Below are 72,089 nucleotides of genomic sequence, written 5' to 3' on the forward strand. Positions count from 1 at the left end.
TCCTCTGGGTGGCTGAGGTCCTCTGGGTGGCTGAGGTCCTCTGGGTGGCTGAGGTCCTCTGGGTGGCTGAGGTCCTTGATGATCTTCTTGACCTTCCTGTGACACCAGGTGCTGTAGATGTCCTGGAGGGCAGGCACTTTGCCCCCGGTGATATGTTGGGCAGAACGCACCACCCTCTGGAGAGCCCTGTGGTTGCGACACTGTGGTTTCAGCCTCCGGAGGTTGAAGAGGTGCTGTTCTGATTTCTTCACCACAAGGTCTGTGTGGGTGGACCATTTGTCTGGTCTTCTCTACCTGACCGTCTCATTATCTTCTCTCAAGAAGAACTATCTTATGGTATGAAGATTGTCCTTCTTGAGAGAAGATCGAGCCTTCTTCTCTCCAGAAGATGTCTGGTAGGCCCATTTAAATACATTTTTTGGACATTTCAAGGTAGCAGATGTTTGAGTTGGGTTATTTTTTTCATTTTTGACAAAATGAGCACTCCTGGAAGTGACAGATTTTGACTTATATTGAGTGATAAGACTGAGCTATTTAAAAACACTTTTTCAACATTTCAAGATAGCAGTTAGTTCAGTTTGATCTTATTAAAGACAGCTGTATATTTTTTTTTTTGACCCAAAAATATTCTATGTTCATGCCCACTTTTTTTGCACTATGTTTGAAGACTGTCAACTTCTTGTCAGGAGGAGAATCACTTAGCCTTTCGATTATTTTTCAAATGATAGGATGCCTATTTAAAAACACTTTTTCAACATTTCAAGATAGCAGTTAGTTCAGTTTGATCTTATGAAAGACAGCTGTATCATTTTTTATAGCCGAAAGGAGCAAGTGCGACACTCACGTGTCCAAAAATCAGTACTCTAAGTACTCAAGTGGACTCTGCCATGCAGCAGAATACCACCCTTAGGTACCATCTGGAGGAAGTCCAGAATGGTCACGCTCTACAGCATGACTATCCATCCAAGCAACCGGAGTCCGGTACTCAAAAGAGTGAAGACGATAGGTTTCAGACATTGCCTCCATCATGTGTCCCCCAGTCTTCTCCTCTTGGCCATTTGGCACCGCATTGTCAGATTTAAAAAGAACTTTACTGGGAAATCACACTTTGCAATAAACGACGTGATATGCTCAGAAAAATAGGCTAGGCGATACAGGTTAGCGCCATCTTGGAACCATCTAAAATCAAATATACTATTGTAAATATTCCCTTACCTTTTGATTATCTTCATCAGAAGGCACTTCCAGGAATCCCAGGTCCACAACAAATGTAGTTTTGTTCGAAAAAGTTAATAATTTATGTCCCAATAGTTCCTTCTTGTTAGCGCGTTCCGAAGGCTACTCATAATGTACTGAAGCGCGCGGGACATGTCGTCACGAATGTGCAAAAAATATATATTTACGTTCGTTCAAACATGTCAAACGTTGTATAACATAAATCTTTAGGGCCTTTTTCAACCAGAGCTTCAATAATATTCAAGGCGGACGATTGCATTGTCTTACTAAACGTTTCGGAACAAAAGGGTTCCCATGGGCGCCGACGTCATAGTAGTAATGGCCCTCCCCCTGTGACCAACTTCCCAAGCCTCTCTTTGGGTCAGTTTCTACCATAGAAGACTCAAACCACTTTGTAAAGACTGTTGACATCTAGTGGAAGCCTTAGGAAGTGCTAAATGATTAATAAGTCCCTGTGAGTTTCAATGGCAAAGGCTTGAAAGTGATTCCACACATCAGAGTTCCACTTCCTGTTAGGATTTGTCTCAGGGTTTTGACTGCCATATGAGTTTTGTTATACTCACAGACACCATTAAAACAGTTTTAGAAACTTTAGAGTGTTTTCTATCCAAATCTAATTATATGCATATTCTAGTTACTGGGCAGGAGTAGTAACCAGATTAAATCGGGTATGTTTTTTATCCGGCCGTGCAAATACTTCCCCCTATCCCCATCAGGTTAAGAGTTTATTCGGAAGATAATGGCTCTATAAACACTCTTCCGTGGTGTCCCGACTTTATAGTTAATTACATTTACATGATTAGCTAATCAGGTGATATTAATTACAGAGAAAGGATTTTATAGGATAGCATGTCATATCACTTAATCTGGCATAACCAAAGACACGAAAGCAGAGAGGGAGAGAGCAGAAAGAGAGAGAACAGAGAGAGAACAGAGAGAGAGAGCAGAGAGAGCAGAGAGAGCAGAGAGAGAGAGCGCAGAGAGAGAGCGCAGAGAGAGCAGAGAGAGAGAGCAGAGAGAGCAGAGAGAGAAGAGAGAGAAGAGAGAGGGAGCAGGCTGAGAGAGCAGAGAACAGAGAGAGCAGAGAACAGAGAGCAGGCTGAGAGAGCAGAGAGAGCAAAGAGCAGAGAGAGAGAGTGCAGGGAAAGCAGAGAGAGAGAGCAGAGGGAGAGAGCAGTGAGAGAGAGAGCAGAGAGAGAGAGAGCAGAGAGAGCAGAGGGAGAGAGAGAGCAGAGAGAGCAGAGAGAGCAGAGCGAGAGCAGAGGGAGAGCAGAGAGCAGAGAGAGCAGAGCGAGAGAGAGCGCAGAGAACAGAGAGAGCAGAGGGAGAGAGAGCGCAGAGAGAGGGAGCAGGCTGAGAGAGCAGAGAGAGAGAGCAGAAAACAGAGAGAGAGAGCAGAGAGCAGTGAGTGAGAAGAGAGCAGAGAGAGCAGAGAAAGAGAGCAGAAAGAGCAGAGAGAGAGCAGGGAGGGCAGAGAAAAGAGAAAGAGCAGCAGAGCAGAGAGAGAGAGAGCAGAGAAAGAGCAGCAGAGCAGAGAGAGAGAGAGCAGAGAAAGAGCAGCAGAGCAGAGAGCAGAGAGAGAGAAGAGAGAGAGAGCAGAGAGCACGCTGAGAGAGCAGAGAGCAGGCTTAGAGAGCAGAGAGAGAGCAGAGAGCAGAGAGAGAGCAGAGAGAGCAGAGAGAGCAGAGAAAAGAGAGAGAGCAGCAGAGCAGAGAGAGAGAGAGCAGAGCAGAGAGAGAGAGAGAGCAGCAGAGCAGAGAGCAGAGAGAGAGCGCAGAAAGAGCAGAGAGAGAGCAGGGAGCAGGCTGAGAGAGAGCAGAGAGCAGAGAGAGAGAGCAGAAAGAGCAGAGAGAGAGCAGGGAGGGCAGAGAGAGAGCAGAGAGAGCAGAGAAAAGAGAGAGAGCAGCAGAGAAAAGAGAGAGAGAGAGAGCAGAGAGAAGAGAGAGAGACGAGAGAGCAGAGAGAACAGAGAGCATAGAGAGCAGGAAAAGCAGAGAGCAGAGAGTGCAGAGAGAGCAGAGAGAGAGCAGGGAGCAGGCTGAGAGAGAGCAGAGAGAGCAGGGAGCAGAGAGAGAGCAGAGAGTAGAGAGAGCAGAGAGAGCAGAGATAGTAACCCTGCATCACAACACTCTGTTGCTATAGTAACCCTGCATCACAACACTCTGTTGCTATAGTAACCCTGCATTACAACACTCTGTTGCTATAGTGACCCTGCATCACAACACTCTGTTGCTATAGTGACCCTGCATCACAACACTCTGTTGCTATAGTAACCCTGCATTACAACACTCTGTTGCTATAGTGACCCTGCATCACAACACTCTGTTGCTATAGTAACCCTGCATCACAACACTCTGTTGCTATAGTAACCCTGCATTACAACACTCTGTTGCTATAGTGACCCTGCATCACAACACTCTGTTGCTATAGTGACCCTGCATCACAACACTCTGTTGCTATAGTAACCCTGCATCACAACACTCTGTTGCTATAGTGACCCTGCATCACAACACTCTGTTGCTATAGTAACCCTGCATCACAACACTCTGTTGCTATAGTGACCCTGCATCACAACACTCTGTTGCTATAGTGACCCTGCATCACAACACTCTGTTGCTATAGTGACCCTGCATCACAACACTCTGTTGCTATAGTGACCCTGCATCACAACACTGTTGCTATAGTGACCCTGCATCACAACACTCTGTTGCTATAGTGACCCTGCATCACAACACTCTGTTGCTATAGTGACCCTGCATCACAACACTCTGTTGCTATAGTAACCCTGCATCGAGAATGAGCATTCATATCCCATCTGCGTTTTGTCATCCATTCACCACGACAGCCGTTACAACATGAGACAGGGAGAAGGAATGTAAAATCAATAACTAAACTGTTTTCACAATTAACATGCTGTTTCTTGTTTCAAGTATGTTTTATTATGAAAAGTACAATATAACCATGTATACTTGTACAACTATGGAGCGCATGTCCACATATAATTATACAATTTGTTTTTCCAACATAAAAGACAAGAAATGATCAAATTGGTATTTTAACGTTGTTATTGTAAGAGTTTAAATGTTTAAACAGAGGATACATCTAAAACAGGATAAAACAAGTGCAGTATGTTGTGAGAATGTTACTTTAACGTCGACTCATTACGTCACACTATAACTTCATGGGAGTCTTGTGGAAAGACTAACGGTGTTATTGTAAGAGGTCATGGGTCAAAGTCCTCACAATTATAGGAAGATGCGCATGTGTGTGTGTGAGAGTGTGTCCTGTGTGTGTGTGTGTGTGTTTGTCCAGTGTGTGTGTGTGTGTGTGTGTGTGTGTGTGTGTGTGTGTGTGTGTGTGTTTGTCCAGTGTGTGTGTGTGTCCAGTGTGTGTGTGTGTGTGTGTTTGTCCAGTGTGTGTGTGTGTGTGTGTGTTTGTCCAGTGTGTGTGTGTGTGTGTGTGTGTGTGTTTGTCCAGTGTGTGTGTGTGTGTGTTTTTGTCCGGTATGTGTGTGTGTGTGTTTGTCCAGTGTGTGTGTGTGTGTGTTTGTCCAGTGTGTGTGTTTGTCCAGTGTGTGTGTGTGTGTGTGTGTCCAGTGTGTGTGTGTGTGTGTGTTTGTCCAGTGTGTGTGTGTGTGTGTTTGTCCAGTGTGTGTGTGTGTGTGTTTGTCCAGTGTGTGTGTGTGTGTGTTTGTCCAGTGTGTGTGTGTGTGTGTTTGTCCAGTGTGTGTGTGTGTGTGTTTGTCCAGTGTGTGTGTGTGTGTGTTTGTCCAGTGTGTGTGTGTGTGTGTGTTTGTCCAGTGTGTGTGTGTGTGTGTTTGTCCAGTGTGTGTGTGTGTGTGTGTGTTTGTCCAGTGTGTGTGTGTGTGTGTGTGTTTGTCCAGTGTGTGTGTGTGTGTTTGTCCAGTGTGTGTGTGTGTGTGTGTGTGTGTGTGTGTGTGTTTGTCCAGTGTGTGTGTGTGTGTTTGTCCAGTGTGTGTGTGTGTGTTTGTGTGTGTGTTTGTCCAGTGTGTGTGTGTGTGTGTGTGTGTGTGTTTGTCCAGTGTGTGTGTGTGTGTGTTTGTCCAGTGTATGTGTGTGTGTGTTTGTCCAGTGAGTGTGTGTGTGTGTTTGTCCAGTGTGTGTGTGTGTGTTTGTGTGTGTGTTTGTCCAGTGTGTGTGTGTGTGTGTGTGTGTGTGTGTTTGTCCAGTGTGTGTGTGTGTGTTTGTCCAGTGTGTGTGTGTTTGTCCAGTGAGTGTGTGTTTGTCCAGTGTGTGTGTGTGTGTGTGTGTGTGTGTGTGTGTGTGTGTTTGTCCAGTGTGTGTGTGTGTGTGTGTTTGTCTAGTGTGTGTGTGTGTGTGTGTGTGTGTGTGTGTGTGTGTGTGTGTGTGTGTGTGTGTGTGTGTGTGTGTTTGTCCAGTGTGTGTGTGTGTGTTTGTCCAGTGTGTGTGTGTTTGTCCAGTGTGTGTGTGTGTGTGTGTGTGTGTGTGTGTTTGTCCAGTGTGTGTGTGTGTGTGTGTTTGTCTAGTGTGTGTGTTTGTCCAGTGTGTGTGTGTGTGTGTGTGTGTGTGTGTGTGTGTGTGTGTGTGTGTGTGTGTGTGTGTGTGTGTGTGTGTGTTTGTCCAGTGTGTGTGTGTGTGTTTGTCCAGTGTGTGTGTGTTTGTCCAGTGAGTGTGTGTTTGTCCAGTGTGTGTGTGTGTGTGTGTGTGTGTGTGTGTGTGTGTGTGTGTGTGTGTGTGTGTGTGTGTGTGTGTGTGTGTGTGTTTGTCCAGTGTGTGTGTGTGTGTGTGTGTTTGTCTAGTGTGTGTGTTTGTCCAGTGTGTGTGTGTGTGTGTGTGTGTGTGTGTGTGTGTGTGTGTCTGTGTGTGTGTCCAGTTATTATTTCAGGGACACTGAGTCGCCAACATAATAAACCCTAAATCCTGGATAGAGGGGCTCAGTGAATGTGGAGGTGAATGTGATCAGGTGGGTCAGTGTGTCAGAGGAGGCTCTATAGAAGGACAGAGTGCCGGCTGACCAGTCCAGATACACTCCTACTCTGTGGGATCTGGAGGAGGGGACGTCTATGGTAGTGGAGTTATTATTATGCCAGCTGGAGGAGGGGACGTCTATGGTAGTGGAGTTATTATTATACCAGCTGGAGGAGGGGACGTCTATGGTAGTGGAGTTATTATTATACCAGCTGGAGGAGGGGACGTCTATGGTAGTGGAGTTATTATTATACCAGCTGGAGGAGGGGACGTCTATGGTAGTGGAGTTATTATTATACCAGCTGGAGGAGGGGACGTCTATGGTAGTGGAGTTATTATTATACCAGCTGGAGGAGGGGACGTCTATGGTAGTGGAGTTATTATTATACCAGCTGGAGGAGGGGACGTCTATGGTAGTGGAGTTATTATTATACCAGCTGGAGGAGGGGACGTCTATGGTAGTGGAGTTATTATTATACCAGCTGGAGGAGGGGACGTCTATGGTAGTGGAGTTATTATTATACCAGCTGGAGGAGGGGACGTCTATGGTAGTGGAGTTATTATTATACCAGCTGGAGGAGGGGACGTCTATGGTAGTGGAGTTATTATTATACCAGCTGGAGGAGGGGACGTCTATGGTAGTGGAGTTATTATTATACCAGCTGGAGGAGGGGACGTCTATGGTAGTGGAGTTATTATTATACCAGCTGGAGGAGGGGACGTCTATGGTAGTGGAGTTATTATTATACCAGCTGGAGGGGGGGACGTCTATGGTAGTGGAGTTATTATTATACCAGCTGGAGGAGGGGACGTCTATGGTAGTGGAGTTATTATTATACCAGCTGGAGGAGGGGACGTCTATGGTAGTGGAGTTATTATTATACCAGCTGGAGGAGGGGACGTCTATGGTAGTGGAGTTATTATTATACCAGCTGGAGGAGGGGACGTCTATGGTAGTGGAGTTATTATTATACCAGCTGGAGGAGGGGACGTCTATGGTAGTGGAGTTATTATTATACCAGCTGGAGGAGGGGACGTCTATGGTAGTGGAGTTATTATTATACCAGCTGGAGGAGGGGACGTCTATGGTAGTGGAGTTATTATTATACCAGCTGGAGGAGGGGACGTCTATGGTAGTGGAGTTATTATTATACCAGCTGGAGGAGGGGACGTCTATGGTAGTGGAGTTATTATTATACCAGCTGGAGGAGGGGACGTCTATGGTAGTGGAGTTATTATTATACCAGCTGGAGGAGGGGACGTCTATGGTAGTGGAGTTATTATTATACCAGCTGGAGGAGGGGACGTCTATGGTAGTGGAGTTATTATTATACCAGCTGGAGGAGGGGACGTCTATGGTAGTGGAGTTATTATTATACCAGCTGGAGGAGGGGACGTCTATGGTAGTGGAGTTATTATTATACCAGCTGGAGGAGGGGACGTCTATGGTAGTGGAGTTATTATTATGCCAGGCAGAGTATCTGTTGTCAGAGCAGATCAGACTCCAGGACTTGTCATTGTATCCAAGCCAACAGTCATCACCCCATCCTCTCCTGCTGATTCCTTTATATGTCACTCCTATACCAGCCCCTCTCCCTCTCCACTCTACCTCCCAGTAACAGCGCCCAGTCAGACCCTCTCTACACAGCACCTGTCCCCAGACCTCAAATCTCTCTGGGTGATCAGGATACGGCTGCTTCTCTCTCCTCCATGTCACCTTTCTGTTCTCCTCAGACAGAGAGAGGCGTCTGTTTACTGTGTTTGGGTCCAGTGTGAGATCACAGACATCTGATGGATGAAACCAGACACAATATTAGAAATCATCATCATTCACATTAGAATGTTAACTCACTTTTCACTAATTCATTTAATGTAGATGTTTCTAGGTATCAAAAGGAGAAGTTAAGGTAACTTGAGACTTGTTGAATGATCATATGTTATACTGTATGGTAATATAAAACACACTTATTGACATTAATTACACACACACACACACACATCAACTCTTTGTAAACGTTGGTGTCCCTGATTTGTGCTTCTGTAGAACTACAGATGATATTTAATATGACCAAGTCAGTAATGATGGTGGTCTTTGACTTAACTCGAATTAAGACTTATTCTTAGTCATATTCTTCACAGCAGTCAACACTCACATTTTCTAATCCCAGGTTTCATTCTGTTCTCTCCACCATGTAGCGGTAAGCAGAAAAACAGACTGTGTGTTCAGGTGTATCCCTCAATGACTCACACACACACACACACACACACACACACACACACACACACACACACACACACACACACACACACACACACACACACACACACACACACACACACACACACACACACACACACACACACACACACACACACACACACACACACACACACACACACACACACACACACACACATATAACTTTGTCCAAGTGGTGGTCAGAATGTTTGTCTTAACTAGCCTGAAAAGTCAAACATGTCTGATATGAACATTGACATAAACCCTCCACATACTTGAGTTTCTCCAGTCTGCAGTGTGGATCCTCCAGTCCAGCAGAGAGCAGTCTGACTCCTGAGTCTCCTGGGTGATTGTAGCTCAGGTCCAGCTCTCTCAGGTGTGAGGGGTTTGACCTCAGAGCTGAGACCAGAGAAGCACAGCCTTCCTCTGTGACTAGACAGCCTGACAGCCTGCAAACAGTCAAATCATATTAAAATCACACTGCTATTCTTTGGTGGTGAAAATAGTGGCAGTATATTTCTTCAACATATTCAGATACATCAGTGTCATGAAACCTGCCATATCTATTCAGAAATGAATGTATCATATTATAAATTACAAATGATCAACGTTTTGCCTGCAGATAGAAACATGTATAGTACAAATATTTGAGTAGACTGACCAGACCAGTTTAAAAGCAGTATCAGTCAAAAGACAGACAGTGAGGTATCAGATTTAGATTGTATTGAGTATACAGTCCACACCATATCTATTTTGACAGTGAAGATAACAATTTAAATGTGGTTCTAAACTCTAACATTTTGGATTTCAGATCAAATGTTTCATATGAGGTGACAGTATATAATGTCACCTTTTATTTGAGGATATTTTCATACATATCTGTTTCACTATTTAGAAAAATGAAAGCACTTTATGTATCTAGTCCCCCTATTTAAAGAAGTCATATGTTTTCTGACCAATTCACTCATAGTGGCTTAAAGTAGTCACAAGTTCAGTATTTGATCCGATATTCCTTGAACGCAGCGACTACATCAAGCTTGTGACTCAAACTCGTTGATTGATTTTTCAGTTTGTTTTGGTTGTGTTTTGGGTTGTGTTTTGCCCAATATTAAAATGGTGGATGGTGTAACGTCTGCTTCCAGCTCACACTCTCAAACACGTAGATCCCCCTGAACGCAGCTCACTCTCCAGATCCCAGTCACCTGAATTCTGATCACCTGTTCACACACCTGTATGTCATTATCAAACTCTATTTAGTTCAGTTCTTTGCACCCCCATCATTGTGATGTAATGTTTGATTTGCGACACACGGCTATTCGGAGCGCTGACTTTCCTTTAATTTACTCCTCCCGTGTATGATAGTTTTTGCCTGCCTCACTAATGATGCCTTTTGCCTATTCCCTGCCTGTACCTTAGCCCATTGGATTTCCTGTTATCAACCTATTCCCTGCCTGTACCTTAGCCCATTGGATTTCCTGTTATCAACCTATTCCCTGCCTGTACCTTAGCCCATTGGATTTCCTGTTATCAACCTATTCCCTGCCTGTACCTTAGCCCATTGGATTTCCTGTTATCAACCTATTCCCTGCCTGTACCTTAGCCCATTGGATTTCCTGTTATCAACCTATTCCCTGCCTGTACCTTAGCCCATTGGATTTCCTGTTATCAACCTATTCCCTGCCTGTACCTTAGCCCATTGGATTTCCTGTTATCAACCTATTCCCTGCCTGTACCTTAGCCCATTGGATTTCCTGTTATCAACCTATTCCCTGCCTGTACCTTAGCCTATTGGATTTCCTGTTATCAACCTATTGCCTGATCTCCCGGACCACGGCCTTTTCCCTGCCTGTTGCATTTTTGGACCCTTTTTGATCTTCTGCCTGCCCCTGGACCTGTGGTCCTTTACAATAAACACCTGCTGAGCCCTGCACTTGAAACCAGCTCTCTGTCTCCCATCGTGTTCATTACAGATGGTGACTGGAGTCATTTTATTTATAAGTGAGTAGATAACATGTTTCTAAACACTACTAAAAGCATCCTGATGATGCCATGATTAAGAAAAATCATGAATGAATCATGAATAATAGTGAGAAAGTTACAGAAGCTACAACAAAACATGCTAACCTCTCACCATTACCAATAACAGAGGCTACAACAAAACATGCTAACCTCTCACCATTACCAATAACAGAGGATACAACAAAACATGCTAACCTCTCACCATTACCAATAACAGAGGCTACAACAAAACATGCTAACTCCTCACCATTACCAATAACAGAGGCTACAACAAAACATGCTAACCTCTCACCATTACCAATAACAGAGGATACAACAAAACATGCTAACCTCTCACCATTACCAATAACAGAGGATACAACAAAACATGCTAACCTCTCACCATTACCAATAACAGAGGCTACAACAAAACATGCTAACCTCTCACCATTACCAATAACAGAGGCTACAACAAAACATGCTAACCTCTCACCATTACCAATAACAGAGGCTACAACAAAACATGCTAACCTCTCACCATTACCAATAAGAGGCTACAACAAAACATGCTAACCTCTCACCATTACCAATAACAGAGGCTACAACAAAACATGCTAACCTCTCACCATTACCAATAACAGAGGCTACAACAAAACATGCTAACCTCTCACCATTACCAATAACAGAGGCTACAACAAAACATGCTAACCTCTCACCATTACCAATAACAGAGGATACAACAAAACATGCTAACCTCTCACCATTACCAATAACAGAGGCTACAACAAAACATGCTAACCTCTCACCATTACCAATAACAGAGGCTACAACAAAACATGCTAACCTCTCACCATTACCAATAACAGAGGCTACAACAAAACATGCTAACCTCTCACCATTACCAATAACAAAGGCTACAACAAAACATGCTAACCTCTCACCATTACCAATAACAGAGACTACAACAAAACATGCTAACCTCTCACCATTACCAATAACAGAGGATACAACAAAACATGCTAACCTCACCATTACCAATAACAGAGACTACAATAAAACATGCTAACCTCTCACCATTACCAATAACAGAGGATACAACAAAACATGCTAACCTCTCACCATTACCAATAACAGAGGCTACAACAAAACATGCTAACCTCTCACCATTACCAATAACAGAGGATACAACAAAACATGCTAACCTCTCACCATTACCAATAACAGAGGCTACAACAACACATGCTAACCTCTCACCATTACCAATAACAGAGGCTACAACAAAACATGCTAACCTCTCACCATTACCAATAACAGAGGATACAACAAAACATGCTAACCTCTCACCATTACCAATAACAGAGGTTACAACAAAACATGCTAACCTCTCACCATTACCAATAACAGAGGCTACAACAAAACATGCTAACCTCTCACCATTACCAATAACAGAGGCTACAACAAAACATGCTAACCTCTCACCATTACCAATACAGAGGCTACAACAAAACATGCTAACCTCTCACCATTACCAATAACAGAGGCTACAACAAAACATGCTAACTTCTCACCATTACCAATAACAGAGGATACAACAGAACATGCTAACCTCTCACCATTACCAATAACAGAGGCTACAACAAAACATGCTAACCTCTCACCATTACCAATAACAGAGGCTACAACAAAACATGCTAACCTCTCACCATTACCAATAACAGAGGCTACAACAAAACATGCTAACATCTCACCATTACCAATGACAGAGGGGGTATGATCTTTGTACCTCTGTAAATTTCTCATTCCTCATTATTCACGACTAATTCCTGATTATTCATAATCATGGTAGCATCCACATGAATGTAGAAGTGTTCAGAAACATCTTCTCTTCTTACTGACAATACAAGTGAAGTGACTCCAAAATGACAGGACATTATTCACCATTCAGAATATTGGACCCAACACTAAACTTTTGACTAAATTAATTTGTCCAAATAATTAAGACTTCTTCAAATAGGAGAACTAAACTCAGCAAAAAAAGAAACGTCCTCTCACTGTCATTTGCGTTTATTTTCATCAAACTTAACATGTGTAAATATTTGTATGAACATAACAACATTCAACAACTATGACATAAACTGAACAAGTTCCACAGACATGTGACTCACAGAAATGGAATAATGTTTCCCTGAACAAAGGGGGGTCAAAATCAAAAGTAACACTCAGTATCTGCTGTGGCCACCAGCTGCATCAAGAACTGCAGATCATCTCCTCCTCATGGACTGCATCAGATTTGCCAGTTCTTGATGTGAGATGTTACCCCACTCTTCCACCAAGACACCTGCAAGTTCCTGGACATTTCTGGGGGGAATGGCCTTAGCCCTCACCCTCCGATCCAACAGGTCCCAGATGTGCTCAATGGGATTGAGATCCGGGCTCTTCGCTGGCCATGGCAGAACACTGACATTCCTGTCTTGCAGGAAATCACGCACAGAACAAGTAGTATGGCTGGTGGCATTGTCATGCTGGAGGGTCATGTCAGGATGAGCCTGCAGGAAGGGTACCACATGAGGGAGGAGGATGTCTTCCCTGTAACGCACATCGTTGAGATTGCCTGCAATGACAACAAGCTCAGTCCGGTGATGCTGTAACACACTGCCCCAGACCATGACGGACCCTCCACCTCCAAATCGATCCCGCTCCAGAGTACAGGCCTCGGTGTAACGCTCATTCCTTCGACGATAAACGCGAATCCGACCATCACCCCTGGTGAGCCAAAACCTCGACTCGTCAATGAAGAGCACTTTTTGCCAGTCCTGTCTGGTCCAGCGATGGTGGGTTTGTGCCCATAGGTGACGTTGTTGCCGGTGATGTCTGGTGAGGACCTGCCTTACAACAGGCCTACAAGCCCTCAGCCCAGCCTCTCTCAGCCTATTGAGGACAGTCTGAGCACTGATGGAGGGATTGTGCATTCCTGGTGTAACTCGGGCAGTTGTTGCCATCCTGTACCTGTCCCGCAGGTGTGATGTTCGGATGTACCGATCCTGCACAGGTGTTGTTACACGTGACCCTGCCACTGTGAGGACGATCAGCTGTCCGTCCTGTCTCCCTGTAGCGCTGTCTAAGGCGTCTCATAGTACGAACATTGCAATTTATTGCCCTGGCCACATCTGCAGTCCTTGTGCCTCCTTGCAGCATGCCTAAGGCACGTTCACGCAGATGAGCAGGGACCCTGGGCATCTTTCTTTTGGTGTTTTTCAGAGTCAGTAGAAAGGCCTCTTTCGTGTCCTAAGATTTCATAACTGTGACCTTCATTGCCTACCATCTGTAAGCTGTTAGTGTCTTAACGACCGTTCCACAGGTGCATGTTCATTAATTGTTTATGGTTCATTGAACAAGCATGGGGAAACAGTGCTTAAACCCTTTTCAATAAAGATCTGTGAAGTTATTTGGATTTTTACGAATTATCTTTGAAAGACAGGGTCCTGAAAAAGGGATGTTTCTTTTTTTGTTGAGTTTAGATGCATAAAGTGCTTTCATATCTAAACGGTAAAAAATACAGTCTTGGCCAAAAGTTTTGAGAATGACACAAATATTAATTTTCACAAAGTCTGCTGCCTCAGTTTGTATGATGGCAATTTGCATATACTCCAGAATGTTATGAAGAGTGATCAGATAAATTGCAAATATAATTGCCAAGTCCCTCTTTGCCATGCAAATGAACTGAATCCCCAAAAAACATTTCCACTGCATTTCAGCCCTGCCACAAAAGGACCAGCTGACATCATGTCAGTGATTCTCTCGGTAACACAGGTGTGAGTGTTGACGAGGACAAGGCTGGAGATCACTCTGTCATGCTGATTGTGTTTGCATAAATGACTGGAAGCTTCAAAAGGAGGGTGGTGCTTGGAATCATTGTTCTTCCTCTGTCAAACATGGTTACCTGCAAGGAAACACGTGTCATCATCATTGCTTTGCACAAAAAGGGCTTCACAGGCAAGGATATTGCTGCCAGTAAGATGGCACCTAAATCAACCATTTATCGGATCATCAAGAACTTCAAGGAGAGCGGTTCAATTGTTGTGAAGAAGGCTTCAGGGCGCCCAAGAAAGTCCAGCAAACGCCAGGACCGTCTCCTAAAGTTGATTCAGCTGCGGGATCGGGGCACCACCAGTACAGAGCTTGCTCAAGAATGGCAGCAGGCAGGTGTGAGTGCATCTGCACGCACAGTGAGGCGAAGACTTTCGGAGGATGGCCTGGTGTCAAGAAGGGCAGCAAAGAAGCAACTTCTCTCCAGGAAAAACATCAGGGACAGACTGATATTCTGCAAAAGGTACAGGGATTGGATTGCTGAGGACTGGGGTAAGTCATTTTTTCTGATGAATCCCCTTTCTGATTGTTTGAGGCATCCGGAAAAAAGCTTGTCTGGAGAAGGCAAGGTGAGAGCTACCATCAGTCCTGTGTCATGCCAACAGTAAAGCATCCTGAGACCATTCATGTGTGGGGTTGCTTCTCAGCCAAGGGAGTGGGCTCACTCACAATTTTGCCAAAGAACACAGCATGAATAAAGAATGGTACCAACACATCCTCCGAGAGCAACTTCTCCCAACCAGTCAGGAACAGTTTGGTGACGAACAATGCCTTTTCCAGCATGATGGAGCACTTTGCCATAAGGCAAAAGTGATAACTAAGTGGCTCTGGGAACAAAACATTGATATTTTGGGTCCATGGCCAGGAAACTCCCCAGACCTTAATCCCATTGAGAACTTGTGGTCAATCCTCAAGAGGCAGGTGGACAAACAAAACCCCACAAATTCCGACAAACTCCAAGCATTGATTATGCAAGAATGGGCTGCCATCAGTCAGGATGTGGCCCAGAGGTTAATTGACAGCATGCCAGGGCAGATTGCAGAGGTCTTGGAAAAGAATGGTCAGCACTGCAAATATTGACTCATTGCTTCAACTTCATATGATTGTCAATAAAAGCCTTTGACACTTATGAAATGCTTGTAATTATACTTCAGTATTCCATAGTAACATCTGACAAAAATATCTAAAGACACTGAAGCAGCAGACTTTGTGAAAATTAATATTTGTGTCATTCTCAAAACTTGTGGCCACGACTGTATATGTATGAACACCTTTAAACAAAAGGTGACGTTCTGTACTGTCACCTAATATCCAACATTCTATCTCAAATACAAAATGCTGGAGCATAGCACCACATTTAAAACTTTAAGCTTCACTGTCCAAACACATATGGTGTGGACTATGTGTGTCTGGTAAACACATGTGGATCTGGTGAACAGTTATCACTTGTTGACCAACTACAGGAATACTGACCTCAGAGTCTCCAGTTTACTGTGGGGATTCCCCAGTACAGCAGAGAGCAGCTCCACTCCTGAATCCTTCAGGTCATTGTTACTCAGGTCCAGCTCTCTCAGGTGTGAGGGGTTTGACCTCAGAGCTGAGACCAGAGAATCACAGCCTTCCTCTGTGACTAGACAGCCTGACAGCCTGCAAACAGTCAAATCATATTAAAATCACACTGCTATGCTTTGGTGGTGAAAATAGTGGCAGTATCATTTTTCAACATATTCAGATATCAGTGTCCTGAAACCTTTCATATCTATTCGTAAATTAATGTATCATCATTAAAAATTACAAATTATCAAAGTTTTGCCTGCAGATAGAAACATGTATAGTACAAATATTTGAGTAGACTGACCAGACCAGTTTAAAAGCAGTATCAGTCAAAAGACAGACAGTGAGGTATCAGATTTAGATTGTATTGAGTATACAGTCCACACATATCTATTTTGACAGTGAAGATAACATTTTAAATGTGGCTCTAAACTCCAACATTTTGGATTTCACATCAAATGTTTCATATGAGGTGACAGTATATAATGTCACCTTTTATTTGAGGATATTTTAATACATACAGTTGAAGTCAGAAGTTTACATACACCTTAGCCAAATGCATTTAAACTCAATTTTTACAATTCCTGACATTTAATCCTAGTAAAAGTCCCCTGTCTTAGGTCAGTTAGGATCACCACTTTATTTTAAGAATGTGAAATGTCAGAATAATAGTAGAGAGAATGATTAATTTCAGCTTTTATTTCTTTCATCACATTCCCAGTGGGTCAGAAGTTTACATACACTCAATTAGTATTTGGTAGCATTGCCTTTAAATGGTTTAACTTGGGTTAAACGTTTTGGGTAGCCTTCCACAAGCTTCCCACAATAAGTTGGGTGAATTTTGGCCCATTCCTCCTGACAGAGCTGGTGTAACTGAGTCAGGTTTGTAGGCCTCTTGCTCGCACACGCCTTTTCAGTTCTGCCCACAAATTTTCTATAGGATTGAGGTCAAGGTTTTGTGATGGCCACTCCAATACCTTGACTTTGTTGTCCTTAATCCATTTTGCCACAACTTTGGAAGTATGCTTGGGGTCATTGTCCATTTGGAAGACCCATTTGTGACCAAGCTTTAACTTCCTGACTGATGTCTCGAGATGTTGCTTCAATATATCCACAATTTTCCTGCCTCATGATGCCATCTATTTTGTGAAGTGCGCCAGTCCCTCCTGCAGCAAAGCACCCCCACAACATGATGCTGCCACCGCCGTGCTTCACAGTTGGGATGGTATGATGGCTGTGTGGTCCCATGGTGTTTAGACTTGCATACTATTGATTGAACGTATTACCTTCAGGCGTTTGGAAATTGCTCCCAAGGATGAAGCAGACTTGTGGAGGTCTACAATTTTTTTTTCTGAGATTTTGCCTGATTCCTTTTCATTTTCCCATGATGTCAAGCAAAGAGGCACTGAGTTTGAAGGTAGGCCTTGAAATACATCCAAATTATGTCAATTAGTCTATCAGATGCTTCTAAAGCCATGACATAATTTTCTGGAATTTTCCAAGCTGTTTAAAGGCACAGTCAACTTAGTGTATGTAAACTTCTGACCCACTGGAATTGTGATACAGTGAATTATAAGTGAAATAATCTGTCTGTAATCAATTGTTTCAAAAATTACTTGTGTCATGCACAAAGTAGATGTCCGAACCGACTTGCCAAAACTATAGTTTGTTAACAAGAAATTTGTGGAGAGGTTCAAAAACACGTTTTAATGACTCCAACCTAAGTGTATGTACACTTCCGACTTCAACTGTATGTTATTGACGATTAAAAATTAAATTCTGATGATGCCATGATTAAGAAAAATCATGAATAAATCATGAATCAGAATGAGTGAGAAAGTTACAGAGGCCACAACAGAACATGCTAACCTCTCACCATTACCAATAACAGAGGCTACAACAAAACATGCTAACCTCTCACCATTACCAATAACAGAGGGGGTTTGATCTTTGTTAGTAGAATCACAAGCTTGATGTAATCACTGCAGGTGTCAGGAATCCCGCTTCCTGAGTCTGTTTCTGCCTGAGCTGACTGTTTTCTGTTTGGAGTCTAAGGGTGCGTTCAGAAACCTATCTGGTTGCTAGGCGACGAAGCTAGGCGGGAGATCTAGTGATATTATTACCCTGTCTGGTTGCCAGGCGACGAAGTTAGGCGGGAGATCTAGTGATTACCCTACACCTGCATCTCATCAACCTTCTGCACACCTGGTCCTGATCATCACCTCTTCATAAGCCCTGAGCTGACATCCATTCCCTGCTGGATCGTTAGCAACGAACAGCCTCATGTTTCCTGAGCTAGTCTTGTTGTTTTGTTCTTGTTACTGGTTACTCACCCCCCGTTTACTCTGTCTACAGTCATTCTCCCGGAACATTCAACTCCCTTGCCTGGCCGTCGGTGGATACAGTGACGTCATTGAATCCACCCATCTACTCTCATCAACTCACCTCCGCTGCCACATCAAGACTACCAATAAATACTCACCTTCATTTTACTCACCTTGTCCTGGTCTGCTTCTGGGTTCTGTCTTAGAGAAACGTGACAGCAGGCATGGAATATGGGACAACATGCTAAACTTATGACTATTTTAATACACTATAAGTAATATGTCCGAATAATTACGACTTTTTCAAATGGGAGAACTACATGCATAAAGTACTTTCATATCTGATAATACTGACCTCAGAGTCAACAGTTTACAGTGGGGATTCCCCAGTACAGCAGAGAGCAGCTTCACGCCTGAATCCTTCAGGTCATTGTTACTCAGATCCAGCTCTCTCAGGTGTGAGGGGTTTGAACTGAGAACTGAGACCAACACTTTACAGGATGTGTCTGTGAGTTTACAGCCAGTGAGTCTGCAAACACAGAAGAAATACAATGACAGACAGGTTGTATTAAAATGATACGCTTAGCTTTCTCTGTTTACGCTGTTACCCATTTACAAATAATGTGTTGGGTTTGACCACAGAGCTGAGACCAGAGAAGCACAGCCTTCCTCTGTGACTCCACAGCCTGACAAAGAGATCATGACTTCAAACACATTGTTAATTTAGTGTAGAAGGACAATGGCAGATGCATTTGGTTAATTCTCCCAAACAACATATAGATTCTTCTTCTGTCTCCTAGAGTTGTATGGTCATATTGTTATACTAATGTGAAAATCAATGCATTTATTCAATGTTTTCAATATAATATTAAACACATATTATAATGCATATTTTTCTTTAGCCTGAATATTTCTTCCTGATGATTAGTTTTTATATGTCATTTTATGTACTCACAGAACAGCTCTGGAGGCTTTGACCACTGGCAGCAGCCTCAGAAGACCTTCCTCTGATCTGGAGTATTTCTTCAGGTCAAACACATCGAGCTCCTTTTCTGAAGTCAGCAACACAAAGACCAGAGCTGACCACTGTGCAGGTGACAGGTTGGGTTTTGAGAGACTTCCTGAGCTCAGGTAGCTTTGGATCTCCTCCACTAGAGAATGGTCATTCAGTTCATTCAGACAGTGGAACAGATTGATGCTCCTCTCTGGAGAGGGATTCTCCCTGATCTTCTCCTTGATGTACTTGACTGTCTCTTCATGGCTCTGTGAGCTGCTTCTTGTCTTTGTCAGTAGACCTCGTAAGTGCTTCTGATTGGACTCCAGTGAGAGGCCCAGAAGGAAGCGGAGGAACAGGTCCAGGTTTCCTGTGTCACTGTGTAAGGCTTTATCCACAGCACTCTTGTAGACAGTAACTTCAGACTTGTCTCTGTACAGCAGAGAAAATATACTGGACTTTGTTTGCTGTTTGTCCACGAGATTCTCATTGTTGTTGATGAATGAGAGGAACACATACACAGCAGCCAGAAACTCCTGAATGCTCAGATGAACGAAGCAATACACCTTGTCTTGGTACAGAACACATTCCTCTTTAAAGAGCTGTGTACACAATCCTGAGTACACTGAGGCTTCATTGACATCAATGCCAGCCTCTTTCAGGTCTTCTTCATAGAAAATCTGATTGCCCTTCACAAGCTGTTGAAAAGCCAGTTTTCCCAGTGACAGAATGCTCTCGTTATTCAAGTGTGGATCTGTCTCTTCTTTCCCAAGATACTTTTCATTCTTCTGTTTGGTATGAAACACCACAAGGTGTGTGTACATCTCAGTCAGAGTCTTGGGCATCTCTTCTCTCTTATGTTTCAGTATGTGTTCGAGGACTGTTGCAGAGATCCAACAGAAGACTGGAATGTGGCACATGATGTGGAGACTCCTTGATGTCTTTATGTGTGAGATGATTCTGCTGGCCAGGTCCTCATCACTGAATCTCTTTCTGAAGTACTCCTCCTTCTGTGGGTCATTGAACCCTCGTACCTCTGTCACCTGGTCAACACACCCTGAAGGGATCTTATTGGCTGCTGCAGGTCGGGTAGTTATCCAGAGGAGAGCAGAGGGAAGCAGATTTCCCTCGATGAGATTTGTCAGCAGAACATCCAGTGAGGTTGACTCTGTGACGTCCCAACAGATCTTGTTATTCTGGAAGTCTAGGGGCAGTCGGCACTCATCCAGACCATCAAAGATGAACAGAACTTTGTACTTGTTGTAGATGGAGATTCCTGATTGTTTGGTTTCCATTGAGAAGTGATTAAGAAGTTCAATCAAAGTGTGTTTTTCCCCTTTCATCAAATTCAGCTCCCGAAAAGGGAATGAAAACACAAATTGGACATCCTGATTTGCTTTTCCTTCAGCCCAGTCCAGAATGAACTTCTGCACAGAGACTGTTTTTCCAATGCCAGCGACTCCCTTTGTCAGCACAGTTCTGATACGTTTGTCTTGTCCAGTTAAGGGTTTGAAGATGTCGTTACATTTGATTGCAGTCTCTGGTCTTGCTTGTTTCCTGGTTGTTGTCTCAATCTGTCTCAGCTCATGTTCATTATTGACCTCTCCTGTTCCTCCCTCTGTGATGTAGAGCTCTGTGTAGATCTGATTGAGAAGTGTTGGGTTTCCTTGTTTAGCGATCCCCTCAAATACACATTGAAACTTCTTCTTTAGATTAGATTTGAGTTCACGTTGGCAAATCACAGCAAGCTCATCTGAATGAAGAATTAACACAGAGGATATTAATATTACATCTGTTTTAATGCCTACAGTATTGTAGGACTGTTATAAAGTTTTACATTATAATGATTTCTTCTCTTAACTGACTGTATAAATGTGTAGATGTTTTCATAATGCATTACAGATGTTAAATGTTATAAAACAGCATTCAACATGAGGCAGACAGATCTTACATTTCTCCAGTGTGTCAGCGAGCTCCTTCTGGTTCATTTTCCTCAGGACGTGCAGTGTGATCTTCAGAGCCCCCTCTCTGGCACTGCTCTCCTGCTTCTCATCTTCAGCATCCACCACTTCCTCATCCTGCTTCTGACTCTCAAAGCCTTCTGGGAGTTCAGGACTAAGAATCCTCTTGAACATCTTCAGCTCGTTCTTCACAAATGTCATAATTTTCTCTTCAAGCAACTGAAATAAATCAAGTAAATAAGTTAAGCAAGAGAAGAAATGCTTTCTCATTAACACATTATTGAATAATTGACAGATCAACTTTACTTGAGGTCAACAAAAACAAATGTTCATAACAGGACCACATACACTGAATATAGAGTCCAGGTCTGTTTGATGACTCTGGGAAGACTGACCACTGAGAATCTCTGACTCTGATCTCTCCTGTTGGTTTCTGTGGACAAAACATGAGATTACATCTAATCAACCTGGGAGTACACACACACACACACAAACACTCAGACACACGCACACACACACACACACACACACACACACACACACACACACACACACACACACACACACACACACACACACACACACACACACACACACACACACACGTGGAGGGAACAATGTGTTTGTTTAATATTGTTTTAGGACTATATAAATGGATAAAAGTATTAGCCTATGGATTATGAAAACAACCAAAAGAAATGTGAAAATGGGAGAGGAGAAATGACTAGAGACAGTGTTGTTTAACTCACTGACCATGACCCATGAGTTCTTCTTACCTTTGTTCAGTAGAAAAGTCTCCCTCTCTAAAATGTATAGGACGATTCATAGACTGGTCACATGTTTTCATTTCAGAGAGTCTGCCTCTCTCTCAGAGAAATCAGTAGTACTGCTAGGTTTAACACAGTAATAAAATATATCTGCCTCTCAGAGAAATCAGTAGTACTGCTAGGTTTAATACAGTAATAATATATATCTGCCTCTCAGAGAAATCAGTAGTACTGCTAGGTTTAACACAGTAATAATATATATCTGCCTCTCAGAGAAATCAGTAGTACTGCTAGGTTTAACACAGTAATAATATATATCTGCCTCACTCTCAGAGAAATCAGTAGTACTGCTAGGTTTAATACAGTAATAATATATATCTGCCTCTCAGAGAAATCAGTAGTACTGCTAGGTTTAACACAGTAATAATATATATCTGCCTCTCAGAGAAATCAGTAGTACTGTTAGGTTTAACACAGTAATAATATATATCTGCCTCACTCTCAGAGAAATCAGTAGTACTGCTAGGTTTAATACAGTAATAATATATATCTGCCTCTCAGAGAAATCAGTAGTACTGCTAGGTTTAACACAGTAATAATATATATCTGTCTCACTCTCAGAGATCAGGCTATAAGGAGTACCAGTACTGAGTCAATGTCCAGGGGTACCAGGTAGTTGAGGTAATAATGAGACTATAAGGAGTACCAGTACTGAGTCATTGTGCAGGGGTACCAGGTAGTTGAGGTAATAATGAGGCTATAAGGAGTACCAGTACTGAGTCAATGTGCAGGGGTACCAGGTAATTGAGGTAATAATGAGGCTATAAGGAGTACCAGTACTGAGTCAATGTGCAGGGGTACCAGGTAATTGAGGTAATATGTACATGTAGGTAGGGGTAAAAGTGACTAGACAATCAGGATAGAGATTATATCTCTTCATCCAGGGAGTGCGCAAACACACACACACACACACACACACACACACACACACACACACACACACACACACACACACACACACACACACACACACACAGGACAAACACACACACACACACACACACACACACACACACACACACACACACACACACACACACACACACACACACACACACACACACACACACACACACACACACACACACACAGGGAGGGAACGTTGTGTTTGTTTAATATTGTTTTAGGACTATGAAAATGGACTAAAGTATTAGCCTATGGATTATGAAAACAACAACAATAAATGTGAAAATGGGAGAGGAGAAATGACTAGAGACAGTGTTGTTTAACTCACTGACCATGACCCATGAGTTATTCTTACCTTTGTTCAGTAGAAAAGTCTCCCTCTCTAAACATGATAGGAGGTTCCATCGACTGGTCACTCTTCATGGACACACAGCTGGGAACAGGGGAGGCTGGTCTCTCCTGCTTGATTGGACTTCAACACAACAGAGACAAACATTACATCTCTCATCTACTCTGATCTCAGATGGGAAACATAAGAAGAGTTCCAAAACGCAACATATCACTTTACAGAAATGAGCTTTTATTGTTTAAAGAAATGATGTATTAATTATTACATCTCTCACAGACAAGGATTTGTTTAAAATCTATCACATGATGGTTTAATTTCAGAGACAGAAATCATGTTTTTTTATGCAAAATGCTATATATCTCCCTCACTCTCAAATGTGACCGACCGGCTCAATTTGGTAATTAATTAAATAACTACATATATAGTGATTTTGGTTTATGTCAGTTTAATTGTTTGTTATGGTATAAGTTCTTATTTTATGATTGTAAGTGATAAAATTAACTAGTAATTCTCAGTAATTACTACTTTAGTAAGGAATAACACATTTTTTCAGCACTACTGCAGTTGCTAAATAATTCCAATAGATGGGAACATAAGACCACAATGACATTTCAGAATATTAGATTAGTTTTCTCCCTGGATACACCACCACTCCCCACGCTTCCTGCAGAACCCCTGCAGTACCTCCGCAGACCCCGGATTGAGAACCCCTGATTTAGCAGATGCTCTTATCCAGAGAGATTTACAGTAAGTGCATTCACCTTAAGATAGCTATTTATTTAGGAAATAAACTTAATGAATTATTCATAAAATTGTTATCTCACCTCTTAGCTTTGGTGTCATGTCCCCCAGAGAGATGCATTTTAGAGGCAGGGCCCCCCTCCTCTCTCTCCCCAGAGAGACTCATTTTAGAGCACTGACCCCTGTAAACAGAGATCCAGCATGTTGATTGTGGTTAACACAGTGACAACTAAACAGAGATCCAACATGTTGGTTGTGGTTAACACAGTGACAACTAAACAGAGATCCAGCATGTTGGTTGTGGTTAACACAGTGACAACTAAACAGAGAACCAGCATGTTGGTTAACACAGTGACAACTAAACATAGATCCAGCATGTTGGTTGTGGTTAACACAGTGACAACTAAACAGAGATCCAGCATGTTGGTTGTGATTAACACAGTGACAACTAAACAGAGATCCAGCATGTTGGTTAACACAGTAACAACTAAACAGAGATCCAGCATGTTGGTTGTGGTTAACACAGTGACAACTAAACAGAGATCCAGCATGTTGGTTGTGGTTAACACAGTAACAACTAAACAGAGATCCAGCATGTTGGTTGTGGTTAACACAGTGACAACTAATTATTGAATGTAAATTGTTCTCATGTATTCATTATCTCTTAGAAATAAAACATTTCCTAACAGACATATCCAAACAGTCAGGTGATTTAATGCATCACATGAACATGTAATCATGACTGATATTTGCCACCTCATCTCCATGTTTAGTGTCAATAATAATAATAATAATAATAATAATAATAATAATAATAATAATAATAATAATAATAATAATAACAATAATAATAATAATAATAATAATAATAATAATAACAATAATAATAATAATAACAATAATAATAATAACAATAATAATAATAATACTAATAATAGTAATAATAATAATAACAATAATAATAATAATAATAGTAATAATAATAATAATAATAATAATAATACTAATAATAATAATAATAATAATAATAATAACAATAATAATAATAATACTAATAATAGTAATAATAATAATAACAATAATAATAATAATAATAATAATAATAATAATAATAATAACAATAATAATAATAATAATAATAACAATAATAATAATAATAATAATAATAATAATAATAACAACAATAATAATAATAATAATAATAATAATAATAATAATAATACTAATAATAGTAATAATAATAATAACAATAATAATAATAATAATAATAATAATAATAACAATAATAATAATAATAATAATAATACTAATAATAGTAATAATAATAATAACAATAATAATAATAATAATAATAACAATAATAACAATAATAATAATAACAATAATAATAACAATAATAATAATAATAATAATAATAATAATAATAATAATAATAACAATAATAATAATAATAATAACAATAATAATAATAATAATAATAATAATAATAATAATAATAATAATAACAATAATATAATGTGTCACTCTTCGTTAAGGCAGGGGTTCCCAGATGTGCTTGGTGACCCACCAACGGAGGTGTTTTTGAGGTGGGTTGAACGGTGAAAACCAAACCATCTGACATGGATAATCCTGTGTTCTGATGCTCTAACATGATAACAACATCAGTGGGGGCCTAATTGTCTAGCTTTTATTCAGCTGATTGAAAATTATCAAAGATTATATGCTATAATTGAAAAAGTCCATTATCTTTTCTACATACTTTCTATTTGGTTTTAGTCGTTTAATAAGTTAATACTGAAAACATTTTGTTTTTGGCAATGTCATCCCTCGACCCACCTGTACCCCTGCCGTGATCCACAAGTGGTCCTGACAGAGTTCACATAGGCTACCAGTAGCAGGACTCATCACCTTCAAGTCAGTTTCATTCTAAATAACTGAGCATGTAGCAATATTATCTAAACATTTCCTACAGAGACCATCAGGTCATCATCAATATAAAGGATATTATCTAAACATTTCCTACAGAGACCATCAGGTCATCATCAATATAAAGGATATTATCTAAACATTTCCTACAGAGACCATCAGGTCATCATCAATATAAAGGATATTATCTAAACATTTCCTACAGAGACCATCAGGTCATCATCAATATAAAGGATATTATCTAAACATTTCCTACAGAGACCATCAGGTCATCATCAATATAAAGGATATTATCTAAACATTACCTACAGAGACCATCAGGTCATCATCAATATAAAGGATATTATCTAAACATTTCCTACAGAGACCATCAGGTCATCATCAATATAAAGGATATTATCTAAACATTTCCTACAGAGACCATCAGGTCATCATCAATATAAAGGATATTTAAAAACATAATAATGATTAGCCTAGACTTACCAGAGTCTGTCTGTCTTTCCTTCAAATCAACACAACACAGGAAATCAAATATTTTCTGACGCTCTTGCAGAGGAAGTAGTCTATATGACAAACTTCAAAATCCTTTTTATATTAATCTCAAATACACTACAAGTTTTAAATTCCCTACATTGCAGGAAAGTTCTCATGCAAAAGGTTATACAGTTCAGATCCTGTACAGAGTTTGTCTTTGGTTTCGGGAAGGCTGAAAGATAACATTGAAATCCCCCCAAGTATTGCAAACAGGATGTTAACTTAGTCACAAGGTTGCGCTAACTACAGTAGTGTTGCAAAATCCTTTACACCCCACTCTTCCCCATCAGTCTTAAGAACAAAACATGTGGTTTAATGTAGATACATTTAGATACAACAGAAACAACATGTGGTATTCTCAACTTCTCTTTTAACAGAACAGAGACATTTCAGAGGAAAGAATGGTGGGAAGTGTTATAGGAGGACGGGTTCATTTTTATGGCTGAAATGAAATAAATAAATGAATTCCATTTATTCCATTCCAGTCTTTACACTGAGCCTGTCCTCATATTGCTCCTCCACCAGCCTCCTCTGGTTTGTATGTGAAAGTATGCAGGTATTCAAGTTGTTGTGGAGGCAAATTATATTTAAACAAAATACTTTTAAAAGGTATAATGCAGCCGTAAAAATAAAATAAAATCAGATGTGAAAATGGTGCATTTCTAAGTTTTGTAGAAAAAATATGAAGTTAAAAAGTTCTACCTGATGACATCATCAAAAGTTGAATCATTTTAAAAGCAGTGATTTTTCAAACACAATTAGATTGTCAGTGGTGTGGGGAGCAATAAAATGCCCTCTACTGGGCTAGAAACTCAATGCAGGTTTTGAAAATCACCGTTTTTAAAGAGTTTTCTTCTCATTTTTTTTTTAACTACAGATCATAAAAATGTGAAAGGTGCTGTTTTCAGAAATATAGATACTGTTTTGGTGCTGGAGAGGATGAATATGAGGTTGAAAAGTGCAGGACTTGCCTTTTAACACTAGAATCAGTCCTGCTCCCGGCCTTTTAACACTAGAATCAGACCTGCTCCCTGACTTTTAACACTAGAATCAGTCCTGCTCCCTGACTTTTAACACTAGAATCAGACCTGCTCCCTGACTTTAACACTAGAATCAGACCTGCTCCCTGACTTTTAACACTAGAATCAGTCCTGCTCCCTGACTTTTAACACTAGAATCAGACCTGCCTTTTAACACTAGAATCAGACCTGCCTTTTAACACTAGAATCAGACCTGCTCCCTGACTTTTAACACTAGAATCAGACCTGACTTTTAACACTAGAATCAGTCCTGCTCCCTGACTTTTAACACTAGAATCAGTCCTGCTCCCTGACTTTTAACACTAGAATCAGTCCTGCTCCCTGACTTTTAACACTAGAATCAGACCTGCCTTTTAACACTAGAATCAGACCTGACTTTTAACACTAGAATCAGTCCTGCTCCCTGACTTTTAACACTAGAATCAGACCTGCTCCCTGACTTTTAACACTAGAATCAGTCCTGCTCCCTGACTTTTCCTAAATGTTTGTATTTTACACTGCTCATTTGTCCAAATTTTGAAATCAAGAACAGAAAAGAGCCTTTTGACCAGTTTTTTCCCACCTACTACCTGCCCATCAAGACAATGTGCTGTTGGACCTTGGTACCCAGCCAGCCACTAATGAGTCTCCCTTTCCTCACTGAATAAATGGGCCATAATTGTACACCTTATATGATAATATACGTTTTTACCTTTATTTAACTAGGCAAATCAGTTAAGAACAAATTCTTATTTTCAATGACGGCCTAGGAACAGTGGGTTAACTGCCTTGTTCAGGGGCAGAACGACAGATTTTTACCTTCTCAGCTCAGGGATTCAATCCAGCAACCTTTCAAGTACTGGCTCAACACTCTAACCACTAGGCTACCTGCCGCCCCTCCACTCTAACCACTAGGCTACCTGCCGCCCCTCCACTCTAACCACTAGACTACCTGCCACCTCTACACTCTAACCACTAGGCTACCTGCCGTCCCTCCACTCTAACCACTAGGCTACCTGCCGCCTCTACACTCTAACCACTAGGCTACCTGCCGCCCCTCCACTCTAACCACTAGGCTACCTGCCGCCCCTCCACTCTAACCACTAGGCTACCTGCCGCCCCTCCACTCTAACCACTAGGCTACCTGCCGCCCCTCCACTCTAACCACTAGGCTACCTGCCGCCCCTCCACTCTAACCACTAGACTACCTGCCGCCCCTACACTCTAACCACTAGGCTACCTGCCGCCTCTACACTCTAACCACTAGGCTACCTGCCGTCCCTCCACTCTAACCACTAGGCTACCTGCCGCCCCTCCACTCTAACCACTAGGCTACCTGCCGCCCCTCCACTCTAACCACTAGGCTACCTGCCGCCTCTACACTCTAACCACTAGGCTACCTGCCGCCCCTCCACTCTAACCACTAGGCTACCTGCCGCCCCTCCACTCTAACCACTAGGCTACCTGCCGCCCCTCCACTCTAACCACTAGGCTACCTGCCGCCCCTCCACTCTAACCACTAGGCTACCTGCCGCCACTCCACTCTAACCACTAGGCTACCTGCCGCCTCTACACTCTAACCACTAGGCTACCTGCCGCCTCTACATTCTAACCACTAGGCTACCTGCCGCCCCTCCACTCTAACCACTAGACTACCTGCCACCTCTACACTCTAACCACTAGGCTACCTGCCGTCCCTCCACTCTAACCACTAGGCTACCTGCCGCCTCTACACTCTAACCACTAGGCTACCTGCCGCCCCTCCACTCTAACCACTAGGCTACCTGCCGCCCCTCCACTCTAACCACTAGGCTACCTGCCGCCCCTCCACTCTAACCACTAGGCTACCTGCCGCCCCTCCACTCTAACCACTAGGCTACCTGCCGCCCCTCCACTCTAACCACTAGGCTACCTGCCGCCCCTCCACTCTAACCACTAGGCTACCTGCCGCCCCTCCACTCTAACCACTAGGCTACCTGCCGCCCCTCCACTCTAACCACTAGACTACCTGCCGCCCCTACACTCTAACCACTAGGCTACCTGCCGCCTCTACACTCTAACCACTAGGCTACCTGCCGTCCCTCCACTCTAACCACTAGGCTACCTGCCGCCCCTCCACTCTAACCACTAGGCTACCTGCCGCCCCTCCACTCTAACCACTAGGCTACCTGCCGCCTCTACACTCTAACCACTATGCTACCTGCCGCCCCTCCACTCTAACCACTAGGCTACCTGCCGCCCCTCCACTCTAACCACTAGGCTACCTGCCGCCCCTCCACTCTAACCACTAGGCTACCTGCCGCCTCTACACTCTAACCACTAGGCTACCTGCCACCCCTCCACTCTAACCACTAGGCTACCTGCCGCCTCTACACTCTAACCACTAGACTACCTGCCGCCCCTACACTCTAACCACTAGGCTACCTGCCGCCTCTACACTCTAACCACTAGGCTACCTGCCGCCCCTCCACTCTAACCACTAGGCTACCTGCCGCCCCTCCACTCTAACCACTAGGCTACCTGCCGCCTCTACACTCTAACCACTAGACTACCTGCCACCCCTCCACTCTAACCACTAGGCTACCTGCCGCCTCTACACTCTAACCACTAGACTACCTGCCGCCTCTACACCCTAACCACTAGGCTACCTGCCGCCTCTACACTCTAACCACTAGGCTACCTGCCGCCCCTCCACTCTAACCACTAGGCTACCTGCCGTCCCTCCACTCTAACCACTAGGCTACCTGCCGCCCCTCCACTCTAACCACTAGACTACCTGCCGTCCACTAATGAGGCCTAACTGAATGATAAGAAGGATGAAGGGGTTGATTTAATGTAGAAAGACAATAGTGTAATGATGAGTTTGTGTTATGCCTATTTATCAGCAGCAAATCATTTGACCACACCCCCTTGTGGGTTAATAATATTCTCTTTTATGTTTTACTTTCCACAAATAAACTGTTGTGGGTCTGTTTTATTGACTGTAACTCTAACACTAATCACATGTATTGTAAGGAAATGAACACATGCTATGAGTTACAGTAGGCCTTTAGAGTGATGTAAAACATGTCCTGGACTCTGTCCAAGTTGATGAGCGGGAAACAAACAATAGCAGTCAACCTTCACAGCCGGCCCATCGACACTACTCCTAAACTATACCAAAACTAATTTCACACATGATAAGAGTTATCCTGATCAGCCGGCCCATCGACACTACTCCTAAACTATACCACAACTAATTTCACACATGATAAGAGTTATCCTGATCAGCTGGCCCATCGACACTACTCCTAAACTATACCAAAACTAATTTCACACATGATAAGAGTTATCCTGATCAGCTGGCCCATCGACACTACTCCTAAACTATACCAAAACTAATTTCACACATGATAAGAGTTATCCTGATCAGCCGGCCCATCGACCCGCTGCGTTTTGGTCCCCCTTTTTCGACGTATGTGACAAAATGAGCATCTATTTACCAAATCCTCCTTCAGAGTCATGTGCAGGTAAAATACTTTTATTTCTATATAATACTGTATCTGAAAGAGCAGATTCTGCAGGTAAAACATTGTGATTTCTATATAGTACTGTATCTGAAAGAGCAGATTCTGCAGGTAAAACATTGTGATTTCTATATAGTACTGTATCTGAAAGAGCAGATTCTGCAGTTTCCTTGACACTTACCTTTATCAAATAACTCTCAACATTCAAGAGGTGCAGCTTTATTTCCAAAGTTCAATTTTTCTTCAACAATATCCGTGTTGTCCATGTTTTAATCACATGACCACTCCAGCAGCAGCATTGATCTGGCGACTACGCAAAAACTATTAACATAATCAAATTAAAATCTGCTATTCTGTCGTCAATGGATGAACGGCCAATAGAAACCAGATAGAAACTGATCGTGGTGCATGTGACTTCAGTTCTGGTTAGCCACAGATGTAGAAACCAACTTGCTCAAGGTCTTTCCATGTCTGGGGAAAGATGAAACCAGGCCAGCGGGTGACTGTCTGAGACTGTGGTTTTGAGTCATGTGGAGGCTTACATGGGCAAAGGCAGAAATGTGACTGTGGACAGCTTCTTCACATCAGTTTCCCTGTCAGACAAGTCGATTGCAAAGAACACCAGCCTTCTCAGAATAGTGAACAAACAAAGGGGGGAGCTGCCCTCCTCTGCGCAAAACAAAATATCTGCTGAGAGAGGTAAAGCAACACTCACAGTGTGATGGAGAGTGGTAAAGCAACACTCACAGTGTGATGGAGAGTGGTAAAGCAACACTCACAGTGTGATGGAGAGAGGTAAAGCAACACTCACGGTGTGATGGAGCGAGGTAAAGCAACAATCACGGTGTGATGGAGAGACGTAAAGCAACACTTACGGTGTGATGGAGAGAGGTAAAGCAACACTCACGGTGTGATGGAGCGAGGTAATGCAACACTCACAGTGTGATGGAGAGAGGTAAAGCAACACTCACGGTGTGATGGAGAGAGGTAAAGCAACACTCACAGTGTACAGATGTAAAATAAATAAGTGTTTGCTTCCTCAGCACGATGCACCTCACTGTTGCCACCGTCAGTGACCAGAAGAAGAAACCGGAGACAGTAACAGACTACAATCACACAAAGGTTTAAACAGTATCTCTACCATCTAGCCAGGTCATTACAGTATATACAGTATCTCTACCATCTAGCCAGGTCATTACAGTATATACAGTATCTCTACCATCTAGCCAGGCCATTACAGTATATACAGTATCTCTACCATCTAGCCAGGTCATTACAGTATATACAGTATCTCTACCATCTAGCCAGGTCATTACAGTATATACAGTATCTCTACCATCTAGCCAGGTCATTACAGTATATACAGTATCTCTACCATCTAGCTAAGGCCAATACAGTATATACAGTATCTCTACCATCTAGCCAGGCCAATACAGTATATACAGTATCTCTACCATCTAGCCAGGCCATTACAGTATATACAGTATCTCTACCATCTAGCCAGGTCATTACAGTATATACAGTATCTCTACCATCTAGCCAGGCCATTACAGTATATACAGTATCTCTACCATCTAGCCAGGTCATTACAGTATATACAGTATCTCTACCATCTAGCTAAGGCCAATACAGTATATACAGTATCTCTACCATCTAGCCAGGTCATTACAGTATATACAGTATCTCTACCATCTAGCTAAGGCCAATACAGTATATACAGTATCTCTACCATCTAGCCAGGTCATTACAGTATATACAGTATCTCTACCATCTAGCCAGGCCATTACAGTATATACAGTATCTCTACCATCTAGCCAGGTCATTACAGAATATACAGTATCTCTACCATCTAGCCAGGCCATTACAGTATATACAGTATCTCTACCATCTAGCCAGGTCATTACAGTATATACAGTATCTCTACCATCTAGCCAGGTCATTACAGTATATACAGTATCTCTACCATCTAGCCAGGCCATTACAGTATATACAGTATCTCTACCATCTAGCCAGGTCATTACAGTATATACAGTATCTCTACCATCTAGCCAGGTCATTACAGTATATACAGTATCTCTACCATCTAGCCAGGCCATTACAGTATATACAGTATCTCTACCATCTAGCCAGGCCATTACAGTATATACAGTATCTCTACCATCTAGCCAGGCCAATACAGTATATACAGTATCTCTACCATCTAGCCAGGCCATTACAGTATATACAGTATCTCTACCATCTAGCCAGGCCATTACAGTATATACAGTATCTCTACCATCTAGCCAGGCCATTACAGTATATACAGTATCTCTACCATCTAGCCAGGCCATTACAGTATATACAGTATCTCTACCATCTAGCCAGGTCATTACAGTATATACAGTATCTCTACCATCTAGCCAGGCCATTACAGTATATACAGTATCTCTACCATCTAGCCAGGCCATTACAGTATATACAGTATCTCTACCATCTAGCTAAGGCCAATACAGTATATACAGTATCTCTACCATCTAGCCAGGCCATTACAGTATATACAGTATCTCTACCATCTAGCCAGGCCAATACAGTATATACAGTATCTCTACCATCTAGCCAGGTCATTACAGTATATACAGTATCTCTACCATCTAGCCAGGCCATTACAGTATATACAGTATCTCTACCATCTAGCCAGGCCAATACAGTATATACAGTATCTCTACCATCTAGCCAGGCCATTACAGTATATACAGTATCTCTACCATCTAGCCAGGTCATTACAGTAAATACAGTATCTCTACCATCTAGCCAGGCCATTACAGTATATACAGTATCTCTACCATCTAGCCAGGTCATTACAGTATATACAGTATCTCTACCATCTAGCCAGGCCATTACAGTATATACAGTATCTCTACCATCTAGCCAGGCCATTACAGTATATACAGTATCTCTACCATCTAGCCAGGTCATTACAGTATATACAGTATCTCTACCATCTAGCCAGGCCATTACAGTATATACAGTATCTCTACCATCTAGCCAGGCCAATACAGTATATACAGTATCTCTACCATCTAGCCAGGCCATTACAGTATATACAGTATCTCTACCATCTAGCCAGGCCATTACAGTATATACAGTATCTCTACCATCTAGCCAGGCCATTACAGTATATATAGTATCTCTACCATCTAGCCAGGTCATTACAGTATATACAGTATCTCTACCATCTAGCCAGGCCATTACAGTATATACAGTATCTCTACCATCTAGCCAGGCCAATACAGTATATACAGTATCTCTACCATCTAGCCAGGCCATTACAGTATATACAGTATCTCTACCATCTAGCCAGGCCAATACAGTATATACAGTATCTCTACCATCTAGCCAGGTCATTACAGTATATACAGTATCTCTACCATCTAGCCAGGCCATTACAGTATATACAGTATCTCTACCATCTAGCCAGACACCAACTAGTATCCCCTTTATGATCTATCCAGGTCATTACAGTATATACAGTATCTCTACCATAAACAGACACCAACTACTATCCCCTTTATGATCTAGCCAGGTCATTACAGTATATACAGTATCTCTACCATATACAGACACCAACTAGTATCCCCTTTATAATCTAGCCAGGCCATTACAGTATATACAGTATCTCTACCATATACAGACACCAACTAGTATCCCCTTTATGTTCTAGCCAGGTCATTACAGTATATACAGTATCTCTACCATATACAGACACCAACTAGTATCCCCTTTATGTTCTAGCCAGGTCATTACAGTATATACAGTATCTCTACCATCTAGCCAGGCCATTACAGTATATACAGTATCTCTACCATCTAGCCAGGTCATTACAGTATATACAGTATCTCTACCATCTGCCAGACACCAACTAGTATCCCCTTTATGATCTAGCCAGGCCATTACAGTATATACAGTATCTCTACCATCTAGCCAGGCCATTACAGTATATACAGTATCTCTACCATCTAGCCAGGCCATTACAGTATATACAGTATCTCTACCATCTAGCCAGGTCATTACAGTATATACAGTATCTCTACCATCTAGCCAGGTCATTACAGTATATACAGTATCTCTACCATCTAGCCAGGCCATTACAGTATATACAGTATCTCTACCATCTAGCCAGGCCATTACAGTATATACAGTATCTCTACCATCTAGCCAGGCCATTACAGTATATACAGTATCTCTACCATCTAGCCAGGCCATTACAGTAGATACAGTATCTCTACCATCTAGCCAGGTCATTACAGTATATACAGTATCTCTACCATATACAGACACCAACTAGTATCCCCTTTATGATCTAGCCAGGTCATTACAGTATATACAGTATCTCTACCATATACAGACACCAACTAGTATCCCCTTTATGATCTAGCCAGGTCATTACAGTATATACAGTATCTCTACCATCTGCCAGACACCAACTAGTATCCCCTTTATGATCTAGCCAGTTCATTACAGTATATACAGTATCTCTACCATCTGCCAGACACCAACTAGTATCCCCTTTATGATCTAGCCAGGTCATTACAGTACATACAGTATCTCTACCATATACAGACACCAACTAGTATCCCCTTTATGATCTAGCCAGGTCATTACAGTATATACAGTATCTCTACCATATACAGACACCAACTAGTATCCCCTTTATGATCTAGCCAGGTCATTACAGTATATACAGTATCTCTACCATATACAGACACCAACTAGTATCCCCTTTATGATCTAGCCAGGCCATTACAGTATATACAGTATCTCTACCATATACAGACACCAACTAGTATCCCCTTTATGATCTAGCCAGGTCATTACAGTATATACAGTATCTCTACCATATACAGACACCAACTACTATCCCCTTTATGGTCTAGCCAGGTCATTACAGTATCTACAGTATCTCTACCATCTGCCAGACACCAACTAGTATCCCCTTTATGATCTAGCCAGGCCATTACAGTATATACAGTATCTCTACCATCTGCCAGACACCAACTAGTATCCCCTTTATGATCTAGCCAGGTCATTACAGTATATACAGTATCTCTACCATCTAGCCAGGTCATTACAGTATATACAGTATCTCTACCATCTAGCCAGGCCATTACAGTATATACAGTATCTCTACCATCTAGCCAGGCCAATACAGTATATACAGTATCTCTACCATCTAGCCAGGCCATTACAGTATATACAGTATCTCTACCATCTAGCCAGGCCATTACAGTATATACAGTATCTCTACCATCTAGCCAGGCCAATACAGTATATACAGTATCTCTACCATCTAGCCAGGTCATTACAGTATATACAGTATCTCTACCATCTAGCCAGGCCATTACAGTATATACAGTATCTCTACCATCTAGCCAGGCCAATACAGTATATACAGTATCTCTACCATCTAGCCAGGCCATTACAGTATATACAGTATCTCTACCATCTAGCCAGGTCATTACAGTATATACAGTATCTCTACCATATACAGACACCAACTAGTATCCCCTTTATGATCTAGCCAGGTCATTACAGTATATACAGTATCTCTACCATCTGCCAGACACCAACTAGTATCCCCTTTATGATCTAGCCAGGTCATTACAGTATATACAGTATCTCTACCATCTAGCCAGGTCATTACAGTATATACAGTATCTCTACCATCTAGCCAGGCCATTACAGTATATACAGTATCTCTACCATCTAGCCAGGCCAATACAGTATATACAGTATCTCTACCATCTAGCCAGGTCATTACAGTATATACAGTATCTCTACCATCTAGCCAGGTCATTACAGTATATACAGTATCTCTACCATCTAGCCAGGCCATTACAGTATATACAGTATCTCTACCATCTAGCCAGGCCAATACAGTATATACAGTATCTCTACCATCTAGCCAGGTCATTACAGTATATACAGTATCTCTACCATCTAGCCAGGCCATTACAGTATATACAGTATCTCTACCATCTAGCCAGACACCAACTAGTATCCCCTTTATGATCTATCCAGGTCATTACAGTATATACAGTATCTCTACCATAAACAGACACCAACTACTATCCCCTTTATGATCTAGCCAGGTCATTACAGTATATACAGTATCTCTACCATATACAGACACCAACTAGTATCCCCTTTATGATCTAACCAGGCCATTACAGTATACACAGTATCTCTACCATCTAGCCAGGTCATTACAGTATATACAGTATCTCTACCATCTAGCCAGGCCATTACAGTATATACAGTATCTCTACCATCTAGCCAGGTCATTACGGTATATACAGTATCTCTACCATCTACAGACACCAACTAGTATCCCCTTTATGATCTAGCCAGGCCATTACAGTATATACAGTATCTCTACCATATACAGACACCAACTAGTATCCCCTTTATGATCTAGCCAGGCCATTACAGTATATACAGTATCTCTACCATATACAGACACCAACTAGTATCACCTTTATGATCTAGCCAGGTCATTACAGTATATACAGTATCTCTACCATATACAGACACCAACTAGTATCCCCTTTATGATCTAGCCAGGTCATTACAGTATATACAGTATCTCTACCATATACAGACACCAACTAGTATCCCCTTTATGATCTAGCCAGGCCATTACAGTATATACAGTATCTCTACCATATACAGACACCAACTAGTATCCCCTTTATGATCTAGCCAGGCCATTACAGTATATACAGTATCTCTACCATATACAGACACCAACTAGTATCCCCTTTATGATCTAGCCAGGTCATTACAGTATATACAGTATCTCTACCATATACAGACACCAACTACTATCCCCTTTATGATCTAGCCAGGCCATTACAGTATATACAGTATCTGTACCATATACAGACACCAACTAGTATCCCCTTTATTATCTAGCTAGGCCATTACAGTATATACAGTATCTCTACCATATACAGACACCAACTAGTATCCCCTTTATCTTCTAGCCAGGTCATTACAGTATATACAGTATCTCTACCATATACAGACACCAACTAGTATCCCCTTTATTATCTAGCCAGGTCATTACAGTATATACAGTATCTCTACCATCTGCCAGACACCAACTAGTATCCCCTTTATGATCTAGCCAGGTCATTACAGTATATACAGTATCTCTACCATATACAGACACCAACTAGTATCCCCTTTATGATCTAGCCAGGTCATTACAGTATATACAGTATCTCTACCATATACAGACACCAACTAGTATCCCCTTTATGATCTAGCCAGGTCATTACAGTATATACAGTATCTCTACCATCTGCCAGACACCAACTAGTATCCCCTTTATGATCTAGCCAGGTCATTACAGTATATACAGTATCTCTACCATCTAGCCAGGCCATTACAGTATATACAGTATCTCTACCATCTAGCCAGGTCATTACAGTATATACAGTATCTCTACCATCTAGCCAGGCCATTACAGTATATACAGTATCTCTACCATCTAGCCAGGCCATTACAGTATATACAGTATCTCTACCATCTAGCCAGGCCATTACAGTATATACAGTATCTCTACCATCTAGCCAGGCCATTACAGTATATACAGTATCTCTACCATCTAGCCAGGTCATTACAGTATATACAGTATCTCTACCATCTAGCCAGGCCATTACAGTATATACAGTATCTCTACCATCTAGCCAGGCCATTACAGTATATACAGTATCTCTACCATCTAGCCAGGCCATTACAGTATATACAGTATCTCTACCATCTAGCCAGGCCAATACAGTATATACAGTATCTCTACCATCTAGCCAGGTCATTACAGTATATACAGTATCTCTACCATCTAGCCAGGCCATTACAGTATATACAGTATCTCTACCATCTAGCCAGACACCAACTAGTATCCCCTTTATGATCTATCCAGGTCATTACAGTATATACAGTATCTCTACCATAAACAGACACCAACTACTATCCCCTTTATGATCTAGCCAGGTCATTACAGTATATACAGTATCTCTACCATATACAGACACCAACTAGTATCCCCTTTATAATCTAGCCAGGCCATTACAGTATATACAGTATCTCTACCATATACAGACACCAACTAGTATCCCCTTTATGTTCTAGCCAGGTCATTACAGTATATACAGTATCTCTACCATATACAGACACCAACTAGTATCCCCTTTATGTTCTAGCCAGGTCATTACAGTATATACAGTATCTCTACCATCTAGCCAGGCCATTACAGTATATACAGTATCTCTACCATCTAGCCAGGTCATTACAGTATATACAGTATCTCTACCATCTGCCAGACACCAACTAGTATCCCCTTTATGATCTAGCCAGGCCATTACAGTATATACAGTATCTCTACCATCTAGCCAGGCCATTACAGTATATACAGTATCTCTACCATCTAGCCAGGCCATTACAGTATATACAGTATCTCTACCATCTAGCCAGGTCATTACAGTATATACAGTATCTCTACCATCTAGCCAGGCCATTACAGTATATACAGTATCTCTACCATCTAGCCAGGCCATTACAGTATATACAGTATCTCTACCATCTAGCCAGGCCATTACAGTATATACAGTATCTCTACCATCTAGCCAGGCCATTACAGTATATACAGTATCTCTACCATCTAGCCAGGCCATTACAGTATATACAGTATCTCTACCATCTAGCCAGGTCATTACAGTATATACAGTATCTCTACCATATACAGACACCAACTAGTATCCCCTTTATGATCTAGCCAGGCCATTACAGTATATACAGTATCTCTACCATATACAGACACCAACTAGTATCCCCTTTATGATCTAGCCAGGTCATTACAGTATATACAGTATCTCTACCATCTGCCAGACACCAACTAGTATCCCCTTTATGATCTAGCCAGGTCATTACAGTATATACAGTATCTCTACCATCTGCCAGACACCAACTAGTATCCCCTTTATTATCTAGCCAGGTCATTACAGTACATACAGTATCTCTACCATATACAGACACCAACTAGTATCCCCTTTGTGATCTAGCCAGGTCATTACAGTATATACAGTATCTCTACCATATACAGACACCAACTAGTATCCCCTTTATGATCTAGCCAGGTCATTACAGTATATACAGTATCTCTACCATATACAGACACCAACTAGTATCCCCTTTATGATCTAGCCAGGTCATTACAGTATATACAGTATCTCTACCATCTAGCCAGGCCATTACAGTATATACAGTATCTCTACCATCTAGCCAGGCCAATACAGTATATACAGTATCTCTACCATCTAGCCAGGTCATTACAGTATATACAGTATCTCTACCATCTAGCCAGGCCATTACAGTATATACAGTATCTCTACCATCTAGCCAGGTCATTACAGTATATACAGTATCTCTACCATCTAGCCAGACACCAACTAGTATCCCCTTTATGATCTATCCAGGTCATTACAGTATATACAGTATCTCTACCATAAACAGACACCAACTACTATCCCCTTTATGATCTAGCCAGGCCATTACAGTATATACAGTATCTCTACCATATACAGACACCAACTAGTATCCCCTTTATGATCTAGCCAGGTCATTACAGTATATACAGTATCTCTACCATCTGCCAGACACCAACTAGTATCCCCTTTATGATCTAGCCAGGTCATTACAGTATATACAGTATCTCTACCATCTAGCCAGGTCATTACAGTATATACAGTATCTCTACCATCTAGCCAGGCCATTACAGTATATACAGTATCTCTACCATCTAGCCAGGCCAATACAGTATATACAGTATCTCTACCATCTAGCCAGGCCATTACAGTATATACAGTATCTCTACCATCTAGCCAGGCCATTACAGTATATACAGTATCTCTACCATCTAGCCAGGCCAATACAGTATATACAGTATCTCTACCATCTAGCCAGGTCATTACAGTATATACAGTATCTCTACCATCTAGCCAGGCCATTACAGTATATACAGTATCTCTACCATAAACAGACACCAACTACTATCCCCTTTATGATCTAGCCAGGTCATTACAGTATATACAGTATCTCTACCATATACAGACACCAACTAGTATCCCCTTTATAATCTAGCCAGGCCATTACAGTATATACAGTATCTCTACCATATACAGACACCAACTAGTATCCCCTTTATGTTCTAGCCTGGTCATTACAGTATATACAGTATCTCTACCATATACAGACACCAACTAGTATCCCCTTTATGATCTAGCCAGGTCATTACAGTATATACAGTATCTCTACCATATACAGACACCAACTAGTATCCCCTTTATGTTCTAGCCAGGTCATTACAGTATATACAGTATCTCTACCATATACAGACACCAACTAGTATCCCCTTTATGATCTAGCCAGGCCATTACAGTATATACAGTATCTCTACCATATACAGACACCAACTAGTATCCCCTTTATGATCTAGCCAGGTCATTACAGTATATACAGTATCTCTACCATATACAGACACCAACTAGTATCCCCTTTATGATCTAGCCAGGTCATTACAGTATATACAGTATCTCTACCATATACAGACACCAACTAGTATCCCCTTTATGATCTAGCCAGGCCATTACAGTATATACAGTATCTCTACCATATACAGACACCAACTAGTATCCCCTTTATGATCTAGCCAGGCCATTACAGTATACACAGTATCTCTACCATCTAGCCAGGTCATTACAGTATATACAGTATCTCTACCATCTAGCCAGGTCATTACAGTATATACAGTATCTCTACCATCTAGCCAGGCCATTACAGTATATACAGTATCTCTACCATCTAGCCAGGCCATTACAGTATATACAGTATCTCTACCATCTAGCCAGGCCATTACAGTATATACAGTATCTCTACCATCTAGCCAGGCCATTACAGTATATACAGTATCTCTACCATCTAGCCAGGCCATTACTGTATATACAGTATCTCTACCATCTAGCCAGGTCATTACAGTATATACAGTATCTCTACCATCTACAGACACCAACTAGTATCCCCTTTATGATCTAGCCAGGCCATTACAGTATATACAGTATCTCTACCATATACAGACACCAACTAGTATCCCCTTTATGATCTAGCCAGGTCATTACAGTATATACAGTATCTCTACCATATACAGACACCAACTAGTATCCCCTTTATGATCTAGCTAGGCCATTACAGTATATACAGTATCTCTACCATATACAGACACCAACTAGTATCCCCTTTATAATCTAGCCAGGCCATTACAGTATATACAGTATCTCTACCATATACAGACACCAACTAGTATCCCCTTTATGTTCTAGCCAGGTCATTACAGTATATACAGTATCTCTACCATATACAGACACCAACTAGTATCCCCTTTATGTTCTAGCCAGGTCATTACAGTATATACAGTATCTCTACCATCTAGCCAGGCCATTACAGTATATACAGTATCTCTACCATCTAGCCAGGTCATTACAGTATATACAGTATCTCTACCATCTGCCAGACACCAACTAGTATCCCCTTTATGATCTAGCCAGGCCATTACAGTATATACAGTATCTCTACCATCTAGCCAGGCCATTACAGTATATACAGTATCTCTACCATCTAGCCAGGCCATTACAGTATATACAGTATCTCTACCATCTAGCCAGGTCATTACAGTATATACAGTATCTCTACCATCTAGCCAGGCCATTACAGTATATACAGTATCTCTACCATCTAGCCAGGCCATTACAGTATATACAGTATCTCTACCATCTAGCCAGGCCATTACAGTATATACAGTATCTCTACCATCTAGCCAGGCCATTACAGTATATACAGTATCTCTACCATCTAGCCAGGCCATTACAGTATATACAGTATCTCTACCATCTAGCCAGGTCATTACAGTATATACAGTATCTCTACCATATACAGACACCAACTAGTATCCCCTTTATGATCTAGCCAGGCCATTACAGTATATACAGTATCTCTACCATATACAGACACCAACTAGTATCCCCTTTATGATCTAGCCAGGTCATTACAGTATATACAGTATCTCTACCATCTGCCAGACACCAACTAGTATCCCCTTTATGATCTAGCCAGGTCATTACAGTATATACAGTATCTCTACCATCTGCCAGACACCAACTAGTATCCCCTTTATTATCTAGCCAGGTCATTACAGTACATACAGTATCTCTACCATATACAGACACCAACTAGTATCCCCTTTGTGATCTAGCCAGGTCATTACAGTATATACAGTATCTCTACCATATACAGACACCAACTAGTATCCCCTTTATGATCTAGCCAGGTCATTACAGTATATACAGTATCTCTACCATATACAGACACCAACTAGTATCCCCTTTATGATCTAGCCAGGTCATTACAGTATATACAGTATCTCTACCATCTAGCCAGGCCATTACAGTATATACAGTATCTCTACCATCTAGCCAGGCCAATACAGTATATACAGTATCTCTACCATCTAGCCAGGTCATTACAGTATATACAGTATCTCTACCATCTAGCCAGGCCATTACAGTATATACAGTATCTCTACCATCTAGCCAGGTCATTACAGTATATACAGTATCTCTACCATCTAGCCAGACACCAACTAGTATCCCCTTTATGATCTATCCAGGTCATTACAGTATATACAGTATCTCTACCATAAACAGACACCAACTACTATCCCCTTTATGATCTAGCCAGGCCATTACAGTATATACAGTATCTCTACCATATACAGACACCAACTAGTATCCCCTTTATAATCTAGCCAGGCCATTACAGTATATACAGTATCTCTACCATATACAGACACCAACTAGTATCCCCTTTATGTTCTAGCCAGGTCATTACAGTATATACAGTATCTCTACCATATACAGACACCAACTAGTATCCCCTTTATGTTCTAGCCAGGTCATTACAGTATATACAGTATCTCTACCATCTAGCCAGGCCATTACAGTATATACAGTATCTCTACCATCTAGCCAGGTCATTACAGTATATACAGTATCTCTACCATCTGCCAGACACCAACTAGTATCCCCTTTATGATCTAGCCAGGCCATTACAGTATATACAGTATCTCTACCATCTAGCCAGGCCATTACAGTATATACAGTATCTCTACCATCTAGCCAGGCCATTACAGTATATACAGTATCTCTACCATCTAGCCAGGTCATTACAGTATATACAGTATCTCTACCATCTAGCCAGGCCATTACAGTATATACAGTATCTCTACCATCTAGCCAGGCCATTACAGTATATACAGTATCTCTACCATCTAGCCAGGCCATTACAGTATATACAGTATCTCTACCATCTAGCCAGGCCATTACAGTATATACAGTATCTCTACCATCTAGCCAGGCCATTACAGTATATACAGTATCTCTACCATCTAGCCAGGTCATTACAGTATATACAGTATCTCTACCATATACAGACACCAACTAGTATCCCCTTTATGATCTAGCCAGGCCATTACAGTATATACAGTATCTCTACCATATACAGACACCAACTAGTATCCCCTTTATGATCTAGCCAGGTCATTACAGTATATACAGTATCTCTACCATCTGCCAGACACCAACTAGTATCCCCTTTATGATCTAGCCAGGTCATTACAGTATATACAGTATCTCTACCATCTGCCAGACACCAACTAGTATCCCCTTTATTATCTAGCCAGGTCATTACAGTACATACAGTATCTCTACCATATACAGACACCAACTAGTATCCCCTTTGTGATCTAGCCAGGTCATTACAGTATATACAGTATCTCTACCATATACAGACACCAACTAGTATCCCCTTTATGATCTAGCCAGGTCATTACAGTATATACAGTATCTCTACCATATACAGACACCAACTAGTATCCCCTTTATGATCTAGCCAGGTCATTACAGTATATACAGTATCTCTACCATCTAGCCAGGCCATTACAGTATATACAGTATCTCTACCATCTAGCCAGGCCAATACAGTATATACAGTATCTCTACCATCTAGCCAGGTCATTACAGTATATACAGTATCTCTACCATCTAGCCAGGCCATTACAGTATATACAGTATCTCTACCATAAACAGACACCAACTACTATCCCCTTTATGATCTAGCCAGGTCATTACAGTATATACAGTATCTCTACCATATACAGACACCAACTAGTATCCCCTTTATAATCTAGCCAGGCCATTACAGTATATACAGTATCTCTACCATATACAGACACCAACTAGTATCCCCTTTATGTTCTAGCCTGGTCATTACAGTATATACAGTATCTCTACCATATACAGACACCAACTAGTATCCCCTTTATGATCTAGCCAGGTCATTACAGTATATACAGTATCTCTACCATATACAGACACCAACTAGTATCCCCTTTATGTTCTAGCCAGGTCATTACAGTATATACAGTATCTCTACCATATACAGACACCAACTAGTATCCCCTTTATGATCTAGCCAGGCCATTACAGTATATACAGTATCTCTACCATATACAGACACCAACTAGTATCCCCTTTATGATCTAGCCAGGTCATTACAGTATATACAGTATCTCTACCATATACAGACACCAACTAGTATCCCCTTTATGATCTAGCCAGGTCATTACAGTATATACAGTATCTCTACCATATACAGACACCAACTAGTATCCCCTTTATGATCTAGCCAGGCCATTACAGTATATACAGTATCTCTACCATATACAGACACCAACTAGTATCCCCTTTATGATCTAGCCAGGCCATTACAGTATACACAGTATCTCTACCATCTAGCCAGGTCATTACAGTATATACAGTATCTCTACCATCTAGCCAGGTCATTACAGTATATACAGTATCTCTACCATCTAGCCAGGCCATTACAGTATATACAGTATCTCTACCATCTAGCCAGGCCATTACAGTATATACAGTATCTCTACCATCTAGCCAGGCCATTACAGTATATACAGTATCTCTACCATCTAGCCAGGCCATTACAGTATATACAGTATCTCTACCATCTAGCCAGGCCATTACTGTATATACAGTATCTCTACCATCTAGCCAGGTCATTACAGTATATACAGTATCTCTACCATCTACAGACACCAACTAGTATCCCCTTTATGATCTAGCCAGGCCATTACAGTATATACAGTATCTCTACCATATACAGACACCAACTAGTATCCCCTTTATGATCTAGCCAGGTCATTACAGTATATACAGTATCTCTACCATATACAGACACCAACTAGTATCCCCTTTATGATCTAGCTAGGCCATTACAGTATATACAGTATCTCTACCATATACAGACACCAACTAGTATCCCCTTTATAATCTAGCCAGGCCATTACAGTATATACAGTATCTCTACCATATACAGACACCAACTAGTATCCCCTTTATGTTCTAGCCAGGTCATTACAGTATATACAGTATCTCTACCATATACAGACACCAACTAGTATCCCCTTTATGTTCTAGCCAGGTCATTACAGTATATACAGTATCTCTACCATCTAGCCAGGCCATTACAGTATATACAGTATCTCTACCATCTAGCCAGGTCATTACAGTATATACAGTATCTCTACCATCTGCCAGACACCAACTAGTATCCCCTTTATGATCTAGCCAGGCCATTACAGTATATACAGTATCTCTACCATCTAGCCAGGCCATTACAGTATATACAGTATCTCTACCATCTAGCCAGGCCATTACAGTATATACAGTATCTCTACCATCTAGCCAGGTCATTACAGTATATACAGTATCTCTACCATCTAGCCAGGCCATTACAGTATATACAGTATCTCTACCATCTAGCCAGGCCATTACAGTATATACAGTATCTCTACCATCTAGCCAGGCCATTACAGTATATACAGTATCTCTACCATCTAGCCAGGCCATTACAGTATATACAGTATCTCTACCATCTAGCCAGGCCATTACAGTATATACAGTATCTCTACCATCTAGCCAGGTCATTACAGTATATACAGTATCTCTACCATATACAGACACCAACTAGTATCCCCTTTATGATCTAGCCAGGCCATTACAGTATATACAGTATCTCTACCATATACAGACACCAACTAGTATCCCCTTTATGATCTAGCCAGGTCATTACAGTATATACAGTATCTCTACCATCTGCCAGACACCAACTAGTATCCCCTTTATGATCTAGCCAGGTCATTACAGTATATACAGTATCTCTACCATCTGCCAGACACCAACTAGTATCCCCTTTATTATCTAGCCAGGTCATTACAGTACATACAGTATCTCTACCATATACAGACACCAACTAGTATCCCCTTTGTGATCTAGCCAGGTCATTACAGTATATACAGTATCTCTACCATATACAGACACCAACTAGTATCCCCTTTATGATCTAGCCAGGTCATTACAGTATATACAGTATCTCTACCATATACAGACACCAACTAGTATCCCCTTTATGATCTAGCCAGGTCATTACAGTATATACAGTATCTCTACCATCTAGCCAGGCCATTACAGTATATACAGTATCTCTACCATCTAGCCAGGCCAATACAGTATATACAGTATCTCTACCATCTAGCCAGGTCATTACAGTATATACAGTATCTCTACCATCTAGCCAGGCCATTACAGTATATACAGTATCTCTACCATCTAGCCAGGTCATTACAGTATATACAGTATCTCTACCATCTAGCCAGACACCAACTAGTATCCCCTTTATGATCTATCCAGGTCATTACAGTATATACAGTATCTCTACCATAAACAGACACCAACTACTATCCCCTTTATGATCTAGCCAGGCCATTACAGTATATACAGTATCTCTACCATATACAGACACCAACTAGTATCCCCTTTATAATCTAGCCAGGCCATTACAGTATATACAGTATCTCTACCATATACAGACACCAACTAGTATCCCCTTTATGTTCTAGCCAGGTCATTACAGTATATACAGTATCTCTACCATATACAGACACCAACTAGTATCCCCTTTATGTTCTAGCCAGGTCATTACAGTATATACAGTATCTCTACCATCTAGCCAGGCCATTACAGTATATACAGTATCTCTACCATCTAGCCAGGTCATTACAGTATATACAGTATCTCTACCATCTGCCAGACACCAACTAGTATCCCCTTTATGATCTAGCCAGGCCATTACAGTATATACAGTATCTCTACCATCTAGCCAGGCCATTACAGTATATACAGTATCTCTACCATCTAGCCAGGCCATTACAGTATATACAGTATCTCTACCATCTAGCCAGGTCATTACAGTATATACAGTATCTCTACCATCTAGCCAGGCCATTACAGTATATACAGTATCTCTACCATCTAGCCAGGCCATTACAGTATATACAGTATCTCTACCATCTAGCCAGGCCATTACAGTATATACAGTATCTCTACCATCTAGCCAGGCCATTACAGTATATACAGTATCTCTACCATCTAGCCAGGCCATTACAGTATATACAGTATCTCTACCATCTAGCCAGGTCATTACAGTATATACAGTATCTCTACCATATACAGACACCAACTAGTATCCCCTTTATGATCTAGCCAGGCCATTACAGTATATACAGTATCTCTACCATATACAGACACCAACTAGTATCCCCTTTATGATCTAGCCAGGTCATTACAGTATATACAGTATCTCTACCATCTGCCAGACACCAACTAGTATCCCCTTTATGATCTAGCCAGGTCATTACAGTATATACAGTATCTCTACCATCTGCCAGACACCAACTAGTATCCCCTTTATTATCTAGCCAGGTCATTACAGTACATACAGTATCTCTACCATATACAGACACCAACTAGTATCCCCTTTGTGATCTAGCCAGGTCATTACAGTATATACAGTATCTCTACCATATACAGACACCAACTAGTATCCCCTTTATGATCTAGCCAGGTCATTACAGTATATACAGTATCTCTACCATATACAGACACCAACTAGTATCCCCTTTATGATCTAGCCAGGTCATTACAGTATATACAGTATCTCTACCATCTAGCCAGGCCATTACAGTATATACAGTATCTCTACCATCTAGCCAGGCCAATACAGTATATACAGTATCTCTACCATCTAGCCAGGTCATTACAGTATATACAGTATCTCTACCATCTAGCCAGGCCATTACAGTATATACAGTATCTCTACCATCTAGCCAGGTCATTACAGTATATACAGTATCTCTACCATCTAGCCAGACACCAACTAGTATCCCCTTTATGATCTATCCAGGTCATTACAGTATATACAGTATCTCTACCATAAACAGACACCAACTACTATCCCCTTTATGATCTAGCCAGGCCATTACAGTATATACAGTATCTCTACCATATACAGACACCAACTAGTATCCCCTTTATGATCTAGCCAGGTCATTACAGTATATACAGTATCTCTACCATCTGCCAGACACCAACTAGTATCCCCTTTATGATCTAGCCAGGTCATTACAGTATATACAGTATCTCTACCATCTAGCCAGGTCATTACAGTATTTACAGTATCTCTACCATCTAGCCAGGCCATTACAGTATATACAGTATCTCTACCATCTAGCCAGGCCAATACAGTATATACAGTATCTCTACCATCTAGCCAGGCCATTACAGTATATACAGTATCTCTACCATCTAGCCAGGCCATTACAGTATATACAGTATCTCTACCATCTAGCCAGGCCAATACAGTATATACAGTATCTCTACCATCTAGCCAGGTCATTACAGTATATACAGTATCTCTACCATCTAGCCAGGCCATTACAGTATATACAGTATCTCTACCATCTAGCCAGACACCAACTAGTATCCCCTTTATGATCTATCCAGGTCATTACAGTATATACAGTATCTCTACCATAAACAGACACCAACTACTATCCCCTTTATGATCTAGCCAGGTCATTACAGTATATACAGTATCTCTACCATATACAGACACCAACTAGTATCCCCTTTATAATCTAGCCAGGCCATTACAGTATATACAGTATCTCTACCATATACAGACACCAACTAGTATCCCCTTTATGTTCTAGCCTGGTCATTACAGTATATACAGTATCTCTACCATATACAGACACCAACTAGTATCCCCTTTATGATCTAGCCAGGTCATTACAGTATATACAGTATCTCTACCATATACAGACACCAACTAGTATCCCCTTTATGTTCTAGCCAGGTCATTACAGTATATACAGTATCTCTACCATATACAGACACCAACTAGTATCCCCTTTATGATCTAGCCAGGCCATTACAGTATATACAGTATCTCTACCATATACAGACACCAACTAGTATCCCCTTTATGATCTAGCCAGGTCATTACAGTATATACAGTATCTCTACCATATACAGACACCAACTAGTATCCCCTTTATGATCTAGCCAGGTCATTACAGTATATACAGTATCTCTACCATATACAGACACCAACTAGTATCCCCTTTATGATCTAGCCAGGCCATTACAGTATATACAGTATCTCTACCATATACAGACACCAACTAGTATCCCCTTTATGATCTAGCCAGGCCATTACAGTATACACAGTATCTCTACCATCTAGCCAGGTCATTACAGTATATACAGTATCTCTACCATCTAGCCAGGTCATTACAGTATATACAGTATCTCTACCATCTAGCCAGGCCATTACAGTATATACAGTATCTCTACCATCTAGCCAGGCCATTACAGTATATACAGTATCTCTACCATCTAGCCAGGCCATTACAGTATATACAGTATCTCTACCATCTAGCCAGGCCATTACAGTATATACAGTATCTCTACCATCTAGCCAGGCCATTACAGTATATACAGTATCTCTACCATCTAGCCAGGTCATTACAGTATATACAGTATCTCTACCATCTACAGACACCAACTAGTATCCCCTTTATGATCTAGCCAGGCCATTACAGTATATACAGTATCTCTACCATATACAGACACCAACTAGTATCCCCTTTATGATCTAGCCAGGTCATTACAGTATATACAGTATCTCTACCATATACAGACACCAACTAGTATCCCCTTTATGATCTAGCTAGGCCATTACAGTATATACAGTATCTCTACCATATACAGACACCAACTAGTATCCCCTTTATGATCTAGCCAGGTCATTACAGTATATACAGTATCTCTACCATATACAGACACCAACTAGTATCCCCTTTATGATCTAGCCAGGTCATTACAGTATATACAGTATCTCTACCATATACAGACACCAACTACTATCCCCTTTATGATCTAGCCAGGTCATTACAGTATATACAGTATCTCTACCATATACAGACACCAACTACTATCCCCTTTATGATCTAGCCAGGCCATTACAGTATATACAGTATCTCTACCATATACATACACCAACTAGTATCCCCTTTATGATCTAGCCAGGTCATTACAGTATATACAGTATCTCTACCATATACAGACACCAACTAGTATCCCCTTTATGATCTAGCCAGGTCATTACAGTATATACAGTATCTCTACCATTTACAGACACCAACTACTATCCCCTTTATGATCTAGCCAGGCCATTACAGTATATACAGTATCTCTACCATATACAGACACCAACTAGTATCCCCTTTATGATCTAGCCAGGTCATTACAGTATATACAGTATCTCTACCATCTGCCAGACACCAACTAGTATCCCCTTTATGATCTAGCCAGGTCATTACAGTATATACAGTATCTCTACCATATACAGACACCAACTAGTATCCCCTTTATGATCTAGCCAGGCCATTACAGTATATACAGTATCTCTACCATATACAGACAGCAACTAGTATCCCCTTTATTATCTAGCCAGGCCATTACAGTATATACAGTATCTCTACCATCTGCCAGACACCAACTAGTATCCCCTTTATGATCTAGCCAGGTCATTACAGTATATACAGTATCTCTACCATATACAGACACCAACTAGTATCCCCTTTATGATCTAGCCAGGTCATTACAGTATATACAGTATCTCTACCATATACAGACACCAACTAGTATCCCCTTTATGATCTAGCCAGGTCATTACAGTATATACAGTATCTCTACCATATACAGACACCAACTAGTATCCCCTTTATGATCTAGCCAGGTCATTACAGTATATACAGTATCTCTACCATATACAGACACCAACTAGTATCCCCTTTATGATCTAGCCAGGTCATTACAGTATATACAGTATCTCTACCATATACAGACACCAACTAGTATCCCCTTTATGATCTAGCCAGGTCATTACAGTATATACAGTATCTCTACCATATACAGACACCAACTAGTATCCCCTTTATGATCTAGCCAGGTCATTACAGTATATACAGTATCTCTACCATATACAGACACCAACTAGTATCCCCTTTATGATCTAGCCAGGTCATTACAGTATATACAGTATCTCTACCATATACAGACACCAACTAGTATCCCCTTTATGATCTAGCCAGGTCATTACAGTATATACAGTATCTCTACCATATACAGACACCAACTAGTATCCCCTTTATGATCTAGCCAGGTCATTACAGTATATACAGTATCTCTACCATATACAGACACCAATTAGTATCCCCTTTATGTTCTAGCCAGGTCATTACAGTATATACAGTATCTCTACCATATACAGACACCAACTAGTATCCCCTTTATGGTCTAGCCAGGCCATTACAGTATATACAGTATCTCTACCATATACAGACACCAACTAGTATCCCCTTTATGATCTAGCCAGGCCATTACAGTATATACAGTATCTCTACCATATACAGACACCAACTAGTATCCCCTTTATGATCTAGCCAGGTCATTACAGTATATACAGTATCTCTACCATATACAGACACCAACTAGTATCCCCTTTATGATCTAGCCAGGTCATTACAGTATATACAGTATCTCTACCATCTGCCAGACACCAACTAGTATCCCCTTTATGATCTAGCCAGGTCATTACAGTATATACAGTATCTCTACCATCTGCCAGACACCAACTAGTATCCCCTTTATGATCTAGCCAGGTCATTACAGTATATACAGTATCTCTACCATATACAGACACCAACTAGTATCCCCTTTATGATCTAGCCAGGTCATTACAGTATATACAGTATCTCTACCATATACAGACACCAACTAGTATCCCCTTTATGATCTAGCCAGGTCATTACAGTATATACTGTATCTCTACCATCTGCCAGACACCAACTAGTATCCCCTTTATGATCTAGCCAGGTCATTACAGTATATACAGTATCTCTACCATATACAGACACCAACAAGTATTCCCTTTATGATCTAGCCAGGTCATTACAGTATATACAGTATCTCTACCATCTGCCAGACACCAACTAGTATCCCCTTTATGATCTAGCCAGGCCATTACAGTATATACAGTATCTCTACCATATACAGACACCAACTAGTATCCCCTTTATGATCTAGCTAGGCCATTACAGTATATACAGTATCTCTACCATATACAGACACCAACTAGTATCCCCTTTATGTTCTAGCCATGTCATTACAGTATATACAGTATCTCTACCATATACAGACACCAACTAGTATCCCCTTTATGATCTAGCCAGGTCATTACAGTATATACAGTATCTCTACCATCTGCCAGACACCAACTAGTATCCCCTTTATGATCTAGCCAGGTCATTACAGTATATACAGTATCTCTACCATCTGCCAGACACCAACTAGTATCCCCTTTATGATCTAGCCAGGTCATTACAGTATATACAGTATCTCTACCATATACAGACACCAACTAGTATCCCCTTTATGATCTAGCCAGGTCATTACAGTATATACAGTATCTCTACCATATACAGACACCAACTAGTATCCCCTTTATGATCTAGCCAGGTCATTACAGTATATACAGTATCTCTACCATCTGCCAGACACCAACTAGTATCCCCTTTATGATCTAGCCAGGTCATTACAGTATATACAGTATCTCTACCATCTGCCAGACACCAACTAGTATCCCCTTTATGATCTAGCCAGGCCATTACAGTATATACAGTATCTCTACCATATACAGACACCAACTACTATCCCCTTTATGATCTAGCCAGGTCATTACAGTATATACAGTATCTCTACCATCTGCCAGACACCAACTAATATCCCCTTTATGATCTAGCCAGGTCATTACAGTATATACAGTATCTCTACCATATACAGACACCAACTAGTATCCCCTTTATGATCTAGCCAGGTCATTACAGTATATACAGTATCTCTACCATATACAGACACCAACTACTATCCCCTTTATGATCTAGCCAGGTCATTACAGTATATACAGTATCTCTACCATATACAGACACCTAGTATCCCCTTTATGATCTAGCCAGGCCATTACAGTATATACAGTATCTCTACCATATACAGACACCAACTAGTATCCCCTTTATGATCTAGCCAGGTCATTACAGTATATACAGTATCTCTACCATATACAGACACCAACTAGTATCCCCTTTATGATCTAGCCAGGCCATTACAGTATATACAGTATCTCTACCATCTGCCAGACACCAACTAGTATCCCCTTTATGATCTAGCCAGGCCATTACAGTATATACAGTATCTCTACCATCTGCCAGACACCAACTAGTATCCCCTTTATGATCAAGCCAGGTCATTACAGTATATACAGTATCTCTACCATCTGCCAGACACCAACTAGTATCCCCTTTATGATCTAGCTAGGTCATTACAGTATATACAGTATCTCAACCATATACAGACACCAACTAGTATCCCCTTTATGATCTAGCCAGGTCATTACAGTATATACAGTATCTCTACCATATACAGACACCAACTAGTATCCCCTTTATGATCTAGCCAGGTCATTACAGTATATACAGTATCTCTACCATATACAGACACCAACTAGTATCCCCTTTATGATCTAGCCAGGTCATTACAGTATATACAGTATCTCTACCATATACAGACACCAACTAGTATCCCCTTTATGATCTAGCCAGGTCATTACAGTATATACAGTATCTCTACCATATACAGACACCAACTAGTATCCCCTTTATGATCTAGCCAGGTCATTACAGTATATACAGTATCTCTACCATATACAGACAGCAACTAGTATCCCCTTTATGATCTAGCCAGGTCATTACAGTATATACAGTATCTCTACCATATACAGACACCAACTAGTATCCCCTTTATGATCTAGCCAGGTCATTACAGTATATACAGTATCTCTACCATATACAGACACCAACTACTATCCCCTTTATGATCTAGCCAGGTCATTACAGTATATACAGTATCTCTACCATATACAGACACCTAGTATCCCCTTTATGATCTAGCCAGGCCATTACAGTATATACAGTATCTCTACCATATACAGACACCAACTAGTATCCCCTTTATGATCTAGCCAGGTCATTACAGTATATACAGTATCTCTACCATATACAGACACCAACTAGTATCCCCTTTATGATCTAGCCAGGCCATTACAGTATATACAGTATCTCTACCATCTGCCAGACACCAACTAGTATCCCCTTTATGATCTAGCCAGGCCATTACAGTATATACAGTATCTCTACCATCTGCCAGACACCAACTAGTATCCCCTTTATGATCAAGCCAGGTCATTACAGTATATACAGTATCTCTACCATCTGCCAGACACCAACTAGTATCCCCTTTATGATCTAGCTAGGTCATTACAGTATATACAGTATCTCAACCATATACAGACACCAACTAGTATCCCCTTTATGATCTAGCCAGGTCATTACAGTATATACAGTATCTCTACCATATACAGACACCAACTAGTATCCCCTTCATGATCTAGCCAGGTCATTACAGTATATACAGTATCTCTACCATATACAGACACCAACTACTATCCCCTTTATGATCTAGCCAGGCCATTACAGTATATACAGTATCTCTACCATATACAGACACCAACTAGTATCCCCTTTATGATCTAGCTAGGCCATTACAGTATATACAGTATCTCTACCATATACAGACACCAACTAGTATCCCCTTTATGTTCTAGCCATGTCATTACAGTATATACAGTATCTCTACCATATACAGACACCAACTAGTATCCCCTTTATGATCTAGCCAGGTCATTACAGTATATACAGTATCTCTACCATCTGCCAGACACCAACTAGTATCCCCTTTATGATCTAGCCAGGTCATTACAGTATATACAGTATCTCTACCATATACAGACACCAACTAGTATCCCCTTTATGATCTAGCCAGGTCATTACAGTATATACAGTATCTCTACCATATACAGACACCAACTAGTATCCCCTTTATGATCTAGCCAGGTCATTACAGTATATACAGTATCTCTACCATATACAGACACCAACTAGTATCCCCTTTATGATCTAGCCAGGTCATTACAGTATATACAGTATCTCTACCATATACAGACACCAACTAGTATCCCCTTTATGATCTAGCCAGGTCATTACAGTATATACAGTATCTCTACCATATACAGACACCAACTAGTATCCCCTTTATGATCTAGCCAGGTCATTACAGTATATACAGTATCTCTACCATATACAGACACCAACTAGTATCTCCTTTATGATCTAGCCAGGTCATTACAGTATATACAGTATCTCTACCATATACAGACACCAATTAGTATCCCCTTTATGTTCTAGCCAGGTCATTACAGTATATACAGTATCTCTACCATATACAGACACCAACAAGTATTCCCTTTATGATCTAGCCAGGTCATTACAGTATATACAGTATCTCTACCATCTGCCAGACACCAACTAGTATCCCCTTTATGATCTAGCCAGGCCATTACAGTATATACAGTATCTCTACCATATACAGACACCAACTAGTATCCCCTTTATGATCTAGCTAGGCCATTACAGTATATACAGTATCTCTACCATATACAGACACCAACTAGTATCCCCTTTATGTTCTAGCCATGTCATTACAGTATATACAGTATCTCTACCATATACAGACACCAACTAGTATCCCCTTTATGATCTAGCCAGGTCATTACAGTATATACAGTATCTCTACCATCTGCCAGACACCAACTAGTATCCCCTTTATGATCTAGCCAGGTCATTACAGTATATACAGTATCTCTACCATCTGCCAGACACCAACTAGTATCCCCTTTATGATCTAGCCAGGTCATTACAGTATATACAGTATCTCTACCATATACAGACACCAACTAGTATCCCCTTTATGATCTAGCCAGGTCATTACAGTATATACAGTATCTCTACCATATACAGACACCAACTAGTATCCCCTTTATGATCTAGCCAGGTCATTACAGTATATACAGTATCTCTACCATCTGCCAGACACCAACTAGTATCCCCTTTATGATCTAGCCAGGTCATTACAGTATATACAGTATCTCTACCATCTGCCAGACACCAACTAGTATCCCCTTTATGATCTAGCCAGGCCATTACAGTATATACAGTATCTCTACCATATACAGACACCAACTACTATCCCCTTTATGATCTAGCCAGGTCATTACAGTATATACAGTATCTCTACCATCTGCCAGACACCAACTAATATCCCCTTTATGATCTAGCCAGGTCATTACAGTATATACAGTATCTCTACCATATACAGACACCAACTAGTATCCCCTTTATGATCTAGCCAGGTCATTACAGTATATACAGTATCTCTACCATATACAGACACCAACTACTATCCCCTTTATGATCTAGCCAGGTCATTACAGTATATACAGTATCTCTACCATATACAGACACCTAGTATCCCCTTTATGATCTAGCCAGGCCATTACAGTATATACAGTATCTCTACCATATACAGACACCAACTAGTATCCCCTTTATGATCTAGCCAGGTCATTACAGTATATACAGTATCTCTACCATATACAGACACCAACTAGTATCCCCTTTATGATCTAGCCAGGCCATTACAGTATATACAGTATCTCTACCATCTGCCAGACACCAACTAGTATCCCCTTTATGATCTAGCCAGGCCATTACAGTATATACAGTATCTCTACCATCTGCCAGACACCAACTAGTATCCCCTTTATGATCAAGCCAGGTCATTACAGTATATACAGTATCTCTACCATCTGCCAGACACCAACTAGTATCCCCTTTATGATCTAGCTAGGTCATTACAGTATATACAGTATCTCAACCATATACAGACACCAACTAGTATCCCCTTTATGATCTAGCCAGGTCATTACAGTATATACAGTATCTCTACCATATACAGACACCAACTAGTATCCCCTTTATGATCTAGCCAGGTCATTACAGTATATACAGTATCTCTACCATATACAGACACCAACTAGTATCCCCTTTATGATCTAGCCAGGTCATTACAGTATATACAGTATCTCTACCATATACAGACACCAACTAGTATCCCCTTTATGATCTAGCCAGGTCATTACAGTATATACAGTATCTCTACCATATACAGACACCAACTAGTATCCCCTTTATGATCTAGCCAGGTCATTACAGTATATACAGTATCTCTACCATATACAGACAGCAACTAGTATCCCCTTTATGATCTAGCCAGGTCATTACAGTATATACAGTATCTCTACCATATACAGACACCAACTAATATCCCCTTTATGATCTAGCCAGGTCATTACAGTATATACAGTATCTCTACCATATACAGACACCAACTAGTATCCCCTTTATGATCTAGCCAGGTCATTACAGTATATACAGTATCTCTACCATATACAGACACCAACTACTATCCCCTTTATGATCTAGCCAGGTCATTACAGTATATACAGTATCTCTACCATATACAGACACCTAGTATCCCCTTTATGATCTAGCCAGGCCATTACAGTATATACAGTATCTCTACCATATACAGACACCAACTAGTATCCCCTTTATGATCTAGCCAGGTCATTACAGTATATACAGTATCTCTACCATATACAGACACCAACTAGTATCCCCTTTATGATCTAGCCAGGCCATTACAGTATATACAGTATCTCTACCATCTGCCAGACACCAACTAGTATCCCCTTTATGATCTAGCCAGGCCATTACAGTATATACAGTATCTCTACCATCTGCCAGACACCAACTAGTATCCCCTTTATGATCAAGCCAGGTCATTACAGTATATACAGTATCTCTACCATCTGCCAGACACCAACTAGTATCCCCTTTATGATCTAGCCAGGCCATTACAGTATATACAGTATCTCTACCATCTGCCAGACACCAACTAGTATCCCCTTTATGATCAAGCCAGGTCATTACAGTATATACAGTATCTCTACCATCTGCCAGACACCAACTAGTATCCCCTTTATGATCTAGCTAGGTCATTACAGTATATACAGTATCTCAACCATATACAGACACCAACTAGTATCCCCTTTATGATCTAGCCAGGTCATTACAGTATATACAGTATCTCTACCATATACAGACACCAACTAGTATCCCCTTTATGATCTAGCCAGGTCATTACAGTATATACAGTATCTCTACCATATACAGACACCAACTAGTATCCCCTTTATGATCTAGCCAGGTCATTACAGTATATACAGTATCTCTACCATATACAGACACCAACTAGTATCCCCTTTATGATCTAGCCAGGTCATTACAGTATATACAGTATCTCTACCATATACAGACACCAACTAGTATCCCCTTTATGATCTAGCCAGGTCATTACAGTATATACAGTATCTCTACCATATACAGACAGCAACTAGTATCCCCTTTATGATCTAGCCAGGTCATTACAGTATATACAGTATCTCTACCATATACAGACACCAACTAGTATCCCCTTTATGATCTAGCCAGGTCATTACAGTATATACAGTATCTCTACCATATACAGACACCAACTACTATCCCCTTTATGATCTAGCCAGGTCATTACAGTATATACAGTATCTCTACCATATACAGACACCTAGTATCCCCTTTATGATCTAGCCAGGCCATTACAGTATATACAGTATCTCTACCATATACAGACACCAACTAGTATCCCCTTTATGATCTAGCCAGGTCATTACAGTATATACAGTATCTCTACCATATACAGACACCAACTAGTATCCCCTTTATGATCTAGCCAGGCCATTACAGTATATACAGTATCTCTACCATCTGCCAGACACCAACTAGTATCCCCTTTATGATCTAGCCAGGCCATTACAGTATATACAGTATCTCTACCATCTGCCAGACACCAACTAGTATCCCCTTTATGATCAAGCCAGGTCATTACAGTATATACAGTATCTCTACCATCTGCCAGACACCAACTAGTATCCCCTTTATGATCTAGCTAGGTCATTACAGTATATACAGTATCTCAACCATATACAGACACCAACTAGTATCCCCTTTATGATCTAGCCAGGTCATTACAGTATATACAGTATCTCTACCATATACAGACACCAACTAGTATCCCCTTCATGATCTAGCCAGGTCATTACAGTATATACAGTATCTCTACCATATACAGACACCAACTACTATCCCCTTTATGATCTAGCCAGGCCATTACAGTATATACAGTATCTCTACCACATACAGACACCAACTAGTATCCCCTTTATGATCTAGCTAGGCCATTACAGTATATACAGTATCTCTACCATATACAGACACCAACTAGTATCCCCTTTATGTTCTAGCCATGTCATTACAGTATATACAGTATCTCTACCATATACAGACACCAACTAGTATCCCCTTTATGATCTAGCCAGGTCATTACAGTATATACAGTATCTCTACCATATACAGACACCAACTAGTATCCCCTTTATGATCTAGCCAGGTCATTACAGTATATACAGTATCTCTACCATCTGCCAGACACCAACTAGTATCCCCTTTATGATCTAGCCAGGTCATTACAGTATATACAGTATCTCTACCATCTGCCAGACACCAACTAGTATCCCCTTTATGATCTAGCCAGGTCATTACAGTATATACAGTATCTGTACCATATACAGACACCAACTAGTATCCCCTTTATGATCTAGCCAGGTCATTACAGTATATACAGTATCTCTACCATCTGCCAGACACCAACTAGTATCCCCTTTATGATCTAGCCAGGTCATTACAGTATATACAGTATCTCTACCATATACAGACACCAACTAGTATCCCCTTTATGTTCTAGCCATGTCATTACAGTATATACAGTATCTCTACCATATACAGACACCAACTAGTATCCCCTTTATGATCTAGCCAGGTCATTACAGTATATACAGTATCTCTACCATCTGCCAGACACCAACTAGTATCCCCTTTATGATCTAGCCAGGTCATTACAGTATATACAGTATCTCTACCATCTGCCAGACACCAACTAGTATCCCCTTTATGATCTAGCCAGGTCATTACAGTATATACAGTATCTCTACCATATACAGACACCAACTAGTATCCCCTTTATGATCTAGCCACGTCATTACAGTATATACAGTATCTCTACCATATACAGACACCAACTAGTATCCCCTTTATGATCTAGCCAGGTCATTACAGTATATACAGTATCTCTACCATCTGCCAGACACCAACTAGTATCCCCTTTATGATCTAGCCAGGTCATTACAGTATATACAGTATCTCTACCATATACAGACACCAACTACTATCCCCTTTATGATCTAGCCAGGTCATTACAGTATATACAGTATCTCTACCATATACAGACACCAACTAGTATCCCCTTTATGATCTAGCCAGGTCATTACAGTATATACAGTATCTCTACCATCTGCCAGACACCAACTAGTATCCCCTTTATGATCTAGCCAGGCCATTACAGTATATACAGTATCTCTACCATATACAGACACCAACTACTATCCCCTTTATGATCTAGCCAGGTCATTACAGTATATACAGTATCTCTACCATCTGCCAGACACCAACTAGTATCCCCTTTATGATCTAGCCAGGTCATTACAGTATATACAGTATCTCTACCATATACAGACACCAACTAGTATCCCCTTTATGATCTAGCCAGGTCATTACAGTATATACAGTATCTCTACCATATACAGACACCAACTAGTATCCCCTTTATGATCTAGCTAGGTCATTACAGTATATACAGTATCTCTACCATCTGCCAGACACCAACTAGTAACCCCTTTATGATCTAGCTAGGCCATTACAGTATATACAGTATCTCTACCATATACAGACACCAACTACTATCCCCTTTATGATCTAGCCAGGTCATTACAGTATATACAGTATCTCTACCACATACAGACACCAACTACTATCCCCTTTATAATCTAGCCAGGTCATTACAGTATATACAGTATCTCTACCATATACAGACACCAACTACTATCCCCTTTATGATCTAGCCACGTCATTACAGTATATACAGTATCTCTACCATCTGCCAGACACCAACTAGTATCCCCTTTATGATCTAGCCAGGTCATTACAGTATATACAGTATCTCTACCATATACAGACACCAACTAGTATCCCCTTTATGATCTAGCCAGGTCATTACAGTATATACAGTATCTCTACCATATACAGACACCAACTAGTATCCCCTTTATGATCTAGCCAGGTCATTACAGTATATACAGTATCTCTACCATATACAGACACCAACTAGTATCCCCTTTATGATCTAGCCAGGTCATTACAGTATATACAGTATCTCTACCATATACAGACACCAACTAGTATCCCCTTTATGATCTAGCCAGGTCATTATAGTATATACAGTATCTCTACCATATACAGACACCAACTACTATCCCCTTTATGATCTAGCCAGGTCATTACAGTATATACAGTATCTCTACCATATACAGACACCAACTAGTATCCCCTTTATGATCTAGCCAGGTCATTACAGTATATACAGTATCTCTACCATATACAGACACCAACTAGTATCCCCTTTATGATCTAGCCAGGCCATTACAGTATATACAGTATCTCTACCATCTGCCAGACACCAACTAGTATCCCCTTTATGATCTAGCCAGGTCATTACAGTATATACAGTATCTCTACCATATACAGACACCAACTAGTATCCCCTTTATGATCTAGCCAGGTCATTATAGTATATACAGTATCTCTACCATATACAGACACCAACTACTATCCCCTTTATGATCTAGCCAGGTCATTACAGTATATACAGTATCTCTACCATATACAGACACCAACTAGTATCCCCTTTATGATCTAGCCAGGTCATTACAGTATATACAGTATCTCTACCATATACAGACACCAAGTAGTATCCCCTTTATGATCTAGCCAGGTCATTACAGTACATACAGTATCTCTACCATATACAGACAGCAACTAGTATCCCCTTTATGATCTAGCCAGGTCATTACAGTATATACAGTATCTCTACCATATACAGACACCAACTAGTATCCCCTTTATGATCTAGCCAGGTCATTACAGTATATACAGTATCTCTACCATATACAGACACCAACTACTATCCCCTTTATGATCTAGCCAGGTCATTACAGTATATACAGTATCTCTACCATATACAGACACCAACTAGTATTCCCTTTATGATCTAGCCAGGTCATTACAGTATATACAGTATCTCTACCATATACAGACACCAACTACTATCCCCTTTATGATCTAGCCAGGTCATTACAGTATATACAGTATCTCTACCATATACAGACACCAACTAGTATCCCCTTTATGATCTAGCCAGGTCATTACAGTATATACAGTATCTCTACCATATACAGACACCAACTAGTATCCCCTTTATGATCTAGCCAGGCCATTACAGTATATACAGTATCTCTACCATCTGCCAGACACCAACTAGTATCCCCTTTATGATCTAGCCAGGTCATTACAGTATATACAGTATCTCTACCATATACAGACACCAACTAGTATCCCCTTTATGATCTAGCCAGGTCATTATAGTATATACAGTATCTCTACCATATACAGACACCAACTACTATCCCCTTTATGATCTAGCCAGGTCATTACAGTATATACAGTATCTCTACCATATACAGACACCAACTAGTATCCCCTTTATGATCTAGCCAGGTCATTACAGTATATACAGTATCTCTACCATATACAGACACCAACTAGTATCCCCTTTATGATCTAGCCAGGTCATTACAGTATATACAGTATCTCTACCATATACAGACACCAACTAGTATCCCCTTTATGATCTAGCCAGGTCATTACAGTATATACAGTATCTCTACCATCTGCCAGACACCAACTAGTATCCCCTTTATGATCTAGCCAGGTCATTACAGTATATACAGTATCTCTACCATCTGCCAGACACCAACTAGTATCCCCTTTATGATCTAGCCAGGTCATTACAGTATATACAGTATCTCTACCATATACAGACACCAACTAGTATCCCCTTTATGATCTAGCCACGTCATTACAGTATATACAGTATCTCTACCATATACAGACACCAACTAGTATCCCCTTTATGATCTAGCCAGGTCATTACAGTATATACAGTATCTCTACCATCTGCCAGACACCAACTAGTATCCCCTTTATGATCTAGCCAGGTCATTACAGTATATACAGTATCTCTACCATATACAGACACCAACTAGTATTCCCTTTATGATCTAGCCAGGTCATTACAGTATATACAGTATCTCTACCATCTGCCAGACACCAACTAGTATCCCCTTTATGATCTAGCCAGGCCATTACAGTATATACAGTATCTCTACCATATACAGACACCAACTACTATCCCCTTTATGATCTAGCCAGGTCATTACAGTATATACAGTATCTCTACCATCTGCCAGACACCAACTAGTATCCCCTTTATGATCTAGCCAGGTCATTACAGTATATACAGTATCTCTACCATATAGAGACACCAACTAGTATCCCCTTTATGATCTAGCCAGGTCATTACAGTATATACAGTATCTCTACCATATACAGACACCAACTAGTATCCCCTTTATGATCTAGCTAGGTCATTACAGTATATACAGTATCTCTACCATCTGCCAGACACCAACTAGTAACCCCTTTATGATCTAGCTAGGCCATTACAGTATATACAGTATCTCTACCATATACAGACACCAACTAGTATCCCCTTTATGATCTAGCCAGGTCATTACAGTATACACAGTATCTCTACCATATACAGACACCAACTAGTATCCCCTTTATGATCTAGCCAGGTCATTACAGTATATACAGTATCTCTACCACATACAGACACCAACTACTATCCCCTTTATGATCTAGCCAGGTCATTACAGTATATACAGTATCTCTACCACATACAGACACCAACTACTATCCCCTTTATAATCTAGCCAGGTCATTACAGTATATACAGTATCTCTACCATATACAGACACCAACTACTATCCCCTTTATGATCTAGCCACGTCATTACAGTATATACAGTATCTCTACCATCTGCCAGACACCAACTAGTATCCCCTTTATGATCTAGCCAGGTCATTACAGTATATACAGTATCTCTACCATATACAGACACCAACTAGTATCCCCTTTATGATCTAGCCAGGTCATTACAGTATATACAGTATCTCTACCATATACAGACACCAACTAGTATCCCCTTTATGATCTAGCCAGGTCATTACAGTATATACAGTATCTCTACCATATACAGACACCAACTAGTATCCCCTTTATGATCTAGCCAGGTCATTACAGTATATACAGTATCTCTACCATATACAGACACCAACTAGTATCCCCTTTATGATCTAGCCAGGTCATTATAGTATATACAGTATCTCTACCATATACAGACACCAACTACTATCCCCTTTATGATCTAGCCAGGTCATTACAGTATATACAGTATCTCTACCATATACAGACACCAACTAGTATCCCCTTTATGATCTAGCCAGGTCATTACAGTATATACAGTATCTCTACCATATACAGACACCAACTAGTATCCCCTTTATGATCTAGCCAGGCCATTACAGTATATACAGTATCTCTACCATCTGCCAGACACCAACTAGTATCCCCTTTATGATCTAGCCAGGTCATTACAGTATATACAGTATCTCTACCATATACAGACACCAACTAGTATCCCCTTTATGATCTAGCCAGGTCATTATAGTATATACAGTATCTCTACCATATACAGACACCAACTACTATCCCCTTTATGATCTAGCCAGGTCATTACAGTATATACAGTATCTCTACCATATACAGACACCAACTAGTATCCCCTTTATGATCTAGCCAGGTCATTACAGTATATACAGTATCTCTACCATATACAGACACCAACTAGTATCCCCTTTATGATCTAGCCAGGTCATTACAGTATATACAGTATCTCTATCATATACAGACAGCAACTAGTATCCCCTTTATGATCTAGCCAGGTCATTACAGTATATACAGTATCTCTACCATATACAGACACCAACTAGTATCCCCTTTATGATCTAGCCAGGTCATTACAGTATATACAGTATCTCTACCATATACAGACACCAACTACTATCCCCTTTATGATCTAGCCAGGTCATTACAGTATATACAGTATCTCTACCATATACAGACACCAACTAGTATCCCCTTTATGATCTAGCCAGGTCATTATAGTATATACAGTATCTCTACCATATACAGACACCAACTACTATCCCCTTTATGATCTAGCCAGGTCATTACAGTATATACAGTATCTCTACCATATACAGACACCAACTAGTATCCCCTTTATGATCTAGCCAGGTCATTACAGTATATACAGTATCTCTACCATATACAGACACCAACTAGTATCCCCTTTATGATCTAGCCAGGCCATTACAGTATATACAGTATCTCTACCATCTGCCAGACACCAACTAGTATCCCCTTTATGATCTAGCCAGGTCATTACAGTATATACAGTATCTCTACCATATACAGACACCAACTAGTATCCCCTTTATGATCTAGCCAGGTCATTATAGTATATACAGTATCTCTACCATATACAGACACCAACTACTATCCCCTTTATGATCTAGCCAGGTCATTACAGTATATACAGTATCTCTACCATATACAGACACCAACTAGTATCCCCTTTATGATCTAGCCAGGTCATTACAGTATATACAGTATCTCTACCATATACAGACACCAACTAGTATCCCCTTTATGATCTAGCCAGGTCATTACAGTATATACAGTATCTCTACCATATACAGACAGCAACTAGTATCCCCTTTATGATCTAGCCAGGTCATTACAGTATATACAGTATCTCTACCATATACAGACACCAACTAGTATCCCCTTTATGATCTAGCCAGGTCATTACAGTATATACAGTATCTCTACCATATACAGACACCAACTAGTATCCCCTTTATGATCTAGCCAGGCCATTACAGTATATACAGTATCTCTACCATCTGCCAGACACCAACTAGTATCCCCTTTATGATCTAGCCAGGCCATTACAGTATATACAGTATCTCTACCATCTGCCAGACACCAACTAGTATCCCCTTTATGATCAAGCCAGGTCATTACAGTATATACAGTATCTCTACCATCTGCCAGACACCAACTAGTATCCCCTTTATGATCTAGCTAGGTCATTACAGTATATACAGTATCTCAACCATATACAGACACCAACTAGTATCCCCTTTATGATCTAGCCAGGTCATTACAGTATATACAGTATCTCTACCATATACAGACACCAACTAGTATCCCCTTCATGATCTAGCCAGGTCATTACAGTATATACAGTATCTCTACCATATACAGACACCAACTACTATCCCCTTTATGATCTAGCCAGGCCATTACAGTATATACAGTATCTCTACCATATACAGACACCAACTAGTATCCCCTTTATGATCTAGCTAGGCCATTACAGTATATACAGTATCTCTACCATATACAGACACCAACTAGTATCCCCTTTATGTTCTAGCCATGTCATTACAGTATATACAGTATCTCTACCATATACAGACACCAACTAGTATCCCCTTTATGATCTAGCCAGGTCATTACAGTATATACAGTATCTCTACCATCTGCCAGACACCAACTAGTATCCCCTTTATGATCTAGCCAGGTCATTACAGTATATACAGTATCTCTACCATCTGCCAGACACCAACTAGTATCCCCTTTATGATCTAGCCAGGTCATTACAGTATATACAGTATCTCTACCATATACAGACACCAACTAGTATCCCCTTTATGATCTAGCCAGGTCATTACAGTATATACAGTATCTCTACCATCTGCCAGACACCAACTAGTATCCCCTTTATGATCTAGCCAGGTCATTACAGTATATACAGTATCTCTACCATATACAGACACCAACTAGTATCCCCTTTATGTTCTAGCCATGTCATTACAGTATATACAGTATCTCTACCATATACAGACACCAACTAGTATCCCCTTTATGATCTAGCCAGGTCATTACAGTATATACAGTATCTCTACCATCTGCCAGACACCAACTAGTATCCCCTTTATGATCTAGCCAGGTCATTACAGTATATACAGTATCTCTACCATCTGCCAGACACCAACTAGTATCCCCTTTATGATCTAGCCAGGTCATTACAGTATATACAGTATCTCTACCATATACAGACACCAACTAGTATCCCCTTTATGATCTAGCCACGTCATTACAGTATATACAGTATCTCTACCATATACAGACACCAACTAGTATCCCCTTTATGATCTAGCCAGGTCATTACAGTATATACAGTATCTCTACCATCTGCCAGACACCAACTAGTATCCCCTTTATGATCTAGCCAGGTCATTACAGTATATACAGTATCTCTACCATATACAGACACCAACTAGTATTCCCTTTATGATCTAGCCAGGTCATTACAGTATATACAGTATCTCTACCATCTGCCAGACACCAACTAGTATCCCCTTTATGATCTAGCCAGGCCATTACAGTATATACAGTATCTCTACCATATACAGACACCAACTACTATCCCCTTTATGATCTAGCCAGGTCATTACAGTATATACAGTATCTCTACCATCTGCCAGACACCAACTAGTATCCCCTTTATGATCTAGCCAGGTCATTACAGTATATACAGTATCTCTACCATATACAGACACCAACTAGTATCCCCTTTATGATCTAGCCAGGTCATTACAGTATATACAGTATCTCTACCATATACAGACACCAACTAGTATCCCCTTTATGATCTAGCTAGGTCATTACAGTATATACAGTATCTCTACCATCTGCCAGACACCAACTAGTAACCCCTTTATGATCTAGCTAGGCCATTACAGTATATACAGTATCTCTACCATATACAGACACCAACTAGTATCCCCTTTATGATCTAGCCAGGTCATTACAGTATATACAGTATCTCTACCATATACAGACACCAACTACTATCCCCTTTATGATCTAGCCAGGTCATTACAGTATATACAGTATCTCTACCATATACAGACACCAACTAGTATCCCCTTTATGTTCTAGCCATGTCATTACAGTATATACAGTATCTCTACCATATACAGACACCAACTACTATCCCCTTTATGATCTAGCCAGGCCATTACAGTATATACAGTATCTCTACCATATACAGACACCAACTACTATCCCCTTTATGATCTAGCCAGGTCATTACAGTATATACAGTATCTCTACCATCTGCCAGACACCAACTAGTATCCCCTTTATGATCTAGCCAGGTCATTACAGTATATACAGTATCTCTACCATATACAGACACCAACTAGTATCCCCTTTATGATCTAGCCAGGTCATTACAGTATATACAGTATCTCTACCATATACAGACACCAACTAGTATCCCCTTTATGATCTAGCTAGGTCATTACAGTATATACAGTATCTCTACCATCTGCCAGACACCAACTAGTAACCCCTTTATGATCTAGCTAGGCCATTACAGTATATACAGTATCTCTACCATATACAGACACCAACTAGTATCCCCTTTATGATCTAGCCAGGTCATTACAGTATATACAGTATCTCTACCATATACAGACACCAACTAGTATCCCCTTTATGATCTAGCCAGGTCATTACAGTATATACAGTATCTCTACCACATACAGACACCAACTACTATCCCCTTTATGATCTAGCCAGGTCATTACAGTATATACAGTATCTCTACCACATACAGACACCAACTACTATCCACCTTTATAATCTAGCCAGGTCATTACAGTATATACAGTATCTCTACCATATACAGACACCAACTACTATCCCCTTTATGATCTAGCCACGTCATTACAGTATATACAGGATCTCTACCATCTGCCAGACACCAACTAGTATCCCCTTTATGATCTAGCCAGGTCATTACAGTATATACAGTATCTCTACCATATACAGACACCAACTAGTATCCCCTTTATGATCTAGCCAGGTCATTACAGTATATACAGTATCTCTACCATATACAGACACCAACTAGTATCCCCTTTATGATCTAGCCAGGTCATTACAGTATATACAGTATCTCTACCATATACAGACACCAACTAGTATCCCCTTTATGATCTAGCCAGGTCATTACAGTATATACAGTATCTCTACCATATACAGACACCAACTAGTATCCCCTTTATGATCTAGCCAGGTCATTATAGTATATACAGTATCTCTACCATATACAGACACCAACTACTATCCCCTTTATGATCTAGCCAGGTCATTACAGTATATACAGTATCTCTACCATATACAGACACCAACTAGTATCCCCTTTATGATCTAGCCAGGTCATTACAGTATATACAGTATCTCTACCATATACAGACACCAACTAGTATCCCCTTTATGATCTAGCCAGGCCATTACAGTATATACAGTATCTCTACCATCTGCCAGACACCAACTAGTATCCCCTTTATGATCTAGCCAGGCCATTACAGTATATACAGTATCTCTACCATCTGCCAGACACCAACTAGTATCCCCTTTATGATCTAGCCAGGTCATTACAGTATATACAGTATCTCTACCATATACAGACACCAACTAGTATCCCCTTTATGATCTAGCCAGGTCATTACAGTATATACAGTATCTCTACCATATACAGACAGCAACTAGTATCCCCTTTATGATCTAGCCAGGTCATTACAGTATATACAGTATCTCTACCATATACAGACAGCAACTAGTATCCCCTTTATGATCTAGCCAGGTCATTACAGTATATACAGTATCTCTACCATCTGCCAGACACCAACTAGTATCCCCTTTATGATCTAGCCAGGTCATTACAGTATATACAGTATCTCTACCATATACAGACACCAACTAGTATCCCCTTTATGATCTAGCCAGGTCATTACAGTATATACAGTATCTCTACCATATACAGACACCAACTAGTATCCCCTTTATGATCTAGCTAGGTCATTACAGTATATACAGTATCTCTACCATCTGCCAGACACCAACTAGTAACCCCTCTATGATCTAGCTAGGCCATTACAGTATATACAGTATCTCTACCATATACAGACACCAACTAGTATCCCCTTTATGATCTAGCCAGGTCATTACAGTATATACAGTATCTCTACCACATACAGACAGCAACTAGTATCCCCTTTATGATCTAGCCAGGTCATTACAGTATATACAGTATCTCTACCATCTGCCAGACACCAACTAGTATCCCCTTTATGATCTA

At 40.7% G+C, this 72,089-nt stretch overlaps 1 protein-coding gene across 1 annotated transcript; it reads right to left on the bottom strand.

The window, feature by feature from the left end:
- Nucleotides 1–15,746: 15,746 nt before the first annotated feature.
- Nucleotides 15,747–20,908, bottom strand: LOC145876131 (NLR family CARD domain-containing protein 3-like). The gene is made up of 3 exons (XM_082971913.1): nt 19,123–20,908; nt 18,523–18,696; nt 15,747–15,936 (listed from the first exon to the last, which is right to left on the bottom strand). The coding sequence occupies exons 1-3, from the start codon at nt 20,502–20,504 to the stop codon at nt 15,747–15,749; spliced, it is 1,746 nt and encodes a 581-aa protein (XP_082828039.1). The 5' UTR covers nt 20,505–20,908.
- Nucleotides 20,909–72,089: the final 51,181 nt, after the last annotated feature.

Source organism: Salmo salar, unplaced genomic scaffold (genome assembly GCF_965601325.2).
Source record: "Salmo salar unplaced genomic scaffold, fSalSal1 ptg000436l, whole genome shotgun sequence".
In the NCBI taxonomy this organism is placed as follows: Eukaryota; Metazoa; Chordata; class Actinopteri; order Salmoniformes; family Salmonidae; genus Salmo; species Salmo salar.

Coding starts and splice junctions, on each gene's coding strand:
- LOC145876131 (XM_082971913.1), bottom strand. CDS start 20,504: ATGAAAGGGGAAAAACACACTTTGATTGAACTTCTTAATCACTTCTCA. Junction 18,697..19,122: donor AAAGCCTCCAGAGCTGTTCT/GTGAGTACATAA, acceptor CTGTGTTTGCAG/ACTCACTGGCTGTAAACTCA. Junction 15,937..18,522: donor TGTAAACTGTTGACTCTGAG/GTCAGTATTATC, acceptor GACTGTTTGCAG/GCTGTCAGGCTGTCTAGTCA.